At 44.8% G+C, this 70000-nt stretch overlaps 2 protein-coding genes across 6 annotated transcripts in view; both read right to left on the reverse strand.

Annotated features, from left to right (window-relative positions):
• Positions 1 to 8371: 8371 nt before the first annotated feature.
• LOC115182069 (methionine-R-sulfoxide reductase B3) lies at positions 8372 to 55715 on the reverse strand. Of its 5 annotated transcripts, none has more exons than XR_003873612.1 (8): positions 55320 to 55715; positions 45981 to 46118; positions 32603 to 32711; positions 23928 to 24005; positions 23328 to 23356; positions 10478 to 10575; positions 9591 to 10216; positions 8372 to 9557 (listed from the first exon to the last, which is right to left on the reverse strand). XR_003873612.1 is itself a non-coding variant. In XM_029743717.1 (7 exons), the coding sequence occupies exons 2-7, from the start codon at positions 46078 to 46080 to the stop codon at positions 9728 to 9730; spliced, it is 903 nt and encodes a 300-aa protein (XP_029599577.1). In that variant the 5' UTR covers positions 46081 to 46118; positions 55320 to 55715; the 3' UTR covers positions 8372 to 9727. The 5 variants fall into 5 exon arrangements, 2 of the variants coding, with proteins under 2 accessions (XP_029599577.1, XP_029599578.1); XR_003873613.1 differs by having other exon boundaries at positions 8372 to 9325; positions 9426 to 10216; XR_003873611.1 differs by having other exon boundaries at positions 8372 to 8886; positions 8946 to 10216.
• Positions 55716 to 60558: 4843 nt separating this feature from the next.
• Positions 60559 to 70000, reverse strand: part of LOC115182070 (inner nuclear membrane protein Man1-like) — a 30841-nt gene continuing 21399 nt past the window's right edge. The window contains exons 7-11 of the mRNA XM_029743719.1: positions 67577 to 67755; positions 65997 to 66078; positions 65329 to 65434; positions 63168 to 63246; positions 60559 to 62744 (exon numbers count right to left, since the gene is read on the reverse strand). Coding sequence (XP_029599579.1) covers positions 62566 to 62744; positions 63168 to 63246; positions 65329 to 65434; positions 65997 to 66078; positions 67577 to 67755 — 625 coding nt within the window. The 3' untranslated portion in view covers positions 60559 to 62565. The remainder of the gene's footprint in view (positions 62745 to 63167; positions 63247 to 65328; positions 65435 to 65996; positions 66079 to 67576; positions 67756 to 70000) is intronic.

Here is a 70000-nt window from a genome sequence, read left to right on the forward strand (position 1 = left end):
CTAAGAGCTTTACACACCTGGATTGTGCAACATTTGACCATTATTCAAATTGCTTGTTGATCATTGGGCGGCAGGGTAGCCTAGTGGTTAGAGCGTTGGACTAGTAACCGAAAGGTTGCAAGATTGAATCCCTGAGCTGGCAAGGTAAAAATCTGTCGTTCTCCTGAACAAGGTAGTTAACCTACTGTTCCTAGGCCGTCATTGAAAATAAGAATTTGTTCTTAACTGACTTGTCTAGTTAAATAAAGGTTAAAAAAATTAAATTGCTATCTTCAGGTCTTGCAGTTGATTTTCAAGTAGATTTAAGTCATAACTGTCACTCAGGCACATTCACTGACTTCTTGGTAAGCAACTCCAGTGTATATTTGGCCTTGTGTTTTAGGTTATTGTCCTGCTGAAAGGTGCATGCATCTCCCAGTGTCTGGTGGAAAGCAGACTGAACCAGGTTTTCCTCCAGGTACAGGCTTCCTTCTTTTCACTCCGTCATTTAGGTTCGTATTGAGATAGTAACTACAATGTTGTTGATCCATCCTCAGTGTTCTCCTATCACAGCCATTAAACTCTGTAACTGTTGTAAAGTCACCATTGGCCTCATAGTGAAATCCCTGAGCCGTTTCCTTCCTCTTCGGCAACTGAGTTAAGAAGGACGCCTGTATCTTTGTAGTAACTGGGTGTATTGATACTCCATCCAATGTGTAATTAATAACTTCACCATGCTCAAAGGGATATTCAATGTCTGCTTTAAAAAAATAAAAATCTACCAATAGGTGCCCTTCTTTGTGAGTTATTGGAAAACCTCCCAGGTCTTCGTGATTGAATCTGCGTTTGAAATTCACTGCTCGGCTAAGGGACCTTACAGATAATTGTATGTGTGGGGGTACAGAGATGAGGTAGTCATTTAAAAATCATGTTTAAACACTATTATTGCACACAGAGTGAGTCCATGCAACTTATTATGTTACTTATTAATACCATTTTGGTTTATGAACTTATTTAGTCTTGCCCCAACAAAGCTTTTCATTTTTTATAAATGTATACATTTTTTGAAAAACATAGTTCCACTTTGACAATATGGGATATTGTGTGTAGGCTATTGACAAAAAAAATCTCAAGTTAATACATTTTTTGATTCCACACTCAAACCCCCCCCCCCCTTTTAAAACTCCAAGCCTCTCTTAGAAGGTCCACACCAATGCCAAACCTCTCTAGACAGTCCACACCAACCCCAACCTTCTCTAGACAGTCCACACCAACTCCAACCCTCTCTAGACAGTCCACACCAACCCCAACACTCTCTAGACAGTCCACACCGACCCTAACCCTCTCTAGACAGTCCACACCAACCCCAAACCTCTCTAGACAGTCCACACCTACCCCAAACCTCTCTAGACAGTCCACACCGACCCCAACCCTCTCTAGACAGTCCACACCGACCCCAACCCTCTCTAGACAGTCCACACCAACCCCAACCCTCTCTAGACAGTCCACACCGACCCCAACCCTCTCTAGACAGTCCACACCGACCCCAACCCTCTCTAGACAGTCCACACCGACCCCAACCCTCTCTAGACAGTCCACACCAACCCCAACCCTCTCTAGACAGTCCACGCTGACCCCACTAACTCCACATCCTCCTATACACCCCCCCCCCCCCCCCCCCGACCACCCCACCAGTCTAAACACACCTGACTTGTAAATATTCTTTATTGGGTTCGTAACGTAAACGCTCTCAGCGCTGAGCCCGGCCCAGGACTTTCCCACACTCCTCTCTGTCGAGACCAGACCCTAACACTGATCCCTGTCGCCCCAGTCACTAGCACTGTAAACAACTAAACTGGGACTGGGGGAGAGGGAGGGAGGGAGGGAGGGAGGGAGGGAGGGAGGGAGGGAGGGAAAGAGAGGTGGCCATGTTTGGGTGATAACATCATGTAGGGGTATTAGGGGCTTGAGTTTACAGAGTAGAATGAGATCACTGGTTTCCCTTCCAGGGAGAGAGAGAGAGAGAGAGAGAGAGAGAGAGAGAGAGAGAGAGAGAGAGAGAGAGAGAGAGGGGTGGAGCGAGAGATATTATATTATACAGTGCTTTGCAAAAGTATTCACCCCCTTGGTGTTTTTCCTATTTTGTTGCATTACAACCTGTAATTTAAATAGATTTTATTTTGATTTCATGTAATGGACATACACAAAATATGGCGAACACCAAACATATGGAATAAGGAACTCTGGTCAGATGAGACTAAAATTGAGCTTTTTGGCCATCAAGGAAAATGCTATGTCTGGCACAAACACAACACCTCTCATCACCCCAAGAACAGCATCCCCACAGTGAAGCATGGTGGTGGCAGCATCATGCTGTGGGGATGTTTTTCATCGGCAAGGACTGGGAAACTGGTCAGAATTGAAGGAATGATGGATGGCGCTAAATACAGGGACATTTTTGAGGGAAACCTGTTTCAGTCTTCCAGAGATTTGAGACAGGGATGGAGGTTCACCTTCCAGCAGGACAATGACCCTAAGCATACTGCTAAAGCAAAACCCATGTGGTTTAAGGGTAAACATTTAAATGTCTTGGATTGGCCTAGTCAAAGCCCAGACCTCAATCCAATTGAGAATCTGCGGTATGACTTAAAGATCGCTGTACACCAGCAGAACCCATGGAACTTGAAGATGCTGGAGCAGTTTTGCCTTGAAGAATGGGCAAACATCCCAGTGGCTAGATGTGCCAAGCATATAGAGACATACCCCAAGAGACTTGCAGCTGTAATTGCTGCAAAAGGTGGCTCTACAAAGTATTGACTTTGGGGGGTGAATAGTTATGCACACTCAGGTTTTCAGTTTTTATGTCTTATTTTCTCAATAAAAAATATTTTGCATCTTCAAAGTGGTAGACATGTTGTGTAAATCAAATGATACAAACCCCCCCACAAAAATCTATTTTAATTCCAGGGCGTGAGGCAACAAAATAGGAAAAATGCCAAGAGGGGTGAATACTTCCGCAAGCCACTGTATTGACCAGATACTGTACTGTCCGCTCTAACAGTGAAAATACATGTCTTCAAAGATGGAAGACAGTCGGGAGGACTGTGTGTGTATTTGTATTTATTATGGATCCCCATTCGATGGTGCCAAGGCAGCAGCTACTCTTCCTTGGGTCCGGCAAAATGAAGGCAGTTATACAATTTTAAAAACATTAAACTACATTCACAGATTTTACAACACACTAAGTATGTGCCTCAGGCCCCTACTCCACTACCACATATTTACAGTACTAAATCCATGTGTACGTGCGTGTATAGTGCGTATGTTATCATGTGTGTGTATGCATGTGTCTGTGCCTATGTTTGTGTTGCTTCACTGTCCCCGCTGTTCCATAAGGTGTATTTTTATCTGTTTTTTAAAGGTAATTTTACTGCTGTCATCAGTTACCTGATGTGGAATAGAGTTATATCTAGCCATGGCTCTATGTAGTACTGTGCACCTTCCATAGTCTGTTCTGGACTTGGGGACTGTGAAGAGACCTCTGGTGGCATGTCTTGTAGTGTCACAGTTGTTGTAAGAAACGGACCAAGGCGCAGCGTGTGTTGAGTTCCACATATTTAATTACAGTGAACCTTCTTCAACAAAACAAATAACAAGCAACAAAATGTGACTATGTGGTGCAACAAGCACAAAGCCAAACAATATCCCACAAACACAGGTGGGAAAAATGGCTTCCTAAATATGATCCCCAATTAGAGGCAACGATTACCAGCTGCCTCTAATTGGGAACCATACAAAACACCAACATAGAAATATTGAACTAGAACACCCCCCTAGTCACGCCCTGACCTACTACACCATAGAGAACCAGGGGCTGTCTATGGTCAGGGCGTGACATGTAGGGTATGCATGGGTGTCTGAGCTGTGTGCCAGTAGTTCAAACAGACAGCTCGGTGCATTCAACATGTTAATTAATACCTCTCATAAAACAAATAGTGATGAAGTCAATCTCTCCTCTACTTTCAGCCAGGAGAGATTGACATGCATATTATTAACGTTGGCTCTCTATGTACATCCAAGGGCCAGCCGTGCCGCCCTGTTCTGAGCCAATTGCAATTTTCCTAAGTCCCTCTTCGTGGCACCTGACCACACAACTGAACAGTAGTCCAGGTGCGACAAAACTAGAGCCTGTAGGAACTGCCTTGTTGATAGTGCTGTTAAGAAGGTAGAGCAGTGCTTTATTATGGACAGACTTCTCCCCATCTTAGCTGCTGTTGTATCAATATGTTTTAACCATGACAGTTTACAATCCAGGGTTAGTCCAAGCAGTTTAGACACCTCAACTTGCCCAATTACCACATTATTTATTACAAGATTTAGTTGAGGTTCAGTGAATGATTTGTCCTAAACACAATGCTTTACATTTTTAAAATATGTAGGACTAACTTATTCCTTTCCACCCATTCTGAAACTAACTGCAGCTCTTTGTCAAGTGTTGCAGTCATTTCAGATGCTGTAGTAGCTGACGTGTATAGTGTTGAGTCATCCACATACATAGACACACTGGCTTTACTCAAAGCTAGTGGCATGTCGTTAGTAAAGATTGAAAAGAGTAAGGGGCCTAGACAGCTGCCCTGGGGAACTCCTGATTATACCTTTATTATGTTGGAGAGGCTTCCATTAAAGAACACCCTCTGTGTTCTGTTAGACAGCTAACTCTTTATCCACAATATAGCAGGGGTGTAAAGCCATAACACATACATTTTTCCATCAGCAGACTATTATCGATAATGTCAAAAGCAGCACTGAAGTTGAACAAAACAATATTTTTATCATCAAATTCTCTTAGCCAATAATCAGTCATTTGTGCTGTGCTTGTTGAATGTCCTTCCTTATAAGCGTGCTGAATATCTGTAGTCAATTTGTTTACTGTAAAATTACATGGTATCTGGTCAAACACAATTTTTTTCAAACCTTTGCAAAGGTGTTGGTAACAGGCTGATTGATCTGCTATTTAAGACAGTAATTGGAGTTTTACTATTCTTAGGTAGCGGAATTACTTTTTGTTCCCTCCAGGCCTGAGGGCACACACTTTCTAATAGGCTTAAATTGAAGATATGGCAAATAGGAGTGGCAATATCGGCAGCTATTATCCTCAGTAATTTTCCATCCAAGTTGTCAGACCCCGGTGGCTTGTCATTGTTGATAGACAACAATAATTCTTTCACCTCTTCCGCACTCACTTTACAGAATTCAAAATAACAATTCTTGTCTTTCATAATTTGGTCAGATATACTTGGATGTGTAGTGCCAGCATTTCTGGCTGGCATGTCATGCCTAAGTTTGCTGATCTTGCCAATGAAAAAAATCATTAACCTCCCTGGGCAAGGTGGGACGTTTGCGTCCCACCTAGTCAACAGCCAGTGGAATCGCGTGGCGCGAAATACAAATACCTCAAAAATGCTATAACTTCATTTTCTCAAACATATGACTATTTTACACCATTTTAAAGACAAGACTCTCGTTAATCTATCCGCATTGTCCGATTTCAAAAAGGCTTTACAGCGAAAGCAAAACATTAGGTTATGTCAGGAAAGTACCCTGCCAAAAATAATCACACAGCCATTTACAAAGCAAGCATATATGTCACAAAAACCAAAACCACAGCTAAATGCAGCACTAACCTTTGATGATCTTCATCAGATGACACTCCTAGGACATTATGTTATACAATACATGCATGTTTTGTTCAATCAAGTTCATATTTATATCAAAAACCAGCTTTTTACATTAGCATGTGATGTTCAGAACTAGCATACCCACCGCAAACTTCCGGTGAATTTACTAAATTACTCACGATAAACGTTCACCAAAATACATAACAATTATTTTAAGAATTATAGATACAGAACTCCTTTATGCAATCGCTGGTGTCAGATTTTAAAATAACTTTTCGGTGAAAGCACATTTTGCAATATTCTGAGTACATAGCCCGGGCATCACGGCTAGCTAATTTGACACCCACCAAGTTTGGCCCTCACCAAACACAGATTTACTATAAGAAAAATTGGATTACCTTTGCTGTTCTTCGTCAGAATGCACTCCCAGGACTTCTACTTCAACAACAAATGTTGTTTTGGTTCCAAATAATCCATAGTTATATTCAAATAGCTCCGTTTTGTTTGTGCGTTCAGGTCACTATCCGAAGGTTGACGCGCGAGCGCATTTCGTGACAAAAAATTTAAAAATATTCAATTACCATACTTCGAAGCATGTCAAACGCTGTTTAAAATCAATTTTTATGCTATTTTTCTCGTAAAATAGCGATAATATTCCAACCAGGCGACGTTGTATTCATTCAAAGGCTGAAAGAAAAAAATGGAGAATTCACATGAACTGTTCCCAGCCTGACCACTCACAAAATCTCCTGCTGTTTTTCGCCCAGAGACAGGAGAGACGTCATTCCACTTTCTGGTGCCTTCTGAGAGCCAATGGAAGCCTTAGAAAATGTCACGTTACAGCAGAGATGCTGTATTTTCGATAGAGATGCCACAGAAGGAGAACAAATTGTCAGACAGGGCACTTCCTGCATGGAATCTTCTCAGGTTTTGGCCTGCCATATGAGTTCTGTTATACTCACAGACACTATTCAAACAGTTTTAGAAACTTTAGAGTGTTTTCTATCCAAATCTACTAATTATATGCATATTGTCATTTCTGGGCAAGAGTAGTAACCAGTTTAAATCGGGTACGTTTTTTTATCCGGCCGTGCAAATACTGCCCCCTAGCCCCGACAGGTCACTAGTTGGCAATATCAGTCGGTTTTGTAATGAATGAGCCGTCTGATTCAATGAATGGCTGAGCTGAGTTTTCCTTTTTTCCCCACATTTTATTGAAGGTGCTCCCAAGCTTTTTACTATCATTCTTTACAACATTTATCTTTGTTTCATAGTGTTGTTTCTTCTTCTTTTTATTCAGTTTAGTCACATGATTTCTCAATGTGCAATATGTTTGCCAATCGGTTGTGCTGCCAGAGTTACAGTGCATTCGGAAAATATTCAGACCCCTTGACTTTTTTCACATTTTGATTCGTTAACCTGTTGGGGCTAGGGGGCAGTATTGAGAATTTAAAAAAAAATATGTGCCCATTTTTAACTGCCTACTACACCAACTCAGAAGCTAGGATATGCATATTATTAACAGATTTCGATAGAAAACACTCCTTCATTCTGAGGCTGTTTCCCAGGAAACACTGCACAAGACTACCCCCCCTAACACACACACACACATACACACACCACAACGTGCCAGTCTCTACCTCGCCTGGCTTCACAGCAGAGACGGCAGCAGAATACTGTAGATCCAGACAGGTGTTTTGTTACCTTATTTTACCAGGTAAATTGACTGAGAACACATTGTCATTTACAGCAACGACCTGGGAAATAGTTACAGGGGGAGAGGGGGGAGGGGGATGAATGAGCCAATTGGAAGCTGGGGATGATTAGGTTGCCATGGTGCATCTAGCTACAACAAAGTGTCGTCAACAGACAGACAAGGGGTTCACAGTTCAACCCTCCCAGGTGCTTGATACTCTGCCGGTAACTATTAATGACCTTATCTGAGCCATTTCCTCCTATGTAAAGACAGGAACCCCCTATACCAGCAGCAGGTACATGGTCTATGAATAGGACAAGCTCCATTTATCATGGCTGTATTCTGAGTCTATGGATCTCTTCTAAACAGATTTGCTGACCTGAAGATGACCTGTTATTTAACTGGGTCTCCGGACTTTTACAGCAGGCAGGTTCTGTCCACTTCCAGATTAACACAGGAGAAATGTTCCTTACAGCAGGCAGGTTCTGTCCACTTCCAGATTAACACAGGAGAAATGTTCCTTACAGCAGGCAGGTTCTGTCCAGTCCCAGGTTAACACAGGAGAAATGTTCCTTACAGCAGGCAGGTTCTGTCCAGTCCCAGGTTAACACGGGAGAAATGTTCCTTACAGCAGGCAGGTTCTGTCCACTCCCAGGTTAACACGGGAGAAATTTTCCTTACAGCAGGCAGGTTCTGTCCACTCCCAGGTTAACACGGGAGAAATGTTCCTTACAGCAGGCAGGGTCTGTCCACTCCCAGGTTAACACAGGAGAAATGTTCCTTACAGCAGGCAGGTTCTGTCCACTCCCAGGTTAACACAGGAGAAATGTTCCTTACAGTGTACAGAGGTCCTCTGTTGGTGTGGCACCTCATTCATTGTCTCCTTTTTGAAGGTTCAAATATTTTGGTCTGTTTGCTACAATGTAAACTAGTCCTCAACTCTTCTCTCAAACAAATATGGCATTTTAAAATTAAACATGGTCAGAAAACATCCAAATAACTCAAGTAAACATCAACATTGCTGTGTCAAGTTTTATTTTAATATAACTTTGTGTCAATACAAGTCTGGGAAACAAAAACGCAAGAAAAACATTCAACTAGAGGCAAGAATTGAATGACGAACAGCAGGAAGTAGGGGGGCAGGAGAAGAAACTTTTAAAAAGACAGGTTAGTGTTGTATTCACACTAAACAGAAGTCAATCTGGTGTGTGTGTGTGTGTGCGTGCCTTTCTTATTGGACAGAATGCTTATTTCTCCTCTTGGTGTTTATTCTACAGCTCATATGAGCGTTGTCCTTAAACTATCAACCCCTCTGTATCAAATATCACTTTCTTTTTAAAAACAACACACATTGCTCTTCAAAGTCAAGTACACACAATCATAATAATAAATCATTCACTTTTTTTTCCCAAAAGCAAAAGGCTTTAAATATACTAGAAAGAAAAATATAACAGTTGATATACTTTAAATATGATCAAAACTTGTAACGGTCAAAAGCAATGTGAGCAACGTGATACTGCATCCAATATTTACCTCCTCAGACAGTTGTATAGTACAGTAGAGGCCTGGGACTTTATAAAGACAATATTTACCTCCTCAGACAGTTGTATAGTACAGTAGAGGCCTGGGACTTTATAAAGACAATATTTACCTCCTCAGACAGTTGTATAGTACAGTAGAGGCCTGGGACTTTATAAAGACAATATTTACCTCCTCAGACAGTTGTATAGTACAGTAGAGGCCTGGGACTTTATAAAGGCAGGCAGCCAGTGGTTGGCCAGCTTGGTACATGGCCACTGTGGTCATTTGTCTGACTGTATTTGACTGACTGTTTGACCAACTGTATTTGGGTGTGTGTGTATAACCTACAAAGCCACAGAAGAGGCATCATGTTCCACATGTTTCTAAGGGGTGCTGATGGCCCCTTATTGAGCTGACTGTAGTTGTCTGACTGTTTTCGGATCTGTGCAACCTAGTTGGCTGACTGTTTTTCGGATCTGTGTAACCTAGTTGGCTGACTGTTTTCGGATCTGTGTAACTTAGTTGGCTGACTGCTTTCGGATCTGTGTAACCTAGTTGGCTGACTGTTTTCGGATCTGTGTAACCTAGTTGGCTGACTGTTTTCGGATCTGTGTAACTTAGTTGGCTGACTGCTTTCGGATCTGTGTAACCTAGTTGGCTGACTGTTTTCGGATCTGTGTAACCTAGTTGGCTGACTGTTTTCGGATCTGTGTAACCTATATTCTCCATCTGTTCTCTGTTCTGTTTGTAACATTTCGACCAGGACCTAGGCTACCAGTTTGGATAAGGAGTGAGTGACCATGCCTGTAGTTCCTGTAATCCTGAAATCTGTCCAAGACCAAGGAGACCCTACTCAGAGCTCAGTCTTGCCCCCGACCGCACCACCTGGCCCAGCCCCACCTCCTGCCCCGACCGCACCACCTGGCCCAGCCCCACCTCCTTCCCCGACCGCACCACCTGGCCCAGCCCCACCTCCTGCCCCGACCGCTTCACCTGGCCCAGCTCCTGCCCCGACCGCACCACCTGGCCCAGCCCCAGCTCCTGCCCCGACCGCACCACCTGGCCCAGTCCCAGCTCCTGCCCCGACCGCACCACCTGGCCCAGTCCCAGCCCCGACCGCACCACCTGGCCCAGCCCCAGCCCCGACCGCACCACCTGGCCCAGCCCCAGCCCCGACCGCACCACCTGGCCCAGTTCCAGCTCCTGTCCCATCTCCGGTGCTGGGTGGGGTAGAGCCTGAGGCAGAGGCTGACTGGAAGCCCAGAGAGGCAGAGTTGATGCAGTATCGTTTCCCTGTGGGTCTGGGGCCGTCATCAAACAGGTGTCCGAGGTGAGAACCACACTGAAACACACACAAAGGACTGATTACTCAGCAATATCGAAGCAACATTTTGTTGTATTGTAAATATGAAAACTAAAATCTGGAACATCTCCAAGGAGAACCAATAATCTAGTCTCTACTTCCGCTCAACCAAACATAGCATCCAATCTCTGCTACTCTTTACCCTCTAGGTAGACCTCATATCTAACCAGGTCATTATTGTAACAGAGAATTGGTTATCAATGACTTCAAATAAAGGTGAAATAATGTGAACCAGTTTACCTGACTACAGCTGGTCTCAACTCTGTGCATCCCATAGGCGAAATCATCTGTTACAGTGACTGATTCCTCCTTTACCAGGTCATAGAAGGAAGGCCAACCTGGAACACAGAAACAACACATCCTGTTACTGGAACACAGAAACAACACATCCCATTACTGGAACACAGAAACAACACATCCTATTACTGGAACACAGAAACAACACACCCTAATATTGGAACTGGAACACAGAAACAACACATCCTATTACTGGAACACAGAAACAACACATCCTATTACTGGAACACAGAAACAACACATCCTGTTACTGGAACTGGAACACAGAAACAACACATCGTAATATTGGAACTGGAACACAGAAACAACACATCCTATTACTGGAATACAGAAACAACACATCCTGTTACTGGAATACAGAAACAACACATCCTGTTACTGGAACACAGAAACAACACATCCTATTACTGGAACACAGAAACAGCACATCCTATTACTGGAACACAGAAACAGCACATCCTATTATTGGAACTGGAACACAGAAACAGCACATCCTAATATTGGAACTGGAACACAGAAACAACACATCCTAATATTGGAACTGGAACACAGAAACAACACATCCTATTACTGGAACACTGAAACAACACATCATATTACTGGAACACAGAAACAACACATCCTAATATTGGAACTGGAACACAGAAACAACACATCCTATTACTGGAACACAGAAACAACACATCCTAATATTGGAACTGGAACACAGAAACAACACATTCTAATATTGGAACTGGAACACAGAAACAACACATCCTATTACTGGAACACAGAAACAACACATCCTATTACTGGAACACAGAAACAACACATCCTAATATTGGAACTGGAACACAGAAACAACACATCCTAATACTGGAACACAGAAACAACACATCCTAATATTGGAACTGGAACACAGAAACAACACATCCTATTACTGGAACACAGAAACAACACATCCTAATATTGGAACTGGAACACAGAAACAACACATCCTATTACTGGAACACAGAAACAACACACCCTAATATTGGAACTGGAACACAGAAACAACACACCCTAATATTGGAACTGGAACACAGAAACAACACACCCTAATATTGGAACTGGAACACAGAAACAACACACCCTAATATTGGAACTGGAACACAGAAACAACACACCCTAATATTGGAACTGGAACACAGAAACAACACACCCTAATATTGGAACTGGAACACAGAAACAACACATCCTAATATTGGAACTGGAACACAGAAACAACACATCCTAATATTGGAACTGGAACCCAGAAACAACACATCCTATTACTGGAACACAGAAACAACACATCCTATTACTGGAACACAGAAACAACACATCCTAATATTAGAACTGGAACACAGAAACAACACACCCTAATACTGGAACACAGAAACAAAGTAGTATGTTATATAGAACTAAATAGTATTTACAATACAGTGTATAACATAGTATGTTATATAGAACTAAATAGTATTTACAATACAGTGAATGTGGAAAGTATTCAGACCTTTTACATGTTCAACAATTTTTCATTACAGCCTTATTCTAAAATGGATTAAATAAATATTTGTCCTCCTCAATCTACACACAGTACCCCATAATGACATCACAATACCCCATAATGACATCACAATACCCCATAATGACATCACAATACCCCATAATGACAAAGCAAAAACGTATTTTTTTAAATAAAAATTAAAACCCTTGAACGAGTAGGTGTGTCCAAACTTGACTGGTACTGTAAGTATTCAGACCTTTTGCTCTGAGACTCAAAAATGTATCTCAGGTGCATCCTGTTTTCATTGATCATCCTTCAGATGTTTCTACAACTTGATTGCAGACCACCTGTGGTAAATTCTATTGATTGGACATGATTTGGAAAGGCACACACCTGTCTATATGAGGTCCCACAGTTGACAGTGCATGTCAGAGCAAAAACCAAGCCATGAGGTCAAAGGAATTGTCCGTAGAGCTCTGAGACAGGATTGTGTTGAGGTACAGATCTGGGGAAGGGTACCAAAACATTTCTGCAGCATTGAAGGTCCCCAAGAACACAGTGGCCTCCATCATTCTTAAATGTAAGAAGTTTGGGACCACCAAGACTCTTCCTAGAGCTGGCTGCCCAGCCAAACTGAGCAATCGGGGGAGAAGGGCCTTGGTCAGGGAGGTGACCAAGAACCCGATGGTCACTCTGACAGAGCTTCAGAGTTCCTCTGTGGAGATGGGAGAACCTTCCAGAAGGACAACCATCTCTGCAGCACTCCAACAATCAGGTCTTTATGGTAGAGTGGCCAGACGTAAGCCACTCCTCAGTAAAAGGCACATGACAGACCGCTTGGAGTTTGGCAAAAGGCACCTAAAGACTGATGAAACCAAGATTGAACTCTTCGGCCTGAATGCCTGAATGGAAACCTGGCATCATCCCTATGGTGAAGCATGGTGGTGGCAGCATCATGCTGTGGGGATGTTTTTCAGCAGCAGGGATGGGGAGACTAGTCAGGATCGAGGGAAAGATGAATGGAGCAAAGTACAGAGAGATTCTTGATGAAAACCTGCTCCAGAGTGCTCAGGAACTCTTGGAGGATCTGCAGAGAAGAATGGGAGAAACTCCCCAAATACAGGTGTACCAAGCTTGTAGCGTCATACCCTGTAATCGCTGCCAAAGGTGCTTCAACAAATTAAAGAGTCAGAATACTTATGTAAATGTTATTTCAGCTATTTATTTTTAATAACTTAGCACAAATTTCTAAAAACCTGTTTTTGCTTTGTTATTATGGGGTATTGTGTGTAGATTGATGAGGGGGGGAAAAACGATTGAATTAATTTTAGAATAAGGCTGTAACATAACAAAATGTGGAAAAAGTCAAGGGGTCTGAGTACTTTGAGTGCACTGTGTCATGTAACTGGAGATGTCTGGAATAAATGTTTGGGACTACATTCATCTGACAAAGCGGCTTTTTAGTCCAGGACATGTTTGTTGAGTGTTTTGGTCCAACTTTTAAAAAATTATTTCACCTTTATTTAACCAGGTAGGCTAGTTGAGAACAAGTTCTCATTTACAACTGCGACCTGGCCAAGATAAAGAATAGCAATTCGACACATACAACAACAGAGTTACACATGGAATAAACAAAACATACAGTCAATAATACAGTAGAAAAAAAGAAAACCAAAAGTCTATATACAGTGAGTGCAAATGAGGTAAGATATGGGAGTTAAGGCAATAAATAGGCCATGGTGGCGAAGTAATTACAATATAGCAATTAAACACTGGAATGGTAGATGTGCAGAAGATGATGTGCAAGTAGAGATACTGGAGTGCAAATGAGCAAGATAAATAAATACAGTATGGGGATGAGGTAGATAGATGGGCTGTTTACAGATGGGCTATGAACAGGTGCAGTGAGCTGTGAACTGCTCTGACAGTTGGTTCTTAAAGCTAGTGAGGGAGATATGAGTCTCCAGCTTCAGTGATTTTTGCAGTTCGTTCCAGTCATTGGCAGCAGAGAACTGGAAGGAAAGGCGACCAAAGGAGGAATTGGCTTTGGGGGTGACCAGTGAGATATACCTGCTGGAGCGCGTGCTACGAGTGGGTGCTGCTATGGTGACCAGTGAGCTGAGATAAGGAGGGGCTTTACCTAGCAGAGACTCGTAGATAACGTGTATCCAGTGGGTTTGGCGACGAGTATGAAGTGAGGGCCAACCAACGAGAGCGTACAGGTCGCAGTGGTGGGTAGTGTATGGGGCTTTGGTGACAAAACGAATGGCACTGTGATAGACTACATCCAATTTGCTGAGTAGAGTGTTGGAGGCTATTTTATAGATGACATCACCGAAGTCGAGGACCGGTAGGATGGCCAGTTTTACGAGGGTATGTTTGGCAGCATGAGTGAAGGATGCGTTGTTGCGATATAGGAAGCCGAAATCTAGATTTAATTTTGGATTGGAGATGCTTAATGTGAGTCTGGAAGGAGAGTTTACAGTTTAACCAGACACGTAGGCATTTGTAGTTGTCCACGTATTCTAAATCAGAGCCGTCCACAGTAGTGATGCTGGACGGGCAGGCAGGTGCAGGTAGTGATCGATTGAAAAGCATGCATTTAGTTTTACTTGTATTTAATAGCAGTTGGAGGCCACAGAAGGAGAGTTGTATGGCATTGAAGCTCGTCTGGAGGTTAGTTAACACAGTGTCCAAAGAGGGGCCAGAAGTATACAGAATGATGTCATTGCGTAGAGGTGGATCAGAGAGTCACCAGCAGCAAGAGCGACATCATTGATGTTTACAGAGAAGAGAGTCGGCCCGAGAATTGAACCCTGTGGTACCCCCATAGAGACTGCCAGAGGTCCGGACAACAGGCCCTCCGATTTGACACACTGAACTCTATCAGAGAAGTAGTTGGTAAACCAGGAGAGGCAATCATTTGAGAAACCAAGGCTGTCAAGTCTGCCAATAAGAATGTGGTGATTGACAGAGTCGAAAGCCTTGGCCAGGTCAATGAATACGGCTACACAGTAATGTCTCTTATCGATGGCGGTTACGATGTCGTTTAGGACCTTGAGCGTGGCTGAGGTGCACCCATGACCAGCTCTGAAACCAGATTGAATAGCGGAGAAGGTACGGTGGGATTCGAAATGGTCGGTAATCTGTTTGTTAACTTAAGACCTTAGAAAGACAGGGTAGGATAGATATAGGTCTGTAGCAGTTTGGGTCTAGAGTGTCACCCCCTTTGAAGAGGGGGATGACCGCAGCAGCTTTCCAATCTTTGGGAATCTCAGACGATACGAAAGAGAGGTTTAACAGGCTAGTAATAGGGGTTGCAACAACTTCTGCAGATAATTTTAGAAAGAGAGGGTCCAGATTGTCTAGCCTGGCTGATTTGTAGGGGTCCAGATTTTGCAGCTCTTTCAGAACATCAGCCATCTGGATTTGGGTGAACGAGAAATGGTGGGGGCTTTGGCAGGTTGCTGTGGAGGGTGCCGGGCAGTTGACCGGGGTAGGGGTAGCCAGGTGGAAAGCATGGCCAGCCGTAGAGAAATGCTCAATGAAATTCTCAATTATAGTGGATTTATCGGTGGTAACAGTGTTTCCTAGCCTCAGTGCAGTGGGCAGCTGCGAGGAGGTGCTCTTATTCTCCATGGACTTTACAGTGTCCCAGAACTTTTTTGAGTTTGTACTACAGGATGCAGGATGCAACCAGGTTAGTAGGGACTAGTTAAAGTGTTCAGACTGTCATAGTTCAGTCTGTCTCTCCTGTGCCCCTCTACCTCGTAATGCTCAGCCTAGCCAATCAGTCTAATCCCCAGACAGCTCTACTGTACTAAGACTGAACTATGACAGTCTTAGTACAGTCCCCTCCTTTCCCCTCCTCCCCTCCTTTCCCCTCCTCCCCCCTTTCCCTCCCCTCCTTCCCCCCTTTCCCTCCTCTCCTCCCCCCTTTCCCTCCTCTCCTCCCCCCCTTTCCTCCTCTCCTTTCCCTCCTCTCCTTTCCCCCTTTCCCTCCTCTCCTCTCCCCCCTTTCCCTCCTCTCCTCCCCCCTTTCCCTCCTCTCCTTCCCCCCTTTCCCTCCTCTCCTCCCCCCCTTTCCCTCCTCTCCTCCCCCCTTTCCCTCCTCTCCTCCCCCCTTTCCCTCCTCTCCTCCCCTCCTCTCCCTCCTCTCCTCCCCCCTTTCCCTCCTCTCCTCCCCCCTTTCCCTCCTCTCCTCCCCCCTTTCCCTCCTCTCCCTCCTCTCCTTCCCCCCTTTCCCTCCTCTCCTCCCCCCCTTTCCCTCCTCTCCTCCCCCCTTTCCCTCCTCTCCTCCCCCCTTTCCCTCCTCTCCTCCCCCCCTTTCCCTCCTCTCCTTCCCCCTTTCCCTCCTCTCCTCCCCCCTTTCCCTCCTCTCCTCCCCTCCTTTCCCTCCTCTCCTCCCCCCTTTCCCTCCTCTCCTCCCCCCTTTCCCTCCCTCCAAATAGGTTTGTTTCAGGTTGTTATGAGGAACAGAGGATGGTGTCCTCTAATGGAAGTGTTGATGACATCAGTCTGAAATTAGAACCTTTTTCCATCCACTTCTTACATGTAGGGGATTAGATCACAACAGAACAGCTGTGAATTAACTTCTTAAATCAAAATGTAGTTTTATATATATAGAAGTAGGAATATTCTGAATCAACCTTTCTAAGACCAGAGCAGTAGGCTTGACGCAGTTTCTGAACATCAAGCTAATTAAAGGAAGTGTCAAAGCCCCTCTCTCTCTCTCCCTCTCTAGTTGGTTTGTTCTGGAGGGTTGAGACGCTGAGGTGCTACAGGGCCTCCTCACGGGTGGTCCACCCCGTTGAGGGCTCCCTGGGCACTGTCTCAGTCTGTGACAGGAAGGGAGCTTTCACTCTGCCTGCCTGTTTCTCAGATCCAAGACTACTCCAGTTTATTGAGTTATCGGTTGAGTATTAAAGGGAGGGGGAAGGAGAGGGAGGGGGAAGGGGAGGGAGGGCAGGAGGGAGGGAGGGCAGGAGGGAAAAGGGGAGGGAGGGCAGGAGGGAGGGCAGGAGGGAGAAGGGGAGGGAGGGCAGGAGGGCAGGAGGGAGGGCAGGAGGGAGAAGGGGAGGGAGGGCAGGAGGGAAAAGGGGAGGGAGGGAGGGCAGGAGGGAGGACAGGAGGGAGAAGGGGAGGGAGGGCAGGAGGGAAAAGGGGAGGGAGGGCAGGAGGGAGAAGGGGAGGGAGGGCAGGAGGGAGAAGGGGAGGGAGGGCAGGAGGGAAAAGGGGACGGAGGGCAGGAGGAAGAAGGGGAGGGAGGGGAGGAGGGAAAAGGGGACGGAGGGCAGGAGGGAAAAGGGGAGGGAGGGCAGGAGGGAGGGCAGGAGGGAGGACAGGAGGGAAAAGGGGAGGGAGGGCAGGAGGGAAAAGGGGAGGGAGGGCAGGAGGGAGAAGGGGAGGGAGGGCAGGAGGGAAAAGGGGAGGGAGGGCAGGAGGGACAAGGGGAGGGAGGGCAGGAGGGACAAGGGGAGGGAGGGCAGGAGGGAGAAGGGGAGGGAGGGCAGGAAGGAGAAGGGGAAGGATGAGAAGCAGCTGTGTATTAATATACAGCGTGACAAGTGCTCCAACAGAAGATAGCATCAGATACTTGAGACTGATCGGTTTAGAGGTGAGGTTATGAAACCACTGGGGAGATCATATCTCTATCTGCGGTGGAAAACACAAGTCCCCACTGGATGTGACCAGAGTCATTGGACCCAACCAAGCTTCCTGTAATACTACAAGCAGACCCCTCCCATCCCTCCACCGTTCTCTCCTCCTCAGGCATAGCCGTCTATCCCTGGACCCGAGCTCCTGCAGATCCTGCAGCCCTCCACCACCCCTCTCCTCCCTGGACCCCACAGAGCTCTCTGTAGTACAACAACCAGACCCTAAACCCCCCCATCCATCCTCCACCATGCTCCTCAAGCCCTAACCGTCTACCTCCTGGACCCACCAGCTCCCTTCCTACAACTCTCCCTCCTTCCATCTCCCTGTGGTAGGTCATCAACAATCAGACTCTCCTCCCCCATCCCTCCCTCCCTCTCCTTCCTACAACTCTCCCTCCTTCCATCTCCCTGTGGTAGGTCATCAACAATCAGACTCTCCTCCCCCATCCCTCCCTCCCTCTCCTTCCTACAACTCTCCCTCCTTCCATCTCCCTGTGGTAGGTCATCAACAACCAGACTCTCCTCCCCCATCCCTCCCTCTCTCTCCTTCCTACAACTCTCCCTCATTCCATCTCCCTGTGGTAGGTCATCAACAACCAGACTCTCCTCCCCCATCCCTCCCTCCCTCTCCTTCCTACAACTCTCCCTCCTTCCATCTCCCTGTGGTAGGTCATCAACAACCAGACTCTCCTCCCCCATCCCTCCCTCTCTCTCCTTCCTACAACTCTCCCTCCTTCCATCTCCCTGTGGTAGGTCATCAACAATCAGACTCTCCTCCATGTTCCTCCTCTTCAGGTCTTATCAGTCTACCCCTGGAGCCTCCAGCTCCCTGGAACAAGCACCACATCCCCCCTGTCCATCCCCCTGGACCACCAGCTCCCTGGAACAAGCACCCCATCCCCCCTGTCCATCCCCCTGGAGCCTCCAGCTCCCTGGAACAAGCACCCCATCCCCCCTGTCCATCCCCCTGGACCACCAGCTCCCTGGAACAAGCACCACATCCCCCCTGTCCATCCCCCTGGAGCCTCCAGCTCCCTGGAACAAGCACCACATCCCCCCTGTCCATCCCCCTGGAGCCTCCAGCTCCCTGGAACAAGCACCACATCCCCCCTGTCCATCCCCCTGGACCACCAGCTCCCTGGAACAAGCACCCCATCCCCCCTGTCCATCCCCCTGGACCACCAGCTCCCTGGAACAAGCACCACATCCCCCCTGTCCATCCCCCTGGACCACCAGCTACAGCTCCAATACCATGGTCTCCCTGTGGTAGGCCATCAACAACCACACTCCCCATCCCCCTCAAGCTGTTAACCGTCTACCCCTGAGCAGTTAGGGGAAGGGACGGCTTTGGCCCACAACTACAAAGCCATGAAATTCCACAGCAACACAGGAAACACACTGGGGAATAGAGGAAATCTATGAGTCAGAAGAGGAGAATCCCTAACTCCAACTCCACACACTGGAGTGTGTGTGTGTGTGGGCTTTATTACCATTGGTTAAAGCCTCAGTGAATGGAGCAGTGTAGCCTGTTAAGGGAACAGGGTAGCATTTAGTACACAGCCCTGGTTTGGACAACAGTAGTCCATTGTTAAGGGAATAAGGTAGCATTTAGTACACAGCCTTGGTTTGGACAACAGTAGTCCACTGTTAAGGGAACAGGGTAGCATTTAGTACACAGCCCTGGTTTGGAAAACAACAGTCCACTGTTAAGGGAATAGGGTAGCGAGCTGAGCAGCACTTCTGTATTTCACCATCTGTTCAGTTGTTGAAGGAAACGTTGATTTGAGGGACTTTAACATTTTGTAGAAAATTCTGCACATTTTGTTGTGCTTGTGGACACACCAACATGTCTCTCCATCTCCCAACACACACACACACACACACACCCACACACACACACACCCACACACACACACACACCTCTCTGTCTCCCCCTATTGTTCATCTCAACTTCTCCACTAGGCCACTGCTCCTCAGGACCTTGGTTAGCTGAGAACAGGTGTCTTCTAGTAGGGCTGGAGAAAAAGCCTGCCCACATAGCTTTCCAGAAGGAGAGTTGTTTCTGAGAATGTACCTCATTCAAAATAATTTCCCTGAAAGCCTTTAGTAAAATAATGGTAACATTCATCAGAGCTCCTCCTCAGTCTCCAGTGACACAGCGGCCGATATCCCCTCTCAGGTATTTCCTAATTACAGCCTAAGACAAATCGCTAGTCAGAGAGAGAGACTGCAATTAAACCCAAAATGATTAGCTATGACAGACTCCCAGATAGCTTTCATTTAAAAACGCCTCTCTGGAAGTGTCTTAGACTATATCCTAAATTGTATCCTCTATGTAATGCACTGCTCATACTTCTTGCCCTGTGTGCTGTTGTCTGTGCCCAATAATGTTTTGCTACCATGTTTTGTGCTTCTGCCATGTTGTGTTGCCGCCATGCTGTGTTGTCATGTGTTGCTGTTGTTGTCGTCTTCGGTCTCTCTCTTTATATAGTGTTGTCTCTCGTCTTGATGCGTGGTTTTGTCCTATATTTTTTTATGTTATTCCAGTCCCCGTCCCCTCAGGAGGCCTTTTTGCAGGCCATCATTGCAAAATAAGAATTTGTTCTTAACTGACTTGCCTAATTAAATAAAAAAGGTCAAAAATAAATTAAAAAATATTTAACTTTTGACCAGAGCCCTATGGGACCAGGTCCTGGTCAAAGTAGTGCACCATCTAGACTAGAGAATAGGGTGCCCTGGTCAAAGTAGTGCACCATTTAGACTAGAGAATAGGGTGCCCTGGTCAAAGTAGTGCACCATCTAGACTAGAGAATAAGGTGCCCTGGTCAAAGTAGTGCACCATCTAGACTAGAGAATAGGGTGCCCTGGTCAAAGTAGTGCACCATCTAGACTAGAGAATAGGGTGCCCTGGTCAAAGTAGTGCACCATCTAGACTAGAGAATAGGGTGCCCTGGTCAAAGTAGTGCACCATCTAGACTAGAGAATAAGGTGCCACTTGGGGTGCAGTCTTAACCTTATTAAAATCACCCAGTTATTTCACACCGGTCAGTCAGAGGTGTAAAAACTCAGACAGGTAGGACTGTCCAACGTTTGCCTGGTCGACAGCACTTAGCACCTCTGAACAGAGTGTAGGCAGTCACTCTTTTTGTTTTTTTCCACACAGCAACAAACAAAAACCTAACTTGGAAGTGGTCAGCTTTGTTCAAATACTCCCAAACCAGAAGGTGGCAGTAGTGTTGTTTGGCAATAGATATCAGTTGCTCTTGAGTGGCACAGCGGTCTAAGGCACTGCATCTCAGTGCTAGAGGTCTATGGGACCAGGCCCTGGTCAAAGTAGTGCACCATCTAGACTAGTAGTGCACCATCTACAGACCTTGGTTCGATTCCAGGCTGTATCACAACCGACCGTGATTGGGAATTCCATAGGGCGGCGCACAATCGGCCCAGCGTCATCCGGGTTATGGTTTGGCCGGGGGTTGGCCGTCATTGTAAATAAGATTTTTTTCTTAACCGACTTGCCTAGTTAAATAAAGGTTCAATAAATAAAATCTGTGGTCTATGGTCTAGATTCCCTGCTATCTGCGCTAATGTTGCTATTTTGTAGAAAGCCCTTGTTGATAGCAACAGTTAGATAATTACCTAGCAAGATTACGAAGACAATTTAATTCACTCTCCATAATCCCATACTGCCAGTGCCAGACCATAGCCGTATGTTTAGCTAGCTAGCTAACCTTAGCATATTCAGTAGCTAGCTCAATACAGCTAGCTAGTAAAGGACACTGCACTAACTTGGCAGCTAACACAGGTCGCTGTTTCATGGAAACTAGCTAATCCATTGTGATTTAATTATAAAATGTCAATACTAGCTACAGTGGCTTGCTAGCTTGGAGGAATTAGTGTTGTGTGCATTGCATCTGTGCATTTAGCTAGCTACCATCCCTTAGCCTACATTGCATATGAAGTGTGACTGGCTCATCCATGGCTGTACGTACAATTTTTAAAAGATTTTGTTGGCTCCCACGTAGGGGTTCATGCTCTCTGATTGGCTCAAAGTGAAGTTTTTGGCCACTGACCAGCACTGCGATTGAGGTTCGTCGCTATCGGGTCGACACGCACCAGGTAGCACTTTTGTTCTAGCAAGAGAAGGGCCTCCCACTGTGATAACTACCTATCAGCAGTGAGATGCTCAGTGTTCTAGCTAGAGAAGGGCCTCCCACTGTGATAACTACCTATCAGCAGTGAGATGCTCAGTGTTCTAGCTAGAGAAGAGCCTCCCACTGTGATAACTACCTATCAGCAGTGAGATGCTCAGTGTTCTAGCTAGAGAAGGGCCTCCCACTGTGATAACTACCTATCAGCAGTGAGATGCTCAGTGTTCTAGCTAGAGAAGGGCCTCCCACTGTGATAACTACCTATCAGCAGTGAGATGCTCAGTGTTCTAGCAAAAGAAGGAAGAGCCTCCCACTGTGATAACTACCTATCAGCAGTGAGATGCTCAGTGTTCTAGCTAGAGAAGAGCCTCCCACTGTGATAACTACCTATCAGCAGTGAGATGCTCAGTGTGTTTCATGCTTTAAAATCAAAAACATTAATAACCTTGAAGAGTGTTGTTTTTTACTGTTCTAAGAACCCATCAGAAATCCGAAGGAGTACACACACACACACACACACACACACACAGACACACACACAGACACACCTAGACACACCTAGACACACTGTCAGACTACATCTTCTCTTTACCAAGCATGTGACAAAACAGACACACACACATCATTGCAAAGAAGGTTAATTAGCCATCAGGGTCAAGCTGTGGATCCACTGGTGTAAAAAAGAGCAGATAAAAAGAGAAATATGACCACCTCAACTTGTCTAATCTGGAACTCCTGTTGATATGAGGCCTTGGGATGGCAGCTATACATCATGTTGAGTTGAACAAGGAGTACTTCCCAAATGGCACCCTATTCTCTGTGTGTTCCCTATGGGCCCTGGTCTAAAGTAGTGCACTACCCCTATGGGCCCTGGTCTAAAGTAGTGCACTACCCCTATGGGTCCTGGTCTAAAGTAGTGCACTACCCCTATGGGCCCTGGTCTAAAGTAGTTCACTACCCCTATGGGGCCCTGGTCTAAAGTAGTTCACTACTCCTATGGGCCCTGGTCTAAAGTAGTGCACTACCCCTATGGGTCCTGGTCTAAAGTAGTGCACTACCCCTATGGGCCCTGGTCTAAAGTAGTGCACTACCCCTATGGGTCCTGGTCTAAAGTAGTGCACTACCCCTATAGGCCCTGGTCTATAGTAGTGCACTACCCCTAAGGGCCCTGGTCTAAAGTAGTGCACTACCCCTATGGGCCCTGGTCTATAGTAGTGCACTACCCCTATGGGGCCTGGTCTAAAGTAGTGTACTACCCCTATGGCCCCTGGTCTAAAGTAGTGCACTAAATAGGGAATAGGGTGCCATTTGGGACTCAATACAAGGTATATTGTACCATGTATTTTGACATGAAGCAAGTAGGGTGAAACAAGACAACGTGACTCAGAGCTCCTCGGTGTTGACTTGTGAGCAGTTGGTCGGCGCCAGATGAAGTCATGGAATAAGGTGTGAGGTTAATGTCGCTGTATCAAACCTACCTGATCCAGAGTCAAACTTTGTCTCTGACCTGCAAAGAGAAGACAGTGGGTTTTAGACAATGTCTCTTTTCTCTCACCTAAAAAAATACACCTTTACAACAAGCAGCAGGCACTTCAAAAGTCCCCAAAAAACTGAGAAAAATAAATAAATAAAAGACATACATGGGATATTCTTCCCAAACCGTCTCCAATGGTAACATAGGGTCTAAGCTATGAGGCTGTGTGTGTGTGTGTGTGTGTATGTGTGTGTGTGTGTGTGTGTGTCTCTGTAAGGCTACATAGCTGTAAATCCTGTCTGGTTGTCGTTGAAGCTCTGTGTGTTGCGGAGGGAAACAGGCGACCTGGTAACGAGGCTTGGAGGATGGCTCTGGCCGCCTGTCAGCTACAGTTAACCTTCACTGGCTCAGGCAGGCCGCTGCCGTACAAACCAGGGGCTCTTTAACCAATTAGAGAGAGACTAGGGACTAAGAGGAGGGACAGTGGCTCTTGAACCAAATCAGAGAGAGACCAGAAGGGACTAAACAGGGACATTGGCTCTGAGGAGAGGAAGGTTAGACCCAGTCAGAAGGAGATCGGAAGTCACCGACATACTAAACTTACTTGAACAGCGGGGCGCCGCAGACAACACAGGTGTAGATCCCATCCTCTTTGTATTCAGTGTATTCCCCTCTGAAGGCACTGTGAGGGGGAGATGGATCAACACACTAGTTACACTGGTACAGTCCAGGCAAGTCATTTTAGTCATTTATCCAGAGCAACTAACGGTTAAGTGCAGTCAAATTAAGACAACCACAGTCATGGGCCGATGAGCCTCAATAACAACATGTTCACGTTGCTGTCTGAATCATCTCTTGTATTTATCTCAACTCACACATTATTTCCCCTGGCTTCCAGCCTAGCATTTAGTTTGGTACAGTGGGGGTTAATATAAACCTAGCATTTAGTTTGGTACAGTGGGGGTTAATATAAGCATTTAGTTTGGTACAGCGGGGGTTAATATAAGCCTCGCATTTAGTTTGGTACAGTGGGGGTTAATATAAGCATTTAGTTTGGTACAGCGGGGGTTAATATAAGCCTAGCATTTAGTTTGGTACAGTGGGGGTTAATATAAGCATTTAGTTTGGTACAGCGGGGGTTAATATAAGCCTCGCATTTAGTTTGGTACAGTGGGGGTTAATATAAGCATTTAGTTTGGTACAGCGGGGGTTAATATAAGCCTAGCATTTAGTTTGGTACAGTGGGGGTTAATATAAGCCTCGCATTTAGTTTGGTACAGCGGGGGTTAATATAAGCATTTAGTTTGGTACAGCAGGGGTTAATATAAGCCTCGCATTTAGTTTGGTACAGCGGGGGTTAATGTAAGCATTTAGTTTGGTACAGCAGGGGTTAATATAAGCCTCGCATTTAGTTTGGTACAGCGGGGGTTAATATAAGCATTTAGTTTGGTACAGCAGGGGTTAATATAAGCCTAGCATTTAGTTTGGTACAGCGGGGTTAATATAAGCATTTAGTTTGGTACAGCGGGGGTTAATATAAGCCTAGCATTTAGTTTGGTACAGCGGGGGTTAATATAAGCATTTAGTTTGGTACAGCGGGGGTTAATATAAGCATTTAGTTTGGTACAGAGGGGGTTAATATAAGCATTTAGTTTGGTACAGCGGGGGTTAATATAAGCATTTAGTTTGGTACAGCAGGGGTTAATATAAGCCTCACATTTAGTTTGGTACAGCGGGGGTTAATATAAGCATTTAGTTTGGTACAGCGGGGGTTAATATAAGCCTATCATTTAGTTTGGTACAGAGGGGGTTAATATAAGCCTCGCATTTAGTTTGGTACAGCGGGGGTTAATATAAGCATTTAGTTTGGTACAGCGGGGTTAATATCAGCCTAGCATTTAGTTTGGTACAGCGGGGTTAATATAAGCATTTAGTTTGGTACAGCGGGGGTTAATATAAGCATTTAGTTTGGTACAGCGGGGGTTAATATAAGCATTTAGTTTGGTACAGCGGGGGTTAATATAAGCCTATCATTTAGTTTGGTACAGCAGGGGTTAATATAAGCCTAGCATTTAGTTTGGTACAGCGGGGGTTAATATAAGCATTTAGTTTGGTACAGCAGGGGTTAATATAAACCTAGCATTTAGTTTGGTACAGCGGGGTTAATATAAGCATTTAGTTTGGTACAGCGGGGTTTAATATAAACCTAGCATTTAGTTTGGTACAGCGGGGTTAATATAAGCATTTAGTTTGGTACAGCGGGGGTTAATATAAGCATTTAGTTTGGTACAGCGGGGGTTAATATAAGCATTTAGTTTGGTACAGCGGGGGTTAATATAAGCATTTAGTTTGGTACAGCGGGGGTTAACATAAGCATTTAGTTTGGTACAGCGGGGGTTAACATAAGCATTTAGTTTGGTACAGCGGGGGTTAATATAAGCATTTAGTTTGGTACAGCGGGGTTAATATAAGCATTTAGTTTGGTACAGCGGGGGTTAATATAAGCCTAGCATTTAGTTTGGTACAGCGGGGGTTAATATAAGCATTTAGTTTGGTACAGCGGGGGTTAATATAAGCCTAGCATTTAGTTTGGTACAGCGGGGGTTAATATAAGCCTAGCATTTAGTTTGGTATAGCGGGGTTAATATAAGCATTTAGTTTGGTACAGCGGGGATTAATATAAGCCTATCATTTAGTTTGGTACAGTGGGGGTTAATATCAGCCTAGCATTTAGTTTGGTACAGCGGGGGTTAATATAAGCATTTAGTTTGGTACAGCGGGGGTTAATATAAGCATTTAGTTTGGTACAGCGGGGGTTAAAATAAGCATTTAGTTTGGTACAGCGGGGTTAATATAAGCATTTAGTTTGGTACAGCGGGGGTTAATATAAACCTAGCATTTAGTTTGGTACAGCGGGGTTAATATAAGCATTTAGTTTGGTACAGCGGGGGTTAATATAAGCATTTAGTTTGGTACAGCGGGGATTAATATAAGCCTATCATTTAGTTTGGTACAGTGGGGGTTAATATAAGCCTAGCATTTAGTTTGGTACAGCGGGGTTAATATAAGCATTTAGTTTGGTACAGCGGGGGTTAATATAAGCATTTAGTTTGGTACAGCGGGGGTTAATATAAGCCTAGCATTTAGTTTGGTACAGCGGGGGTTAATATAATCATTTAGTTTGGTACAGCGGGGGTTAATATAAGCATTTAGTTTGGTACAGCGGGGGTTAATATAAGCATTTAGTTTGGTACAGCGGGGGTTAATATAAGCCTAGCATTTAGTTTGGTACAGCGGGGGTTAATATAAGCATTTAATTTGGTACAGCGGGGTTAATATAAGCATTTAGTTTGGTACAGCGGGGTTAATATAAGCCTAGCATTTAGTTTGGTACAGCGGGGGTTAATATAAGCCTAGCATTTAGTTTGGTATAGCGGGGTTAATATAAGCCTCGCAGTCTGCCAGTCCGACCTCGGAAAAAATGTTTCCCTTTTGAATGTTGATCTCTGTAGTACCATACATATGAGTTAACCGTGCCTAGACTAGATGAGACAACTTTTTCTGAGCCAGTCGAAATCACGAATCAACGTCATTATAGGTAGCCTAGTGGTTAGAGCGTTGGACTAGTAACCAGCAGGTAGCCTAGTGGTTAGAGCGTTGGACCAGTAACCAGCAGGTAGCCTAGTGGTTAGAGCGTTGGACCAGTAACCAGCAGGTAGCCTAGTGGTTAGAGCGTTGGACCAGTAACCAGCAGGTAGCCTAGTGGTTAGAGCGTTGGACCAGTAACCAGCAGGTAGCCTAGTGGTTAGAGCGTTGGACCAGTAACCAGCAGGTAGCCTAGTGGTTAGAGCGTTGGACCAGTAACCAGCAGGTAGCCTAGTGGTTAGAGCGTTGGACCAGTAACCAGCAGGTAGCCTAGTGGTTAGAGCGTTGGACCAGTAACCAGCAGGTAGCCTAGTGGTTAGAGCGTTGGACTAGTAACCAGCAGGTAGCCTAGTGGTTAGAGCGTTGGACTAGTAACCAGCAGGTAGCCTAGTGGTTAGAGCGTTGGACTAGTAACCAGCAGGTAGCCTAGTGGTTAGAGCGTTGGACTAGTAACCAGCAGGTAGCCTAGTGGTTAGAGCGTTGGACTAGTAACCAGCAGGTAGCCTAGTGGTTAGAGCGTTGGACTAGTAACCAGCAGGTAGCCTAGTGGTTAGAGCGTTGGACTAGTAACCAGCAGGTAGCCTAGTGGTTAGAGCGTTGGACTAGTAACCAGCAGGTAGCCTAGTGGTTAGAGCGTTGGACTAGTAACCAGCAGGTAGCCTAGTGGTTAGAGCGTTGGACTAGTAACCAGCAGGTAGCCTAGTGGTTAGAGCGTTGGACTAGTAACCAGCAGGTAGCCTAGTGGTTAGAGCGTTGGACTAGTAACCAGCAGGTAGCCTAGTGGTTAGAGCGTTGGACTAGTAACCAGCAGGTAGCCTAGTGGTTAGAGCGTTGGACTAGTAACCAGCAGGTAGCCTAGTGGTTAGAGCGTTGGACTAGTAACCAGCAGGTAGCCTAGTGGTTAGAGAGTTGGACTAGTAACCAGCAGGTACTCGTGGTTAGAGCGTTGGACTAGTAACCAGCAGGTAGCCTAGTGGTTAGAGCGTTGGACTAGTAACCAGCAGGTAGCCTAGTGGTTAGAGCGTTGGACTAGTAACCAGCAGGTAGCCTAGTGGTTAGAGGGTTGGACTAGTAACCAGCAGGTAGCCTAGTGGTTAGAGCGTTGGACTAGTAACCAGCAGGTAGCCTAGTGGTTAGAGCGTTGGACTAGTAACCAGCAGGTAGTCTAGTGGTTAGAGCGTTGGGCCAGTAACCAGCAGGTAGCCTAGTGGTTAGAGCGTTGGGCCAGTAACCAGCAGGTAGCCTAGTGGTTAGAGCGTTGGGCCAGTAACCAGCAGGTAGTCTAGTGGTTAGAGCGTTGGGCCAGTAACCAGCAGGTAGTCTAGTGGTTAGAGCGTTGGACTAGTAACCAGCAGGTAGCCTAGTGGTTAGAGCGTTGGACTAGTAACCAGCAGGTAGCCTAGTGGTTAGAGCGTTGGACTAGTAACCAGCAGGTAGTCTAGTGGTTAGAGCGTTGGACTAGTAACCAGCAGGTAGCCTAGTGGTTAGAGCGTTGGACTAGTAACCAGCAGGTAGTCTAGTGGTTAGAGCGTTGGACTAGTAACCAGCAGGTAGCCTAGTGGTTAGAGCGTTGGACTAGTAACCAGCAGGTAGCCTAGTGGTTAGAGCGTTGGACTAGTAACCAGCAGGTAGCCTAGTGGTTAGAGCGTTGGACTAGTAACCAGCAGGTAGCCTAGTGGTTAGAGTGTTGGACTAGTAACCAAAAGGTTGCAAGATCAAATCCCCGAGCTGACAAGGTAAAAATCTGTCGTTCTGCCCCTGAACAAGGCAGTTAACCCACTGTTCCTAGGCCGTCGTTGAAAATAAGAACTGATTTGCCAAGTTAAATAAAGATTAAAAAAAATGTATGGACATATCTAAGTAAATGCCAATAGTAAAAAATCTAAACGAAAATCTATCTTCTGTACTGTCATTCTAGGTTTGACGTGACTGATTAAGTTAGCTGAAGTTGGTCAGCTAGCTACTGTAGCTAGCAAGTCACAAAAACGTTACCCAGCCTGCATAGCAACCATTTTGTTTAGAACAGATGACCTGTCCTTTTGCATAGCAACTATGCAGACTGGGTGGCGTCTGTAGCAACATGACCAAAATAACTAAACAACCTGATTTTTGTCCGGACTATATCTTCCGGTGGAATAATTAAAATTGTATGAATTGACTTGTCAAAATAACATTTGAATAAACATATGTAATTAATTGTTATTTTAATATGTCGGTAACAGTTTCATAAAAGCAATAAGGCAGGAGGGGCAGTGTTGTATGATGAAGACAGTCACAGGTAAATGGGATCAGTGCAAACAAAGCCATTTACCTGTGACTGTAGTCATAGACTGTTGTGCCTTGCTGCTTAGTTATGGACCAGCTGTTTATTAGGTATCTGAGCTACTAACAACAGTTGTGTGTCTAAAACAGGGCTCTGGTCGTTTGGTACGGGAGCCACAGACCAACAGTATATAAACTAGTGTAAATTACAGCCACACCAGCTTAGAACAGCTTGGCAACAGGGGCTATGGCAACAGGGGCTATGGCAACAGGGGCTATGGCAACAGGGGCTATGGCAACAGGGGCTATGGCAACAGCGGCTATGGCAACAGCGGCTATGGCTGGGCCCACAAGCTTTAAACCTGGCCAGAAACTAACCCGATTGGAGGAGACATACCACCACACCCCAGTATCCCCCTGCCGCCTCGTTTCCCTGGATGATTCCCAAATGCCACTTCCCTATATAGTACACCAATTTTGACCAGGGTGCATTGGGGTCCTGGACAAAAGTAGTGTACTAAATAGGGCATAGGGTTCCGTTTGGGATGTATGCTCTGCCTCCAACCACCATCCAGGGCATTTTTCACATTCCTCCATCAAAATGGGCCGACAAACACTTTTCCCACGTGTGCCCTGCCAGGTAGGGAGGGGGGCAGGGCAGGGAGGGAGGTGTAGAGACTAGTGTCACTGAGTTTCTTCGTGTCCCAAATGGCACCCTTTTCCCTATATAGAGCAGTGTTTTTGACCAGAGCCCAAATGGCACCCTATTCCCTATATAGAGCAGTGTTTTTGACCAGAGCCCAAATGGCACCCTATTCCCTATATAGAGGACTGTTTTTGACCAGAGCCCAAATGGCACCCTATTCCCTATATAGAGCAGTGTTTTTGACCAGAGCCCAAATGGCACCCTATTCCCTATATAGAGCAGTGTTTTTGACCAAAGCCAAAATGGCACCCTATTCCCTATATAGAGCAGTGTTTTTGACCAGAGCCCAAATGGCACCCTATTCCCTATATAGAGGACTGTTTTTGACCAGAGCCCAAATGGCACCCTATTCCCTATATAGAGCAGTGTTTTTGACCAGAGCCCAAATGGCACCCTATTCCCTATATAGAGCAGTGTTTTTGACCAAAGCCAAAATGGCACCCTATTCCCTATATAGAGCAGTGTTTTTGACCAGAGCCCAAATGGCACCCTATTCCCTATATAGAGCAGTGTTTTTGACCAGAGCCCATTATGGGAATATGGTCCCATTTGGGACATCCCCCTTATTTTCCAACAAACAGCTGTTTAGCTGCCGACTGACTAGACACGCTGTAGCCTCTAAGGCGGGTTAGTGCGGACCCAGCTAGGACCTTTAGGATAAACCAGCCAAGCTTTAATGTCCATGTGACACAGGAATGTTCTGGAATGTTGCGTTGGAAAAAAATGACAGCTCGTGAAATGTAACTGACCAATCAGAACAGAAAAATAACAATGAACTGCAATTTTTATTTTATAATTAACGCGTCTTAACTATAATTACGCAATAACTATTACACATCTTTTTCCTTGCATTGGTGTTTACAGAAATGCTTATTGTTATACACTTGTCCATATATACCCCCCTAAATGAATTGACTTGATGGTGCAGTAGCACTACCATAGACACTTTGTGACAAGACTTGTCTTCTAACTACTGGGGTCAGTGGACTGTAGACTGTAGGCTTTGGGGGTCCCTTTACTGTAAAGCGCATTTGGAAAGTATTCAGACACCTTGACTTTTTTGTTACGTTACAGCCTTATTCTAAAATTGGATTCAATAAAACAATTTCCTCATCAATCTACACACAATACCCCATAATGACATCACAATACCCCATAATGACATCACAATACCCCATAATGACATCACAATACCCCATAATGACATCACAATACCCCATAATGACATCACAATACCCCATAATGACATCACAATACCCCATAATGACAAATCAAAAACAAGTTTTTAGAAATCTTTGCAAAAATAAAAACAGAAATACCTTATTTACATAAGCATTCAGACCCTTTGCTATGAGACTGTAAATTGAGCTCAGGTGCATCCTGTTTCCATTGATCATCCTTCAGATGTTTCTACAACTTAATTGGAGTCCACCTGTGGTAAATTCTATTGATTGGACATGATTTGGAAAGGCACATACCTGTCTATATAAGGTCCCACAGTTGACAGTGCATGTCAGAGCAAAAACCAAGCCATGAGAGCTCAGAGACAGGATTGTGTCAAGGCACAGATCTGGGGAAGGGTACCAAAACATTTCTGCAGCACTGAAGGTCCCCAAGAACAGTGGCCTCCCTCGTTCTTAAATGGAAGACGTTTGGAACCACCAAGACTCTTCCTAGAGCTGGCTGCCTGGCTAAACTGAGCAATCGGGGGAGAAGGGCCTTGGTCAGGGAAGTGACCAAGAACCCCATGGTCACTCTGACAGTGCTTCAGAGCCCCTCTGTGGAGATGGTTGTCCTTCTGGAAGATTCTTCCGTCGCTGCAGCACCTCAGTAAAAGACACATGACTGGCCGCTTAGAGTTTGCCAAAAGGCACCTAAAGACTCTCAGACCATGAGAAACAAGATTCTCTTGTCAGAAGAAACCAAGATTGAACTCTTTGGCCTGAATGCCAAGTTTGGAGGAAACCTGGCACCATCCCTACGGTGAAGCATGGTGGTGGCAGCATCATGCTGGTGGGGGGTGTTTTTTTATCGGCAGGGACAGGGAGACTAGTCAGGATCGAGGGAAACATGAACGGAGCAAAGTACAGAGAGATTCTTGATGAAAACCTGCTCCAGAGCACTCAGGAACTCTGGGAGGATCTGCAGAGAAGAAATAGGAGAAACTCCAAAAATACAGGTGTGCCAAGCTTGTAGCGTCATACCCAAGAAGACTTGAGGCTGTAATTACTGCCAAAGGTGCTTCAACAAAGTAATGAGTAAAGGGTCTGAATACTTATGTAAATGTGATAAGTTTATTTTTTAATACATTTGCAAACATTTCTACAAACCTGTTTTTGCTTTGTCATTATGAGGTATTGTGATGTCATTATGGGGTATTGTGATGTCATTGTGGGGTATTGTGATGTCATTGTGGGGTATTGTGATGTCATTATGAGTTATTGTGATGTCATTATGGGGTATTGTGATGTCATTGTGGGGTATTGTGTGTAGATTGAGGGAAAACAACTATTTAATCAATTTTAGAATAAGGCTGTAACATAAAATGTGGAAAATGTCAAGGGGTCTGAATACTTTCCAAATGCACTGTTGGCTGTAGACGTTTGGGGCCCCTATAGTGTAGGCTTTGGGGGTTTCTATAGTGTAGGCTTTGGGGGGTCCCATACCTCTCTGTTCCTCTCTCCTGGGTGACATGGAACTGAATGGGGGAGAGCCGTTTCTTCAGCTCCTCCTGAGAGAAGGACTTGGGCCATGTCTTCTTGGTCCGGCAGGTTCCTTTAGGAGGAGAAGGGAAGAGTTAAGGTCTCAGAACCACTACTGTGGTCAGGGGGGAGGGAGGTGAGAGACGGTGCCTCTCCTCCGTTCTGTCTTCCCCCTGACCCCCCCTCTGCTTTTACTAGTCCCTCATCATTATTTATAAATCATCATCACTTAGGGCCAGGAGTTTTCCCAGGTCAGGAGAAACTCAGGACCCTAGCTACTCATCACACTCTGTCTAAACAAGATGCTCAGGCACAGCTCTCATATCACTCAGGTTCCAGGCAAGATGAGCCCACGTTCATCACTTCATCAATATTAAACTAAATGTCATACAATTTAGTACAGGGGACTGTAGGGGACTGAATGGAGAGGTTTGAATGGAAACTTTGGTTTTAGATTGGAATTACTTGACTCTTGCCTGGAACTGACCATTATTCTCTACAGTTTAGTGTGCGTGTGTGTGTGGGGGGGGGGGGGGGTGCTACAGCCAAAGCATGTCCTGGTGCAGACCAGACTGATTGCACAAAGCTAACAACTCAAATATAGTCTAGGTAAAAATCTCTAGTGGATAGAATATGTAAACATCAAAGCATGTGTCCCAAATTTACTCCAGATTTCAGTTCTGGGTTAACCGAGATGAAGTCTAGGTGATTCTAGTGTAAAACATTAGGTTTAATATTTGGCCATTGTGACAACATGCTACAAATACATGGAGGATATTCTCAAACACACACTGCTGTTGCTTGGTAGGCAGTAGAACTGGTCAGTCTACAGTGTAGATGTCCTAGTGTTCATGGATGGTTACTCTTGCTTGGTAGGCAGTAGAACTGGTCAGTCTACAGTGAAGATGTCCTAGTGTTCATGGATGGTTACTCTTGCTTGGTAGGCAGTAGAACTGGTCAGTCTACAGTGAAGATGTCCTAGTGTTGATGGATGGTTACTCTTGCTTGGTAGGCAGTAGAACTAGTCAGTCTACAGTGAAGATGTCCTAGTGTTGATGGATGGTTATTTAGCCAAAAGCTACTACACCTCTTAAAGAAATACTTAAGAACCCTCAGTTGGTAGAGCGTGGTGCTAATACACCAGAATAGGGACCCTCAGTTGGCAGAGCAGGGTGCTAATATACCAGAATAGGGACCCTCAGTTGGTAGAGCGTGGTGCTAATACACCAGAATAGGGACCCTCAGTTGGTAGAGCAGGGTGCTAATACACCAGAATAGGGACCCTCAGTTGGTAGAGCAGGGTGCTAATACACCAGAATAGGCACCCTCAGTTGGTAGAGCGTGGTGCTAATACACCAGAATAGGGACCCTCAGTTGGTAGAGCAGGGTGCTAATATACCAGAATAGGGACCCTCAGTTGGTAGAGCATGGTGCTAATACACCAGAATAGGGACCCTCAGTTGGTAGAGCAGGGTGCTAATACACCAGAATAGGGACCCTCAGTTGGTAGAGCAGGGTGCTAATACACCAGAATAGGGACCCTCAGTTGGTAGAGCAGGGTGCTAATACACCAGAATAGGGACCCTCAGTTGGTAGAGCAGGGTGCTAATACACCAGAATAGGGAACCACCAGTTTGTTAAATGGATGTACTCATGACTATGTTGCTTTGGATAAAATAAACTGCATCTATTATTTATACTAGAAGTCTTACAATAAAGGAATAAACATGTTTGACACGAGACATATTCTGGTTCTTTCCATAGGAGGAGAGAAAGACCAATAGGAGGAGTAGGAGGAGAGAAAGACCAATAGGAGGTGTAGGAGGAGAGAAAGACCAATAGGAGGAGTAGGAGGAGAGAAAGACCAATAGGAGGTGTAGGAGGAGAGAAAGACCAATAGGAGGAGTAGGAGGAGAGAAAGACCAATAGGAGGAGTAGGAGGAGAGAAAGACCAATAGGAGGAGTAGGAGGAGAGAAAGACCAATAGGAGGTGTAGGAGGAGAGAAAGACCAATAGGAGGAGTAGGAGGAGAGAAAGACCAATAGGAGGAGTAGGAGGAGAGAAAGACCAATAGGAGGAGTAGGAGGAGAGAAAGACCAATAGGAGGTGTAGGAGGAGAGAAAGACCAATAGGAGGAGTAGGAGGAGAGAAAGACCAATAGGAGGAGTAGGAGGAGAGAAAGACCAATAGGAGGTGTAGGAGGAGAGAAAGACCAATAGGAGGTGTAGGAGGAGAGAAAGACCAATAGGAGGAGTAGGAGGAGAGAAAGACCAATAGGAGGAGTAGGAGGAGAGAAAGACCAATAGGAGGAGTAGGAGGAGAGAAAGACCAATAGGAGGAGTAGGAGGAGAGAAAGACCAATAGGAGGAGTAGGAGGAGAGAAAGACCAATAGGAGGTGTAGGAGGAAAGACCAATAGGAGGTGTAGGAGGAGAGAAAGACCAATAGGAGGAGTAGGAGGAGAGAAAGACCAATAGGAGGAGTAGGAGGAGAGAAAGACCAATAGGAGCACCAGGGGGAGATGAGAGGCGGGACAGGGGAGCTAGATGTCCATCAGTATGCCATTTTGTTAAGGAGACATCACTGACTGCAGGTTTAAATTACAGGATTAAATTGGATAGTAATTACCTAACATTGTATGCCTTCACATTCCCCCTCCTTCCTCTCCTCCATTGATCACCATCACTATCACAGCCTTCTTCTTTAAGGAAATCACTCCTTAGTAGGGTTGCGTCTCAAAATGGCACCCTATTCCCTATTTAGTACACTACTTTAGACCAGGGCCCTATTCCCTACAAAGCGCACTATTTTTGACCAGAGCCTTAAGGCTGGCGCCTAGCCCAACCAAACAAGTGTGCTCGCCATACTCCCTTAAAAAGACCTTCGCTTGAAAAACGAGAAAAAGCGGCAACAGTACGGTTTGTCAATCTTGACACGCCTTAGCCAGTATACACTTCCTCAAAATAGTCACAATTATTCTAAGATACTTTTGTGTATAGTGTATGTGGACGACCCTTCAAATGAGTGGATTTGGGTATTTCAGCCACACCCGTTGCTGACAGGTGTATAAAATCGAGCCCACAGCCATGCAATCTCCATGGACAATTATTGGCAGTAGAATGGCCTTACTGAAGAGCTCCAGTGACTTTCAACGTGGCACCGTCATAGGATGCCACCTTTCCAATAAGTCCGTTTGTCAAATTTCTGCCCTGCTAGAGCTGCCCCGGTAAACTGTAAGTGCTGTTATTGTGAAGTGGAAACGTCTAGGAGCAACAACGGCTCAGTGGTAGGCCACACAAGCTCACAGAACGCGACCGTCGAGTGCTGAAGCGCGTATTGCATAAAAATCATCTGTCCACGGTTACAACACTCACTACCGAGTTCCAAACTGCCTCTGGAAGCAACTTCAGCACAAGAACTGTTCGTCGGGAGCTTCATGAAATGGATTTCCATGGCCCGAGCAGCCGCACACCAGCCTAAGATCACCATGCGCAATGCCAAGCGTCGGCTGAAGTGATGTAAAAGTCGCCGCCATTGGACTCTGGAGCAGTGGAAACGCGTTCTCTGGAGTGATGAATTACGCCTCACCATCTGGCAGTCCGATGGACGAATCTGTGTTTGGCGGATGCCAGGAGAACGCAACCTGCCCCAATGCATAGTGCCAACTGTAAAGTTTGGTGGAGGAAGAATAATAGTCTGCGGCTGTTTTTCATGGTTTGGGCCCCTTAGTTCCATTAAGGGAAATCTTAACGCTACAGCTTACAATGACATTCTAGATGATTCTGTGCTTCCAATTGTGAGGCAGTTTTGGGGAGGTCCTTTCCTGTTTCAGCATGAAGCTGAGGCCCATACAGTGCACAAAGCGAGGCCCATACAAAAATGATTTGTTGAGATCGGTGTGGAAGAACTTGAGTAGCCTGCACAGAGCCCTGACCTCAACCCCATCGAACACCTTTGGGATGAATTGGAACACCGACTGCGAGATAGACCTAAACCGCCCAACATCAGCGCCCGACCTCACTAATGCTCTTGGCTGAATGGAAGCAAGTCCCCCTGGAGCAATGTTCCAACATGTTCCTTCCCAGAAGAGTGGAGGCTGTTTATAGCAGCAATGTTCCAACATCTAGTGGAAAGCCTTCCCAGAAGAGTGGAGGCTGTTATAGCAGCAATGTTCCAACATCTAGTGGAAAGCCTTCCCAGAAGAGTGGAAGCTGTTATAGCAGCAATGTTCCAACATCTAGTGGAAAGCCTTCCCAGAAGAGTGGAGGCTGTTATAGCAGCAATGTTCCAACATCTAGTGGAAAGCCTTCCCAGAAGAGTGGAGGCTGTTATAGCAGCAATGTTCCAACATCTAGTGGAAAGCCTTCCCAGAAGAGTGGAGGCTGTTAGAGCAGCAAAGGAGGGGACAAACTACATATTAATGCCCATGATTTTGAAATGAGATGTTGGATGAGTAGGTGTCCACATACTTTTGGTCATGTAGAGTAACAAGAAATCTGTCATTAATTTTAACAAGGAGATCTTAGTCGCACAATTTTACACCTAAAACTGTTTGCTGCAGTATTTTCTCAAGTGAAGAAAAAATGTCCATGAAATCAAGTCGTCTATTGTTGAATGACAAACAGTTAATTGAAGAATCCGTACTGTTGACCAACGACCTGACAAAAGGGCACTTCAGCTGCTGAACTTCCGACTTGCCTCGAGAGAAGAAGAAGAAAATCTGGTGTGTACGAACAGCATGAAACAACCCTTGACGAAGACCAATATCAACAAAAACGTCACACAAACGTACTCATAATATGAGCACAAACTTATCTGAACTTTTTTTTTTGAATGGGAAGCATGAGGATGCCTTTATGGGCACTATACAGGGAACAGTATGCCATTTTGAACGCAGCCTTAGTGTGCTGCCGGGATCGGGTAGCCATTACTGTTTCTTTAAGGAAGTAACTTTGTTTTTTCCTTTTCTGGAACGTTGGGATTTTCCCAGTGCGGACGAGGAATCTGGCTGCCGGTGAGGTCGTTCCTGTTTCAGGTTTTGGGGAGGAGGTGTGTGTGTGTGTGTGGTTGGGGAGGGGGGGGGGGGTTCTTCTCTCTCTTCTCATGTGGACTATGTGGAGAATTCCTCCCTGTTAGATTGAAACCATATGAATGGAGAAAATACAGGGAACGTTAAAGAGCAGGGACGTGAATGGACTCCATTGATGCCCCGTTTTCTATGTCCTGTGGGGGGGAAAGTTACTTTTGACGAACAAGGGGGTGAACAATGAAGGGGGTTGGAGTGTGTGTGGAATGAAGGTGGATTAAACTGAAACAGGACTGCCACCATGTTCTTACACTACTGACTGACTGTGTGAGGTAAGGGGGGGATGGTATAGGGTACTCTCCTACTGACTGACTGTGTGAGGTAAGGGGGGGATGGTATAGGGTACTCTCCTACTGACTGACTGACTGTGTGAGGTAAGGGGGGATGGTATAGGGTACTCTCCTACTGACTGACTGTGTGAGGTAAGGGGGGATGGTATAGGGTACTCTCCTACTGACTGACTGACTGACTGTGTGGGGTAAGGGGGGATGGTATAGGGTACTCTCCTACTGACTGACTGTGTGAGGTAAGGGGGGGATGGTATAGGGTACTCTCCTACTGACTGACTGACTGTGTGAGGTAAGGGGGGATGGTATAGGGTACTCTCCTACTGACTGACTGTGTGAGGTAAGGGGGGATGGTATAGGGTACTCTCCTACTGACTGACTGTGTGAGGTAAGGGGGGATGGTATAGGGTACTCTCCTACTGACTGACTGACTGTGTGAGGTAAGGGGGGATGGTATAGGGTACTCTCCTACTGACTGACTGTGTGAGGTAAGGGGGGATGGTATAGGGTACTCTCCTACTGACTGACTGACTGTGTGAGGTAAGGGGGGATGGTATAGGGTACTCTCCTACTGACTGACTGACTGTGTGAGGTAAGGGGGGATGGTATAGGGTACTCTCCTACTGACTGACTGACTGACTGTGTGAGGTAAGGGGGGATGGTATAGGGTACTCTCCTACTGACTGACTGACTGTGTGAGGTAAGGGGGGATGGTATAGGGTACTTTCCTGCTGACTGACTGACTGTGTGAGGTAAGGGGGGATGGTATAGGGTACTCTCCTACTGACTGACTGACTGTGTGAGGTAAGGGGGGATGGTATAGGGTACTCTCCTACTGACTGACTGTGTGAGGTAAGGGGGGATGGTATAGGGTACTCTCCTACTGACTGACTGACTGACTGTGTGAGGTAAGGGGGGATGGTATAGGGTACTCTCCTACTGACTGACTGACTGTGTGAGGTAAGGGGGGGATGGTATAGGGTACTCTCCTACTGACTGACTGACTGTGTGAGGTAAGGGGGGATGGTATAGGGTACTCTCCTACTGACTGACTGTGTGAGGTAAGGGGGGATGGTATAGGGTACTCTCCTACTGACTGACTGTGTGAGGTAAGGGGGGGATGGTATAGGGTACTCTCCTACTGACTGACTGACTGTGTGAGGTAAGGGGGGATGGTATAGGGTACTCTCCTACTGACTGACTGACTGTGTGAGGTAAGGGGGGATGGTATAGGGTACTCTCCTACTGACTGACTGTGTGAGGTAAGGGGGGATGGTATAGGGTACTCTCCTACTGACTGACTGACTGTGTGAGGTAAGGGGGGATGGTATAGGGTACTCTCCTACTGACTGACTGACTGTGTGAGGTAAGGGGGGATGGTATAGGGTACTCTCCTACTGACTGACTGACTGTGTGAGGTAAGGGGGGATGGTATAGGGTACTCTCCTACTGACTGACTGTGTGAGGTAAGGGGGGATGGTATAGGGTACTCTCCTACTGACTGACTGTGTGAGGTAAGGGGGGGGATGGTATAGGGTACTCTCCTACTGACTGACTGACTGTGTGAGGTAAGGGGGGATGGTATAGGGTACTCTCCTACTGACTGACTGACTGTGTGAGGTAAGGGGGGATGGTATAGGGTACTCTCCTACTGACTGACTGACTGTGTGAGGTAAGGGGGGATGGTATAGGGTACTCTCCTACTGACTGACTGACTGTGTGAGGTAAGGGGGGGATGGTATAGGGTACTCTCCTACTGACTGACTGTGTGAGGTAAGGGGGGGATGGTATAGGGTACTCTCCTACTGACTGACTGACTGTGTGAGGTAAGGGGGGATGGTATAGGGTACTCTCCTACTGACTGACTGACTGTGTGAGGTAAGGGGGGATGGTATAGGGTACTCTCCTACTGACTGACTGACTGTGTGAGGTAAGGGGGGATGGTATAGGGTACTCTCCTACTGACTGACTGTGTGAGGTAAGGGGGGGATGGTATAGGGTACTCTCCTACTGACTGACTGTGTGAGGTAAGGGGGGATGGTATAGGGTACTCTCCTACTGACTGACTGTGTGAGGTAAGGGGGGATGGTATAGGGTACTCTCCTACTGACTGACTGTGTGAGGTAAGGGGGGATGGTATAGGGTACTCTCCTACTGACTGACTGACTGACTGTGAGGTAAGGGGGGATGGTATAGGGTACTCTCCTACTGACTGACTGACTGTGTGAGGTAAGGGGGGATGGTATAGGGTACTCTCCTACTGACTGACTGTGTGAGGTAAGGGGGGGATGGTATAGGGTACTCTCCTACTGACTGACTGACTGTGTGAGGTAAGGGGGGATGGTATAGGGTACTCTCCTACTGACTGACTGACTGTGTGAGGTAAGGGGGGATGGTATAGGGTACTCTCCTACTGACTGACTGACTGACTGTGTGAGGTAAGGGGGGATGGTATAGGGTACTCTCCTACTGACTGACTGTGTGAGGTAAGGGGGGATGGTATAGGGTACTCTCCTACTGACTGACTGTGTGAGGTAAGGGGGGATGGTTTACTCCCTCCCTCTGTTTTTTAGGAAGGGGTGTAGTGATTTTTTTTAATATAACCTTTATTTAACCTTTATATAACTATGGAAAGTCAGTTAAGAACAAATTCTTATTTTCAATGATAGCCTAGGAACAGTGGGTTAACTGCCTTGTTCAGGGGCAGAACGACAGATTTGTACCTTGTCAGCTCAGGGATTCAATCTAGCAACCTTTCAGTTACTGGCCCAACGCTCTAACCACTAGGCTACCTGCTGGTTACTAGTCCAACGCTCTAACCACTAGGCTACCTGCTGGTTACTAGTCCAACGCTCTAACCACTAGGCTACCTGCTGGTTACTAGTCCAACGCTCTAACCACTAGGCTACCTGCTGGTTACTAGTCCAACGCTCTAACCACTAGGCTACCTGCTGGTTACTAGTCCAACGCTCTAACCACTAGGCTACCTGCTGGTTACTAGTCCAACGCTCTAACCACTAGGCTAGCTGCTGGTTACTAGTCCAACGCTCTAACCACTAGGCTACCTGCTGGTTACTAGTCCAACGCTCTAACCACTAGGCTACCTGCTGGTTACTAGTCCAACGCTCTAACCACTAGGCTACCTGCTGGTTACTAGTCCAACGCTCTAACCACTAGGCTACCTGCTGGTTACTAGTCCAACGCTCTAACCACTAGGCTAGCTGCTGGTTACTAGTCCAACGCTCTAACCACTAGGCTACCTGCTGGTTACTAGTCCAACGCTCTAACCACTAGGCTACCTGCTGGTTACTAGTCCAACACTCTAACCACTAGGCTACCTGCTGGTTACTAGTCCAACGCTCTAACCACTAGGCTACCTGCTGGTTACTAGTCCAACCCTCTAACCACTAGGCTACCTGCTGGTTACTAGTCCAACGCTCTAACCACTAGGCTACCTGCTGGTTACTAGTCCAACGCTCTAACCACTAGACTACCTGCTGGTTACTAGTCCAACGCTCTAACCACTAGGCTACCTGCTGGTTACTAGTCCAACGCTCTAACCACTAGGCCACCTGCTGGTTACTGGCCCAATGCTCTAACCACTAGGCTACCTGCTGGTTACTAGTCCAACGCTCTAACCACTAGGCTACCTGCTGGTTACTAGTCCAACGCTCTAACCACTAGGCTACCTGCTGGTTACTAGTCCAACGCTCTAACCACTAGGCTAGCTGCTGGTTACTAGTCCAACGCTCTAACCACTAGGCTACCTGCTGGTTACTAGTCCAACACTCTAACCACTAGGCTACCTGCTGGTTACTAGTCCAACGCTCTAACCACTAGGCTACCTGCTGGTTACTAGTCCAACGCTCTAACCACTAGGCTACCTGCTGGTTACTAGTCCAACGCTCTAACCACTAGGCTACCTGCTGGTTACTAGTCCAACGCTCTAACCACTAGGCTACCTGCTGGTTACTAGTCCAACACTCTAACCACTAGGCTACCTGCTGGTTACTAGTCCAACACTCTAACCACTAGGCTACCTGCTGGTTACTAGTCCAACGCTCTAACCACTAGGCTACCTGCTGGTTACTAGTCCAACGCTCTAACCACTAGGCTACCTGCTGGTTACTAGTCCAACGCTCTAACCACTAGGCTACCTGCTGGTTACTTGTCCAACGCTCTAACCACTAGGCTACCTGCTGGTTACTAGTCCAACGCTCTAACCACTAGGCTACCTGCTGGTTACTAGTCCAACGCTCTAACCACTAGGCTACCTGCTGGTTACTAGTCCAACGCTCTAACCACTAGGCTACCTGCTGGTTACTAGTCCAACGCTCTAACCACTAGGCTACCTGCTGGTAACTAGTCCAACGCTCTAACCACTAGGCTACCTGCTGGTTACTAGTCCAACGCTCTAACCACTAGGCTACCTGCTGGTTACTAGTCCAACGCTCTAACCACTAGGCTACCTGCTGGTTACTAGTCCAACGCTCTAACCACTAGGCTACCTGCTGGTTACTAGTCCAACGCTCTAACCACTAGGCTACCTGCTGGTTACTAGTCCAACGCTCTAACCACTAGGCTACCTGCTGGTTACTAGTCCAACGCTCTAACCACTAGGCTACCTGCTGGTTACTAGTCCAACGCTCTAACCACTAGGCTACCTGCTGGTTACTAGTCCAACGCTCTAACCACTAGGCTACCTGCTGGTAACTAGTCCAACGCTCTAACCACTAGGCTACCTGCTGGTTACTAGTCCAACGCTCTAACCACTAGGCTACCTGCTGGTTACTAGTCCAACGCTCTAACCACTAGGCTACCTGCTGGTTACTAGTCCAACGCTCTAACCACTAGGCTACCTGCTGGTTACTAGTCCAACGCTCTAACCACTAGGCTACCTGCTGGTTACTAGTCCAACGCTCTAACCACTAGGCTAGCTGCTGGTTACTAGTCCAACGCTCTAACCACTAGGCTACCTGCTGGTAACTAGTCCAACGCTCTAACCACTAGGCTACCTGCTGGTTACTAGTCCAACGCTCTAACCACTAGGCTACCTGCTGGTTACTAGTCCAACGCTCTAACCACTAGGCTACCTGCTGGTTACTAGTCCAACGCTCTAACCACTAGGCTACCTGCTGGTTACTAGTCCAACGCTCTAACCACTAGGCTACCTGCTGGTTACTAGTCCAACGCTCTTACCACTAGGCTGCCTGCTGGTTACTAGTCCAACACTCTTACCACTAGGCTGCCTGCCGCCCCAAAGGACGAGGTCCTACCGAGATGAAAGTGAATGAGGGAAACTACCACTGTTTCCATGTGTCTTCTGAGAGCCAATAAAGAACTCGTCTTGGAATGTGGCACCATTTGGGTCCCATAGGGTTCTGGTCAATAGTAGTGCACTACATAGGGAATAGGGTGCCATAGGGCTCTGGTAAAAAGTAGTGCACTTTATAGGGAATAGGGTGCCATAGGGCTCTGGTAAAAAGTAGTGCACTATATAGGGAATAGGGTGCCATAGGGCTCTGGTAAAAAGTAGTGCACTATATAGGGAATAGGGTCCCATAGGGCTCTGGTAAAAAGTAGTGCACTGCATAGGGAATAGGGTGCCATTACGGAGGACCCCTTGGAATGCGTCCCCTGTGACTGTAGCTCTGTCCATGCTCTGATGTAGCCAGGGGTCAACCTTCCAAATTAGCACATTTTTCAGACATCCTGGCTTTTTAACCTCAAGTGTAAATATTGTTTCCTAATTGTAAGCAAGGTTTGTTCTCTGCTACCCCCGCTTGCTTATTTTAACTTGTCAAACTTATGGCTTTTCATTCCCCCGACCTTCTCCTTTTATCTCCTTCCCTCTTTCCCTCCCTCTCTCCCTCCGTTTCCACCATCTGTCTCTCTCCCTCCCTCCTTCCTTCCCTCCCTCCCTCCCCTTCCTTCCTTCCATCCTCCCTACCTCCCTCCCTCCCTCCCTCCTTCCCTCCTTCCCTCCCTCCCTCCCTCCCCTTCCTTCCTTCCTTCCTTCCTTCCTTCCATCCTCCCTCCCTCCCTCCCTCCCTCCCTCCCTCCCTCCAGGTGGTTCTCCCAACCCAATAAGTCTGTGTTGAACCAGACCAAGCAGAGTTTCAGTGTGGTATTACATGGATGACTGTGAGCAGTACTTTAAAAAGGTATTGCAGCCACAAAACAGTGAATTAAAAATGAGACCATTCAACAACGTCAGGTCAGAGGAATGAAGCAGGTCCTTCTGAAACATGTCTAATGTCTGAACAATAAACTAATAAACTCATAGCGACATATTAAACCTCTGCCATGAGACAAGTCCAGGCGTGACGTGAAGAATGCAAGTCGCTGGTTTTCTAGACGTCTAAAACCCAAATCTCTCTGGATGAAAGAAGTTGACATTAGTCAAGCAGAAATAGCATTAAAAAGAAAAACACAGTATGTTAGATGCAAGCTAAAAGGAAGGCAAACGGTGAGTTATTGGTTATTATGGCCAACTGAAAAGGCAGCGGGTTTGTAGCTGAGAAGAGACGGCTCAGCAGAATGTGAGAAGGGTTGTTTATTGCCTACTGCGGTAAAACACCACAATCACCAAGCTTTCACTAAATAACTTTATATCTCTAGATTTTAATATTTCCAATGTATTTATTATACATGTCAAATAAACCTGCTAGATGTAAACATCCTATGAAAAAGGACTTCAATGCTACAATAATTACAATAATGATAAAACATGAACTTAATAGGTGGGGGTTTTTCCTGCAGGAGACAAAAACCTCATCACACCCCCCTTCATAAAAACATCCCACATCTCCAGGAGGTCAACAGCCAGAAGAGGACAGAGCAGAGCAGACAGGCACACCACACCACACCACACCACACAGCGCCCAGCTCAACCTGAAGGAAGCCCACATGGCTTCAGAGTAACAGGCTTGGCATTGGTGATCAGGTGTAGCAGATTGAACCCCGACATGGCTGCTTCTGATTGGCTGCTCCTGTCTGCTGATTGGAGGAGAGAGAGATAGGACACGCCCGACTGACACACCCTGTCTAGGAGGGAGGGATGTAGGGAGGGATGGGGGGGGGGGGGGGGCTATGCTACTCAGGCTGAGAGAGAGGGGCAGGGAGGGAGGGAGAGAGAGAAACAACACATAGGTCAAAGGTCACAGTTCAATCACTATACACTGTTAGACAGACAGACAGCAGGACAGACAGACGGGTCTGATCCATCCACCGACCCACGTCCCCGTTTTTCATGCAGGGCTGATGATGTAGGACGATTGGTTAACAGGGCTGATGCTGTAGGACGATTGGTTAACAGACAAGAGGAGAATGGACAGACACACAGAGCCTTGAAGGACATAATTAAATATTCCCCTCCAGTTTAAGGCATTTGAAGTTGACCCAGAGGTGAGGATGAGACCGTTATAGAACGACGTTCAACAGAATGTTAAGGTTCATTATTACTCCAGGATTATAGATACATGGCATTATTATTATTATTGATAGATTATTTACAATAAGTAACGTATATTGTTATGCATGGCTGTCTTTACCCTCTGGACACTGCCTGGTTATAGAGGACTGCAGTATGAGTCATAATACCCAGAAAACCTACAGGTCAAACAGGGAAATGGTTCCAATTGTTTTCCCACCATTCATTCCCCCCCATCTGGGATTTAGAAAGCCTTAAAACGAGGGCTGTGTTTCGTGTCGCCTCACCCTGGCGTGATGTTCTGATAACCATGTAAATCTCTCTCGGACAATTACATTTTTCAAACAATTGGAACCTTTTCCTTGTTTGACTGCTAGGTTTTCTGGGTATTATGACGGCTCCATTGAGGGGCTCTATTTGTGCTGGCTGTAGCATGGGGGGGAGACTGGAGTGTGACGAGACTGACGGCATCTAATCCTACTCCCACCCAGCTCCCCGAACCTGGGGTTATCACATAGTCAGGTGGTGGTTACTCTACCTAGAAGAGTGGCTAGCAGCGGGGCCTTCTGGGGGGTCCTGGTCTGTCTCAGGGACAACTGTAGAGCCACACGGCCCACACGCCTTAGCAGGACAGCCATGGCAGGGCAGGCACACAATCAGAGAAAGACAGACCAAGCTACAAGGAGAGAGAGAGGGGAGGGGTTGTAGCTGAGTAGGAGCGTGGTGTGTGTGTGTGTGTGATGTTGGACGGTGCCACACATTTCAGGACCCCACAGGCTACAAAGCAAGCTGTTGTGGCGATACACAGAGAGATTGATAGTCTGTGTGTGAGGGTACAGTGAGTTAGTGTGTGGAGGGAGGGACATCTAGTGGTGAATCTGGAGATGTGATTATTAAGCAAGGCTTTACCTGCTGTGTGTGTGTGTGTGTGTGTGTGTGTGTGTGTGAGACCGAGAGAGATATGCATAGATGGTTAGTACAAACCAAGCAGCCTTGACATGTTCAGGTAAACTAGAGTGGTAGATCTGTTATTTTCGGTATACTTGTTGAATACTTCAGTATATTAACCATGACTAAAAAGGCTTGCTGGTTTACTTTCAATTGTTGTTCGGATAAGGAGATAACATTCCTAGGAAGAACTCAGCCGTCTAACTGCAGTACCAACATCCACCACAGGGTGGCAGTTGAAAAGCCGTCTAACTGCAGTACCAACATCCACCACAGGGTGGCAGTTGAACAGCCGTCTAACTGCAGTACCAACATCCACCACAGGGTGGCAGTTGAACAGCCGTCTAACTGCAGTACCAACATCCACCACAGGGTGGCAGTTGAACAGCCGTCTAACTGCAGTACCAACATCCACCACAGGGTGGCAGTTGAACAGCCGTCTAACTGCAGTACCAACATCCACCACAGGGTGGCAGAATTAGAGAAGGAAACTAGACAACCTTTCAAAAGATTCACAGCATTATTGAGAGGTCCAATCAAGACGCTAGCTGACACTGGGTCAAAACTTGAGCCTGATACATTTATTTAATTTTTACTTTTTTTCATATATTTTTTTTTACATATAAAGCTGTCCATAAATAATTTTTAAACACATTTGCCATCTTTAAATGTTCTGATTTAGGTGAATATACAGGGCCAGTGTTTCCCAAACTCCGTCCTCAGGACCACAAGGGGTGAACGTTTTGATTTGTGCCCAGCACTACACAGCTGATTCAAATAATCAAAGCTTGATGATTAGTTGATTAGTTGAAATCAGCTGTGTAGTGCTGGGGCACAAATCAAAACGTGCACCTCTTGGGTTCCTGAGGACCAAGTATGGGTAAACCCTGATGTAGGCTAACAGGACCATTGTTGTTGAGAAAAGACCAAAACAAGACAAAATACCAGTTCAAAGACCTCACAGTAATGTAGCTGGATGAAGCTGAACTCCACAAAAATGTCTGAGGAGGTGAAACGTGATAAACAAAGGTTAGCCTAGCAGGCTGGCTTTTTCTGGAATTAATATAGAACTAGTATGGCCTTATATAGAGGTGAGGCTGAGCTCTGCGGCTGGACTAAAGCTGAGTGCTCTCTCTCTCTCCCCCTTATAAGAGTGAAACAGTCCCAAGAGACCCAGAGAACATTCAGCTCAGCAAACAGTGTATTCTGCTCCCAGCACAGCAGCTGTCCTGGCACAACAGAAAGACTAGCCTACTGGTACTGATAGACTGATAGAATACTGTAGCCTACTATTCTACTATTAGACTGATAGAATACTGTAGCCTACTATTAGACTGATAGAATACTGTAGCCTACTATTCTACTATTAGACTGATAGAATACTGTAGCCTGCTATTCTACTATTAGACTGATAGAATACTGTAGCCTGCTATTCTACTATTAGACTGATATAATACTGTAGCCTACTATTCTACTATTAGACTGATAGAATACTGTAGTCTACTATTAGACTGATAGAATACTGTAGCCTGCTATTCTACTATTAGACTGATAGAATACTGTAGCCTGCTATTCTACTATTAGACTGATAGAATACTGTAGCCTACTATTCTACTATTAGACTGATAGAATACTGTAGCCTGCTATTCTACTATTAGACTGATAGAATACTGTAGTCTACTATTCTACTATTAGACTGATAGAATACTGTAGCCTGCTATTCTACTATTAGACTGATTGAATACTGTAGCCTGCTATTAGACTGATAGAATACTGTAGCCTACTATTCTACTATTAGACTGATAGAATACTGTAGTCTACTATTCTACTATTAGACTGATAGAATACTGTAGCCTGCTATTCTACTATTAGACTGATAGAATACTGTAGCCTGCTATTCTACTATTAGACTGATATAATACTGTAGCCTACTATTCTACTATTAGACTGATAGAATACTGTAGCCTACTATTCTACTATTAGAATAATACTGTAGTCTACTATTCTACTATTAGACTGATAGAATACTGTAGCCTGCTATTCTACTTTTAGACTGATAGAATACTGTAGCCTACTATTCTACTATTAGACTGATAGAATACTGTAGTCTACTATTAGACTGATAGAATACTGTAGTCTACTATTCTACTATTAGACTGATAGAATACTGTAGCCTACTATTAGACTGATAGAATACTGTAGCCTACTATTCTACTATTAGACTGATAGAATACTGTAGCCTGCTATTCTACTATTAGACTGATAGAATACTGTAGCCTGCTATTCTACTATTAGACTGATATAATACTGTAGCCTACTATTCTACTATTAGACTGATAGAATACTGTAGTCTACTATTAGACTGATAGAATACTGTAGCCTGCTATTCTACTATTAGACTGATAGAATACTGTAGCCTGCTATTCTACTATTAGACTGATAGAATACTGTAGCCTACTATTCTACTATTAGACTGATAGAATACTGTAGCCTACTATTCTACTATTAGACTGATAGAATACTGTAGCCTGCTATTCTACTATTAGACTGATAGAATACTGTAGCCTGCTATTCTACTATTAGACTGATAGAATACTGTAGCCTGCTATTCTACTATTAGACTGATTGAATACTGTAGCCTGCTATTAGACTGATAGAATACTGTAGCCTACTATTCTACTATTAGACTGATAGAATACTGTAGCCTGCTATTCTACTATTAGACTGATATAATACTGTAGCCTACTATTCTACTATTAGACTGATAGAATACTGTAGTCTACTATTAGACTGATAGAATACTGTAGCCTGCTATTCTACTATTAGACTGATAGAATACTGTAGCCTGCTATTCTACTATTAGACTGATAGAATACTGTAGCCTGCTATTCTACTATTAGACTGATAGAATACTGTAGTCTACTATTAGACTGATAGAATACTGTAGCCTGCTATTCTACTATTAGACTGATAGAATACTGTAGCCTGCTATTCTACTATTAGACTGATAGAATACTGTAGCCTGCTATTCTACTATTAGACTGATAGAATACTGTAGCCTGCTATTCTACTATTAGACTGATAGAATACTGTAGACTACTATTCTACTATTAGACTGATAGAATACTGTAGTCTACTATTCTACTATTAGACTGATAGAATGCTGTAGCCTACTATTCTACTATTAGACTGATAGAATACTGTAGTCTACTATTCTACTATTAGACTGATAGAATACTGTAGCCTGCTATTCTACTTTTAGACTGATAGAATACTGTAGCCTACTATTCTACTATTAGACTGATAGAATACTGTAGCCTACTATTCTACTATTAGACTGATAGAATACTGTAGTCTACTATTAGACTGATAGAATACTGTAGTCTACTATTCTACTATTAGACTGATAGAATACTGTAGCCTGCTATTCTACTATTAGACTGATAGAATACTGTAGCCTACTATTCTACTATTAGACTGATAGAATACTGTAGCCTACTATTCTACTATTAGAATAATACTGTAGTCTACTATTCTACTACAGCCATGTGGACATGCTGGAGCCATGTAGCAGTCTAATAGTAGAATAGTAGACTACAGTATTCTATCAGTCTAATAGTAGAATAGTAGGCTACAGTATTCTATCAGTCTAATAGTAGAATAGTAGACTACAGTATTCTATCAGTCTAATAGTAGAATAGTAGGCTACAGTATTCTATCAGTCTAATAGTAGAATAGTAGACTACAGTATTCTATCAGTCTAATAGTAGAATAGTAGGCTACAGTATTCTATCAGTCTAATAGTAGAATAGTAGGCTACAGTATTCTATCAGTCTAATAGTAGAATAGTAGGCTACAGTATTCTATTAGTCTAATAGTAGACTACAGTATTCTATCAGTCTAATAGTAGACTACAGTATTCTATCAGTCTAATAGTAGAATAGTAGACTACAGTATTCTATCAGTCTAATAGTAGAATAGTAGACTACAGTATTCTATCAGTCTAATAGTAGAATAGTAGGCTACAGTATTCTATCAGTCTAATAGTAGAATAGTAGGCTACAGTATTCTATCAGTCTAATAGTAGAATAGTAGGCTACAGTATTCTATCAGTCTAATAGTAGGCTACAGTATTCTATCAGTCTAATAGTAGACTACAGTATTCTATCAGTCTAATAGTAGAATAGTAGGCTACAGTATTCTATCAGTCTAATAGTAGACTACAGTATTCTATCAGTCTAATAGTAGAATAGTAGGCTACAGTATTCTATCAGTCTAATAGTAGGCTACAGTATTCTATCAGTCTAATAGTAGACTACAGTATTCTATCAGTCTAATAGTAGGCTACAGTATTCTATCAGTCTAATAGTAGACTACAGTATTCTATCAGTCTAATAGTAGAATAGTAGGCTACAGTATTCTATCAGTCTAATAGTAGAATAGTAGGCTACAGTATTCTATCAGTCTAATAGTAGAATAGTAGGCTACAGTATTCTATCAGTCTAATAGTAGAATAGTAGACTACAGTATTCTATCAGTCTAATAGTAGAATAGTAGGCTACAGTATTCTATCAGTCTAATAGTAGAATAGCAGGCTACAGTATTCTATCAGCCTAATAGTAGAATAGCAGGCTACAGTATGATAGAATACTGTAGCATACTATTCTACTATTAGACTGATAGAATGCTACAGTATGTCCACATGGCTAACGGCTACAGTATGTCCACATGGCTAACGGCTCCAGCACGTCCACATGGCTAACGGCTCCAGCACGTCCACATGGCTAACGGCTACAGTACGTCCACATGGCTAACGGCTCCAGCACGTCCACATGGCTAACGGCTCCAGCACGTCCACATGGCTAACGGCTCCAGCACGTCCACATGGCTAACGGCTCCAGCACGTCCACATGGCTAACGGCTCCAGCACGTCCACATGGCTAACGGCTCCAGCACGTCCACATGGCTAACGGCTCCAGCACGTCCACATGGCTAACGGCTCCAGCACGTCCACATGGCTAACGGCTCCAGCACGTCCACATGGCTAACGGCTCCAGCACGTCCACATGGCTAACGGCTCCAGCACGTCCACATGGCTAACGGCTCCAGCACGTCCACATGGCTAACGGCTCCAGCACGTCCACATGGCTAACGGCTCCAGCACGTCCACATGGCTAACGGCTCCAGTATGTCCACATGGCTAACGGCTCCAGCACGTCCACATGGCTAACGGCTCCAGCACGTCCACATGGCTAACGGCTCCAGCATGTCCACATGGCTAACGGCTCCAGTATGTCCACATGGCTAACGACTACAGTATGTTGATGCAGTAGCAGTATGGCAGCATTGGGACTGAGCACAGCAGGCAGGCAAGCAGTGATTATTGTGCTAAGTAAGTAGCCTTTGTTTTGGACACAATGAACAATAACTGCCGAAGGAGAGGGCCATCCTATCCAAACCCTCTTAATTAAGAAGGCCTGGGCTATCCAAGCTAACGATCCAAACCCTCTTAATTAAGGAGGCCTGGGCTATCCAAGCTAACAATCCAAACCCTCTTAATAAGGAGGCCTGGGCTATCCAAGCTAACAATCCAAACCCTCTTAATTAAGGAGGCCTGGGCTATCCAAGCTAACAATCCAAACCCACTTAATTAAGGAGGCCTGGGCTATCCAAGCTAACAATCCAAACCCTCTTAATTAAGAAGGCCTGGGCTATCCAAGCTAACAATCCAAACCCTCTTAAGAAGGCCTGAGCTATCCAAGCTAACAATCCAAACCCTCTTAATTAAGGAGGCCTGGGCTATCCAAGCTAAAAATCCAAACCCTCTTAATTAAGGAGGCCTGGGCTATCCAAGCTAACAATCCAAACCCTCTTAATTAAGGAGGCCTGGGCTATCCAAGCTAACAATCCAAACCCTCTTAATTAAGGAGGCCTGGGCTATCCAAGCTGACAATCCAAACCCTCTTAATTAAGGAGGCCTGGGCTATCCAAGCTAACAATCCAAACCCTCTTAATTAAGGAGGCCTGGGCTATCCAAGCTAACAATCCAAACCCTCTTAATTGAGGCCTGGGCTATCCAAGCTAACAATCCAAACCCTCTTAAGGAGGCCTGGGCTATCCAAGCTAACAATCCAAACCCTCTTAATTAAGGAGGCCTGGGCTATCCAAGCTAACAATCCAAACCCTCTTAATTAAGGAGGCCTGGGTTATCCAAGCTAACAATCCAAACCCTCTTAATTAAGGAGGCCTGGGCTATCCAAGCTAACGATCCAAACCCTCTTAAGAAGGCCTGGGCTATCCAAGCTAACAATCCAAACCCTCTTAAGAAGGCCTGGGCTATCCAAGCTAACAATCCAAACCCTCTTAAGGAGGCCTGGGCTATCCAAGCTAACAATCCAAACCCTCTTAAGGAGGCCTGGGCTATCCAAGCTAACAATCCAAACCCTCTTAAGAAGGCCTGGGCTATCCAAACCCTCTAATGGGTAGGATGTGCTGCCAAATAATGACAGAGACGACAGACCACAGCCAAAGCCAACGAAACAGCAACCTTGTGTTAGTGGTGAATGATGCTGCACATTTTGTTAGTTGATTAGTGGTAATGTTATGATGTTTTAATGGCTTTGTTATTACTATATTAATGTAAATGAGTGACATTACAGACCGGATAGAACTGCGTGGCCTAACAGGTAACTGGGTAGGTAACTGTGTATTCCATGTATGTACTCCAACTGCTTTAGCACCTATTGATGATAGTATCTTCTGGTCGGGGGATTTTTTACGAGCCCCGACGCTCGTTCTGAACGGTTAAACACCACTCGGGCTCCCGAGTGGTGTCTATCTGGTTCGAATCCAGGCTGCACCACATCGGGCCGTGATTGGGAGTCCCGTAGGGCGGCGCACAATTGGCCCAGCGTCGTCCGGGTTTGGCTAGTGTAGGCCGTCTTGTAAATAAGAATTTATTCTTAACTGACTTGCCTAGTTAAATAAAGGTTAAATATGAAGGAAAATAAAAAAAACTTGCGGTACAGTTTTGTAAACAGAGAAATCCTTTTTGAAAAAACAATGGTTCAATTACTACACACTTATAGGGTCAGTGTTCCCACACGGCCATATATCCATGTTACAGCGCTTGTTTAGGGAAGACAGAGGCGGCCACCTGGGCTAATTAGCATGCTTTAAACACCTGTGTGGAAGCTAACTGAGGAGAAGTGCAGTCACCTGGAGACAGGATATGGACCTGGGCTAATTAGCATGCTTTAAACACCTGTGTGGAAGCTAACTGAGGAGAAGTGCAGTCACCTGGAGACAGGATATGGACCTGGGCTAATTAGCATGCTTTAAACACCTGTGTGGAAGCTAACTGAGGAGAAGTGCAGTCACCTGGAGACAGGATATGGACCTGGGCTAATTAGCATGCTTTAAACACCTGTGTGGAAGCTAACTGAGGAGAAGTGCAGTCACCTGGAGACAGGATATGGACCTGGGCTAATTAGCATGCTTTAAACACCTGTGTGGAAGCTAACTGAGGAGGAAGTGCAGTCACCTGGAGACAGGATATGGACCTGGGCTAAACTGCCACACTAAGTATATTTTTCGCTGATATGAAAGATAGGGGGCATATCAGCATATGATTGGAAAAACATTTGACGAGTAATGTTTACTGACGTTTCTAAATGTTAAAACACAGCGTGGACATTGTAGTTCCCACACAGCCAACCGTGGGCGAAGCTAACCTCTGAAAACCCTACGGATACCAAGGTTTTTCCAGTCCTAGTAACTGTAGGCCGGTAAGGTCGATCCTTATAACATCTCCTGGATGGTCTGACCACAGAATAATTCTCATTGTAGAATTGGTGTTAATATTTATTATGGTGTTGGACTGGCATCCAACTCAAGGTGAACCACCACTTCTTACACATGATGGATTAACTCTCAGCCAGTCAATAATAAGAATATAATACAGTAGGCGTATGTTCTAGATATTATATTATAAATACTCATGGTTTATTACCAACTATGCTGATAACGGAGGCTGTACTGAATGAAGACACCAACCCTGGGTCGAGCTATTTCTACTACCGTTTAGCCTTCATAAGCAAAGGCTGACAAGTGGCCATATTAAACATGTGATAGGCTACAGTCAGTCAGTAGGCTACAGTCAGTCAGTAGAGGCTACAGTCAGTCAGTAGAGGCTACAGTCAGTCAGTAGAGGCTACAGTCAGTCAGTAGAGGCTACAGTCAGTAGAGGCTACAGTCAGTCAGTAGAGACTACAGTCAGTCAGTAGAGGCTACAGTCAGTCAGTAGAGGCTACAGTCAGTCAGTAGAGGCTACAGTCAGTCAGTAGAGGCTACAGTCAGTCAGTAGAGGCTACAGTCAGTCAGTAGAGGCTACAGTCAGTCAGTAGAGGCTACAGTCAGTAGAGGCTACAGTCCAAGTGGTCAGCTCTTCTGTAACGTTTGGTCTAGTAACATACTGTAACATAACTAGCTATGTTGCTAATGTATCTGAATACACTGACGCTGGATACAACATTTGTCTACCTTTTTAATATAATGATCCACCAAGAACTGTTGCCACGTTCAAGTGTCAATGTCGTTACAGCAAAGATAACATTGTATCCTACAAGTGCATGACTGTGTATTAACACTGTGTATCAGCACTGTGTATTAGCACTGTGTATTAGCACTGTGTATTAGCACTGAATAGGCTATTTCAGCAACTGGTGTCTCACTCCAAACGACCCTGTATTGTTAGCTGGGTTATCAAATGACAAGGACATTGTTATGGACAGTGGACGGTCAACAAGCTCCACTTTCCCGAGCAGAAAAGTCTGGAAACAAAATGACACTTTCTTTACAGACTCCAATATATTTATGTTATTGCAACAGTTAGTAAATAAACTACTGACCGTAAATGTCGTTCACATACCTGTAAAAAGTAGCAGGGACAATAAAGTAACGCAGATCTTCAACCCGCTGGTCCGTCCGGTGTCCGTCCCGGTGTCGGTGCATTCGCTGTGAACACAACTCAGTGAGACTAGAGAAACGGAGAACACACCGCTGTCTGTCTACTGAGAGGTTGGCACTATCTGGCCAAGCTGCAAAACCGGAAGTTCTACAATTTATCTTCTTAAAATCGGATTTCAAAACTAACTCTAACATTAACCATACTCCTAAATGTGTGCCTGACCTACGCTTAAATGAAGAGCAAAAAGCGAATTGAAGTATTCATACATTTTCACGATTTATGTTAAATTTCGACTTTGCAGCTTGGCACTATAGTGGGAAATGTCTACTGTGGACTTCTTAGTTAGGTAATGACTGGTGCATTGTGGGATAGATTCCAGAGCCACAGGCACATATCTCCAAATATGAACAAGAGCAAAATCAGATGACTCGAAGTTGAGTCCATATAGTAGGATCAAGCCAAACTAGCAGACTATTTAAATGAGTTATCCTACTACTGGCGCTCATTCCTGGAAACATGGACTATTACAATGGATTGTTACTAGAGCAGATTTCAATGCGAGTCCAATGAGAGAAATAGACTGGAATATCATAGAATAGCGAGTTAGAATAGCATAGCACTGGTAGAATAGTGAGTTAGAATAGCATAGCACTGTTAGAATAGTGAGTTAGAATAGCATAGCACTGGTAGAATAGTGAGTTAGAATATTATAGCACTGGTAGAATAGCATAGCACTGGTAGAATAGTGAGTTAGAATAGCATAGCACTGTTAGAATAGTGAGTTAGAATAGCATAGCACTGTTAGAATAGTGAATTAGAATATTATAGCACTGGTAGAATAGCATAGCACTGTTAGAATAGTGAGTTAGAATAGCATAGCACTGGTAGAATAGTGAGTTAGAATAGCATAGCACTGGTAGAATAGTGAGTTAGAATAGCATAGCACTGGTAGAATAGTGAGTTAGAATAGCATAGCACTATTAGAATAGCATAGCACTGGTAGAATAGTGAGTTAGAATAGCATAGCGCTGTTAGAATAGTGAGTTAGAATATTATAGCACTGGTAGAATAGTGAGTTAGAATAGCATAGCACTGGTAGAATAGTGAGTTAGAATAGCATAGCACTGGTAGAATAGTGAGTTAGAATAGCATAGCACTGGTAGAATAGTGAGTTAGAATAGCATAGCACTGGTAGAATAGTGAGTTAGAATAGCATAGCACTATTAGAATAGCATAGCACTGGTAGAATAGTGAGTTAGAATAGCATAGCACTGGTAGAATAGTGAGTTAGAATAGCATAGCACTGGTAGAATAGTGAGTTAGAATATTATAGCACTGTTAGAATAGTGAGTTAGAATAGCATAGCGCTGGTAGAATAGTGAGTTAGAATATTATAGCACTGTTAGAATAGTGAGTTAGAATAGCATAGCACTGGTAGAATAGTGAGTTAGAATAGCATAGCGCTGGTAGAATAGTGAGTTAGAATAGCATAGCACTATTAGAATAGTGAGTTAGAATAGCATAGCACTGTTAGAATAGTGAATTAGAATATTATAGCACTGGTAGAATAGTGAGTTAGAATAGCATAGCACTGGTAGAATAGCATAGCACTGGTAGAATAGTGAGTTAGAATAGCATAGCACTGGTAGAATAGTGAGTTAGAATAGCATAGCACTGGTATAATAGCGAGTTAGAATAGCATAGCACTGGTAGAATAGTGAGTTAGAATAGCATAGCACTGGTAGAATAGTGAGTTAGAATAGCATAGCGCTGGTAGAATAGCGAGTTAGAATAGCATAGCACTGGTAGAATAGTGAGTTAGAATAGCATAGCACTGGTAGAATAGCGAGTTAGAATAGCATAGCACTGGTAGAATAGCATAGCACTGGTAGAATAGTGAGTTAGAATAGCATAGCACTGGTAGAATAGTGAGTTAGAATAGCATAGCGCTGTTAGAATAGCGAGTTAGAATAGCATAGCGCTGTTAGAATAGTTGAATTTATTTTTAAAATGAGTTAGAATAGAAATTTAGAATAGAAGAGCACTGTTGCATTTCCTACTGTTCATTCTGGAGGTGAAGAAGTGGTCCAATCCAATGACAACAGATGATCAATGTGTTCACCCCACTCCTTGAATGACTGGAATAAAATAGTTTAGTAAACTCACGTTGGACAGCCTAATTCCTTCCCTGGTTCCAGCAATGTCCATGCATTTCCACTCTATAGAGCAGTGGTTCCCAGACTGTGGGTCTGGACACCCTATGGTTTGTGGTATTACACATCATTTCATTATTATACAGTACAATTCTTAAAATGGGTCACCAGAGCCCAGACTCAAACCTACATTGTCTGTTTTGAGGAACATTTTCATCCAAGTTTTTTTCTTTCCTTCTTTCCCCACCACTTATGGTTGGTCGACTCAGACACCTCAACTGGTGGGTCAGGAAGCATAGTGGACACAGGCACAGCTGCTGGACAGGTTCTGCACTGAGGGGACAGGTTGGGCTGAGGTAGAGACAGGCGAGGACACGGTCCATTTCCATATAGGAGAAGATATTTAGAGAGAAAGTTGTAGAACAATACTTCACACCATTAACAGTCAGCAACTGATTAGAAAACATGTCTAATTATGTAGAGCAGTGAGGAAAAAAAAACACTTTAATCAGAGCCATTTTTACAAGACAATTAAGTGACAAAATTACATTAAAAACATCTGAACCTTTTAAATGTCATGGACATTATTGGACAACTTTAGCTTCATCTGGCTTGAAGGGGGGGGGGGGTCGTGAAAGGTCAATCTGAACGATACAATAGAAATTAAAACGGCTTCTGCGTATAAAATGTACAATGTTTACATAAAATACATAAATCAGAGAAGGAAACGTCATTTAGGGGGGGAGAAGCTGATAGTTGAAGCAGCAAGCGTCACCTTGGACCGTAGAGAAGTGCCACACAGATAGGTTTAGAGAATTCTGGAAACTTTACCCACATTTCCAGAAACGCCGGTAGGAAGATACCCGGAATTAAGAGGGAATAAGCAGAAAATACCAAAAATCCTCCAACCCGGGATTTCTGGAAAACGCTTTTTGTAAGCCGCACACAGACCAAACATGTACATTCATTCACTCACTTTATACAGTCTTATATACAGTTTCTTATAATTAAAATAATTTGTTATACATTACTTAGTTTCTCATAAGAAAAACAACCTTCGGGTACATCACTGGTATTCAACATCAGGTTGGTGACAATATTACAAAAATATAAAAAGATTACCATTACCCATGATGCACCACGTAGGAAAGTAGTCAGCAAAAACTGGCTTCCATTTTGAACGTTGTTTATTTTGTACATATTCAGCTCTGTGCAGTGGAATACAATTGTTTAAAGTGAATGTAAAAGGTCATTCTGTAATGGGAAGGAGAGTAAGCACATAAAGTATCTAAACATTAAAAATGGACTATCCAAACAACAACCTGACTTGAATTTAAAAGAAATACTGGTTAAGTCCCAAATGGCACCCCATTGAGCATAGGGCTCGAGTCAAAAGTAGTGCACTATATAGGGAATAGGGTGCCATTTGGGGACGTACTCTGGTGGGGGTGCAGGAAAGCATATTGTTGGACACAAACACCTACAAAACACCCCATTCCAGGTGTTGGCCAGACCGGGAAAAAAAATTACTTTCCAAGAAAACAATTTGTAATAAAGCTCTGTCTTTCTGACCTTACGTTCCCTTTAAACAATGATTGTACCACTATAATAAACCCAAGACATTCTCCAGTAATGCAGTGCCAGTTGTTTTTTGTTTTTGTTTTTTTAAAGCACAAAGTTAAGGCACAACCAGGTCAACAACTGCTGCAGGGGGACAGGACTGCACCAGGTTAAAACATTATATATTTATTTTAAATGTGCATTGTTTTGTACAACTTACTGCACCCCACTTTCAACTTAACACTGCATCCCCCCCCCAAAAAAATACAAATAACCTTAATGGTGGTGAATCCTTTGATCTTGAAACATTATGATTGGACGACAACATAACGTCTAACAAGCAATCATTCAGAACTTTACAGTCTCCGTTTAGACACAAGAGGTGGTTGGAATACTTAGGGTGTGCATATCAAAATGGCACCCTATTCCCTAAATAGTACACTACTTTGGGTTGAAAGAGGGTGGTGTTTGGGACACGGAAACATGGAGCTTGTACTTTAAACAAGCAAACAAAACATTTTGAATCAGCTTATTTCTGCATCAACGTTAAACACCATTTTATTTCCGTGTTACATCTAAAAAACAACTGGTTTGCGTGTTCTCTCTCTGCAACATATCTGACACGACTATTATAATATTACATTAGGTCTGTGTTTATCAACAACTATGGCTGGATACAATTAAAGAACCACAATAAACAAAAGAAGTCAAATGACTTTCAACATGGCAGGAAAAGTGTTTGCTCGCATCCAAAAATGGAACCCTATTCCCTATATAGTGCACTACTTTTGACCAGGGGCCTATAGGATTAGTGCACTATATTGGGAATGAGGTGCCATTTTGGGGACACATTTTGGATTTCTCTCTCACACAAAGTAGTAATAAAACTGGTATGTATAAACTACCAATAAATGGACTCTGTTCCTGTACACACAGGACTGGCTGCATCTGACATGGCATCCAAATCACTTTGTAGTGCACTACTTTAGACCAGGGCCCCATAGGGGTAGTGCACTACTTTAGACCAGGACCCATAGGGTAGTGCACTACTTTAGACCAGGGCCCCATAGGGGTAGTGCACTACTTTAGACCAGGACCCATAGGGTAGTGCACTACTTTAGACCAGGACCCATAGGGGTAGTGCACTACTTTAGACCAGGGCCCATAGGGGTAGTGAACTACTTTAGACCAGGGCCCATAGGGGTAGTGCACTACTTTAGACCAGGGCCCATAGGGGTAGTGCACTACTTTAGACCAGGGCCCATAGGGGTAGTGCACTATGTAGGGAATAGTGTGCAGTTTTAACACGCAGCAGAAACACAGGGCTGTATTGCAGGGGTCATGGAACAGCTCCACACACACACACACACACACACACACACACACACACACACACACACACACACACACACACACACACACACACACACACACACACACACACACACACACACACACACACACACACACACCTTCCATTCCATTTATACCTCCATGAATATATACAAAACATATTAAACCAGTGTCTTACTGGGAATCCATTCACACACTCTGAATGGCACACATACACAATCCATGTCTCAAATCTCTTTCTTTAACCTGTCTCCGCCCCGTAATCTACATCGATTTGAAGTGGATTTAACGTGTGACATCAATAAAGGGATCATAGCTTTTCACCTGGATTCACCTGGTCAGTTGATGGCATGGAAAGAGCAGGTGTTCTTAATGTTTTGTCCATTCAGTGTACGGACGTATCCTAAACAGGACCCTATTTAATCCCTATATAGTGGGCTCTGGTCAAAAGTAGTGCACTAGAAATGGAATAGGGTGCTATTTGAGGTGCAGCAAAAGGAAGCCTAGGTGTGTATAGAATCCCATGTTCCAGCAGAAGTCTATGCGGCGGGAACAATGAGCATGAACCAGTATCAATTAAATCAAAAAGTTGTTATTAATTAAAACAGAAACACAAAACAATATAACATTGGAATCTATTCTGCCTGAAGGGAGAAGCGCTGCAGCTGCTTGAGGGAGGAAAGATACTTAAATGGCCACCAATATTGAGTTAAAAGACAGAAAAGCAAAGAAGCCAAAAATACAAAATGGACGACTGACTGATCGCCCACGTTATTAGCCCCCTCTTCTCTAAACTCCACAGCGAGGGAGTCTTTCTATCGAAGACGTAGGCCCCCGGGGTGTACTAACACCACCAGCCAAAATCACTGTCTCGCAACAAGTTATCCTCCCAATCTCTCACAAACGCTTACACTTCTGGATACAGAATGTGATGCAGTCAGTATGAGTATTGTAGCGGTAGGCAGGAAAAGAATGAGAGCTTATGGTTTTCTTTATTAATACAGATCATTCAAAAGGAAGCCACCGCCACCAGCCAACCATTCAACATGTATTTCCAGCTGACAGCTAAGCACCCACCCTTCAGACGGCTAAGTGTTTATGCCTGCCTTTCCTCCGTCCTTTCCTCCGCCGCTCGACTAAAAACTAAAAAGAAAAAGGGATTACATTCTCCAGGAAATAAACATCCATGGTATAAATTCAAAAGCTTAAATAGGAGGCATACTTTAACCAGCACATGCAGCAATTTCAATGTATAGCCCAACTCAACTCCTTGAAAAATCATGGGGCCAGTCTCATTAAAAATGGGAAGGAGGGAGGAGAGGATGGGGAGACAAGAGAAAGAAAGGGTTGTTTCTCTCTCATATCTTTTTAAATATGCCATTAGAACAAAATGGAAGTTTTGTTTCCTTGTTAAATCCATAAAGTTTGTAATATAAAAAGAACAAAAATGAAATAGTGTCGACGGCACTGGAGAATCACACATCTCTAGCTTCCTCATCCAAAGCTCAGACCACGTCCCCCTAGTCTCCAATCTCCCAGCCCATTGGTTGTTCAAGTGGTCTTCCAAAGTTTACTTGGTCTTTACAACAAAAAACACCAAAGGACTGTCAGTCTAAAGCCTCCCACCACTCCTGTGGTCCAGACAGGTTGTGGACAACCAACAGTCAGTCAGACAGTCCCCTTAAAGAGAAAACAAAGCCCTGTGAGTTGAGACAGACGGTTCACGCAGCCCTGTGAGTTGAACCAGACGGTTCACCCAGCCCTGTGAGTTGAGACAGACGGTTCACGCAGCCCTGTGAGTTGAACCAGACGATTCACCCAGCCCTGTGAGTTGAGACAGACGATTCACCCAGCCCTGTGAGTTGAACCAGACGGTTCACCCAGCCCTGTGAGTTGAGACAGACGGTTCACCCAGCCCTGTGATTTGAACCAGACGGTTCACCCAGCCCTGTGAGTTGAGACAGACGATTCACCAAGCTGCCATCACCTCCAGTAGAGGCTTGTTAAGGAGAGACTGAAGGAAGGGGGATTGTGTTGAGGTGAGACCGTTACACAGGGGTAAGGAGGAGCTGGTCGGGTTGGTAGCGGTGGTATCTGTGGTGTTGAGGGAGAGAGGAGGCTGGGGTAATCTGCCTCCCCCCTCAGGAGAAGCCTAGAGAGTTAGCGTTAGAGCTGCTATCAGGGCTGGTGTGGTGACGTAGTCTGGACATGGTGTTCATGTAGGTGTTAGAGGGCTTCAGGGAGGTGGTACAGCCCTGGGCCTGAGGAAAACGCTGGTGGTAGCGGTCCAGACGCAGGTACTTCACCGTCACCAGCTTACCTGGGGGGACGGGGGGGGACGGTAGGTAGGGAGAGAGAGACGGTAGAGAGGGAGAGACGGTAGGGGGGGAGAGACGGTAGGTAGGGAGAGACGGTAGGTAGGGAGAGAGAGAGGATAGGGAGAGAGCGAGGATAGGGAGAGAGAGAGAGAAACAATGAAGATCAACCATGTCACAGTCTCTTAAATCCTTCCTACTTTATCCGGTATAAAGCCCCACATGAATAGTAGTACAAAATGCTATTGGCTCAATGTTAGCAAACAAGGGCTATTGGTTTTGTTCCAGGTGGTTAGATAAAATGGTCAACAATAGGGAAGTCAGCAGGTAATAACAAGGTTCATTAGAGGATGGAAGAACAACTAAGGGCAAACAAAGACAAGTGTGTTGTTGCTAAAGTCATAAAAATAAAAAATAAAGTGATTTACCATCGAACCAGGAACCATGTAGCGCCTTGAAGGCTTTCCCTGAGTGTTCTGCTGACAGACACTTCACATAGACACAGCCCTGGATAGGGGAGAGAGAGGGAGGGAGGGAGGGAGGGAGGGAGGGAGGGAGGGAGGGAGGGAGGGAGGGAGGGAACGAGAAGGAGAGCGAGAGGGGAGAGAGGTTAACAAGCTCTTCTATCACAGGTTATAACACAGCCACATCAGTCTGTCTGTAGGGTGACACTGCAATATATAACCATATGGCTGTTGGTTCCACCTGGTCAGTGGATATATAACCATATGGCTGTTGGTTCCACCTGGTCAGTGGATATATAACCATATGGCTGTTGGTTCCACCTGGTCAGTGGATATATAACCATATGGCTGTTGGTTCCACCTGGTCAGTGGATATATGACCATATGGCTGTTGGTTCCACCTGGTCAGTGGATATATAACCATATGGCTGTTGGTTCCACCTGGTCAGTGGATATATGGCTGCTGGTTCCACCTGGTCAGTGGATATATAACCGTATGGCTGTTGGTTCCACCAGGTCAGTGGATATATAACCATATGGCTGTTGGTTCCACCTGGTCAGTGGATATATAACCATATGGCTGTTGGTTCCACCTGGTCAGTGGATATATGACCATATGGCTGTTGGTTCCACCTGGTCAGTGGATATATAACCATATGGCTGTTGGTTCCACCTGGTCAGTGGATATATGGCTGCTGGTTCCACCTGGTCAGTGGATATATAACCGTATGGCTGTTGGTTCCACCAGGTCAGTGGATATATAACCATATGGCTGTTGGTTCCACCTGGTCAGTGGATATATAACCATATGGCTGTTGGTTCCACCTGGTCAGTAATTATATAACCATATGGCTGTTGGTTCCACCTGGTCAGTGGATATATAACCATATGGCTGTTGGTTCCACCTGGTCAGTAATTATATAACCATATGGCTGTTGGTTCCACCTGGTCAGTGGATATGTAACCATATGGCTGTTGGTTCCACCAGGTCAGTGGATATATAACCATATGGCTGTTGGTTCCACCTGGTCAGTGGATATATAACCATATGGCTGTTGGTTCCACCTGGTCAGTGGATATATAACCATATGGCTGTTGGTTCCACCTGGTCAGTGGATATATAACCATATGGCTGTTGGTTCCACCAGGTGATATATAACCATATGGCTGTTGGTTCCACCTGGTCAGTGGATATATAACCGTATGGCTGTTGGTTCCACCTGGTCAGTGGATATATAACCATATGGCTGTTGGTTCCACCAGGTCAGTGGATATATAACCATATGGCTGTTGGTTCCACCTGGTCAGTGGATATATAACCATATGGCTGTTGGTTCCACCAGGTGAGTGGATGTATAACCATATGGCTGTTGGTTCCACCAGGTCAGTAATTATAGAACCATATGGCTGTTGGTTCCACCTGGTCAGTGGATATATAACCGTATGGCTGTTGGTTCCACCAGGTCAGTGGATATATAACCATATGGCTGTTGGTTCCACCAGGTCAGTGGATATATAACCATATGGCTGTTGGTTCCACCAGGTCAGTGGATATATAACCATATGGCTGTTGGTTCCACCAGGTCAGTGGATATATAACCATATGGCTGTTGGTTCCACCTGGTCAGTAATTATATAACCATATGGCTGTTGGTTCCACCTGGTCAGTGTATATACAGTACCAGTCAAAAGTTTGGACACACCTACTCAATCAAGGGTTTTTCTTTATTTTTACTATTTTCTTTCTACATTGTAGAATAATAGTAAAGACAGCAAAACTATGAAACAGCACATATGGAATCATGTAGTAACCCAAAAAAGTTTTAAATCAAAAACGTTATATGAGGTTCTTCAAAGTAGCCACCCTTTGCCTTGGTAACAGCTTTGCACACTCTTGGCATTCTCTCAACCAGCTTCATGAGGTAGTCACCTGGAATGCATTTCAATTAACAGGTGTGCCTTGTTACTTTGTGGAATTTCTTTCCTTCTTGGTGCGTTTGAGCCAATCAGTTGTGTTGTGATCAGGTAGGGGTGGTATACAGAAGACAGCCCTATTTGGTAAAGAAATAGGGAGCCACTTGGAACACAGCCATTGTTTGATTTAACAGCTGTGACAGACACTCACCTCTCTGGAGTTCTTGTCGACAGCGATGTGGACGATACCGTCGTTGTCACAACACTTCTCCAAGATGGCCTCGTGGATGGCCAGATGCCAGTTTTCACCAACCTCCCTGTTACACACACACACACACACACACACACACACACAAAGGGGTCAGATGTCATCTAGAAGTCCTAACCCACCTCTAACCTGGTAGTCAAGAACACACAGGTAGGATAGGACAGTACACGTGGCCCACCACAGGTGTCATTCCACTGGAATAGGTGTTCCATCACTGGACTATATCACTCTTCTAGCCCATACAATTTACATCCACATCTAAGAGAGCCCGCCGACGTCAACATCCACATCTAAGAGAGTCTGCCGACGTCAACATCCACATCTAAGAGAGTCTGCCGACGTCAACATCCACATCTAAGAGAGTCTGCCGACGTCAACATCCACATCTAAGAGTCTGCCGACGTCAACATCCACATCTAAGAGAGTCTGCCGACGTCAACATCCACATCTAAGAGAGTCTGCCGACGTCAACATCTAAGAGAGTCTGCTGATACCGACATGCAAAGAGAGCGTTTTAATCCCCTGACAAGTACATGCTCATCCCTAACCCCAACAGAACCCTAAAGATTGATGGTGAACACATTTACTTAGTAATACCCTCTGGTACTCACATGACTGGATCAAACATGTTTCTGATCTTCAGACATGGTGTTAAACTGTTGGGAGGAGAGTTCCTCCTGTCCAGAGGGAATGCTGAGAGGAGAAGAGACAGACAGGAAAGAGACAGGAAATGGAGAGAGACAGGAAATGGAGAGAGACAGGAAATGTGTTAGATGGACAGTATAACAGCAGGGAAGAAACATTTTCTTATTTCTGACATAAACTACATGACCAAAAGTATGTGGACACCTGCTCATCCAACATCACGTTCTAAAATCATGAGCATTAATATGGAGTTGGTCCCCCCCTTTGCTGCTATAACAGCCTCCACTCTTCTGGGAAGGCTTTCCACTAGATGTTGGAACATTGCTGCAGGGGGACTTGCTTCCATTGAGCCACAAGAGCATTAGTGAGGTTGGGCGCTGATGTTGGCGGTTAGGCCTGGCTCGCAGTCGGCGTTCCAATTCATCCCAAAGGTGTTTCATGGGGTTGAGGTCAGGGCTCTGTGCAGGCCAGTTAAGTTCTTCCACAACGATCTCGACAAACCATTTTCGTATGGACCTCAATTTGTGTCATGCTGAAACAGGAAAGGGCCTTCCCCAAACTGTTGCCACAAAGTAGGAAGCACAGAATCGTCTAGAATGTAATTGTATGCTGTTGTGTTAAGATTTCCCTTCATGGGAACTAAGAAGCCCGAACCATGAAAAACAGCCGCAGACCATTATTCCTCCACCAAAATGTACACTTGGCACTATGCATTGGGGCAGATAGAGTTCTCTTGGCATCTGCCAAACCCAGATTAGTCTGTCGGACTGCCAGATGGTGAAGCGTGATTCATCACTCCAGAGAACGAGTTTTCACTGCTCCAGAGTCCAATGGCTCGGCCCTGGAAACCCATTTCATGAAGCTCCTGACGAACAGTTATGGTGCTGAAGTAGCTTCCAGAGGCAGTTTGGAACTCGGTAGTGAGTGTTTCAACCGAGGACAGACGATTTTTACACGCTTCAGCACTCGGCAGTCCTGTTCTGTGAGCTTGTGTGGCCTACATCTTCCCAGCTGAGCCGTTGTTGCTCCTAGACGTTTCCACTGCACAATAACAGCACTTACAGTTGACCTGGGCAGCTCTAGCAGGGCAGAAATTTGACGAACTTACTTGCTGGAAAGGTGGCATCCTATGACGGTGCCACATTCTACTGCCAATGTTTGTCTATGGAGATTGCAATGGCTGTGTGCTCGATTTTATACACCCGTCAGAAACGGGTGTGGCTAAAATAGCCGAATCCACTAATTTGAAGGGGTGTCCACATACTTTTGTATAATTAGTGTATTTGCATATTACAGTACATGTTGTTTGTTAGAGTCCAATGCATTGGTCTATTTAATACAATACACTTTGATATCGACCAAACTCCATGTACAACCTACATGTTGCACATAAGGTACATCCCACTCTTGGAATCCATAACCAACTCTTTACCAGTTACGAGAGACTAGGCCTGCGTTTCCAAATGTCAGGGCTCTGGGGTCAAAGGTTATATAGGGAACAGGGTACCATTTGGGAGCACACTAGGAATGGGGACAGGTTAGTTACCTTTGCCCTGCCAGACTTTAGAGGGAATGAGTGAGATCTGGTCGCAGCTCAGAGAGGGCTGGAGCCACCTCCACACCAGGAAGTCAGCTCCACCAATCCGCTGAGACTCTGTCCTGATACGGCTCTCATTGGCTGAGAGGAAGGTCACAGCCCGGTCCCAAACCTTCTTCAGCTTCTTTCTGGAATGGTAGAATAGAAACTAACAGTTATTATGACTAGCTTGTCTCTAAATGGTAGAATAGAAACAAACATAGCTAGTCTCTCTGACATGATAGGAAAACCCAGTTAAACTGAACAAGATGTGATTTGTTCCCTGAAACGTTGCTCCTCAGGGGACTAAACAACAGAATCTGCCCTAAACACAACAAAGCAGTTTAGTAAAAATGACCACGGCTTCTTAAAGTCCCTGAGATCCATACAGCTATTAGACTTCAAGAAGCATTTCTGTAACCATTTAGCTGATCGACACAAACAATGACGTGTGGTGGTAGTTCTGCTGGAAGTCAAAGGTGGTTCTGCACTGTAGGGCCCTATAAAATCTGGAAATATTTTTGCCTGATTCCATTTTGTTTCTTTCCCCAAATTCCATTTGCTCCGTCTAGTTTTTCCAGGTTTTTCCCAGTGTTCTAAGATCACACTTTTTATTTATAGAAAAACAATAATATTGGATGTTCTAAGTCCAAAACAGTGCTTAAAAATCACACCAGGAGTCCATTTTTGAAGTCTGGGAAATGTAGATATTTTGGTGTAGTTACCCTTTAATTCACCTGTGAACCAGCCAGAGACCCTTGTTTGGTCAGCGATGTTTCTGTAGCGCCCATGTGATGGCAGAGTTTGCAAAACAAAATGGCCACTGGATTGATGCAAATAAATTATGACATCATTCTGCCAGGAAGGCTACTTTGTAGTTAACATTTAATTGAGAAGGTTTTTGGGAAAGCATTTCCATCTACCAGGAGACGGTTCTCATTTTATTAGCATCATCGCTAACAGCTACACAAACGCGCGCACACAGACAGGGGCATTCCTGTGCCGTTGCCTGAAAGAACAAATCACTGAGTACGGTTACACACACACACACAACACAATTATTGTGCATAGTCAGGTTAATATAATAGTTTAAAACGTTTACATGCTTTGCAAGAAGGACGATTTGCCTAATAATCCTGTTTCCATAGACCCATCAGGAAGCCTGATTTCAGATGTGACTTAAATAAATGCAGAACCAAATCAGAATTGTCGTTGTACCGCAGCGACCATGTTATTTTTGGAGAAGACTTGGTATGCGAAACCTATTTCTAACGTGCATTCTTTCAGTTGTTCCTAACACTTCAGTCGCTCGTAAGAAGAAGGCTTGTCGTAACGGTGCTGGCACAGATCAAACATACCGCTGGAACGCCAATTTAAGCCGTTTACATGTCCTAATCATTTGAAAGATTGCTCAGAAAACCAGTTGTTTTAAAATCGGCGTATGCTTACCCAGACAGATAGGATAAGTTTTGATCTTACGGCGATTAAGATAAGCAGAGTTAGGTGTTTACATCACTGTTGCCATACTCAGTCTACTACCATAAAATCAGCTTAATATCGAATTATTAGTGTGCACGTAAAAGTACTCATTGATGCATTTTGTTCACGTCTTATGATAAACTTGGGCAAATGTATGCATTCCCTACTGAGTACAACACATTTAGTTGACTCCCTACTGAGTACAATACATTTAGTTGATTCCCTACTGAGTTCAATACATTTAGTTGATTCCCTACTGAGTTCAATACATTTAGTTGATTCCCTACTGAGTTCAATACATTTAGTTGATTCCCTACTGAGTTCAATACATTTAGTTGATTCCCTACTGAGTTCAATACATTTAGTTGATTCCCTACTGAGTTCAATACATTTAGTTGATTCCCTACTGAGTTCAATACATTTAGTTGATTCCCTACTGAGTTCAATACATTTAGTTGATTCCCTACTGAGTTCAATACATTTAGTTGATTCCCTACTGAGTTCAATACATTTAGTTGATTCCCTACTGAGTTCAATACATTTAGTTGATTCCCTACTGAGTTCAATACATTTAGTTGATTCCCTACTGAGTTCAATACATTTAGTTGATTCCCTACTGAGTTCAATACATTTAGTTGATTCCCTACTGAGTTCAATACATTTAGTTGATTCCCTACTGAGTTCAATACATTTAGTTGATTCCCTACTGAGTTCAATACATTTAGTTGATTCCCTACTGAGTTCAATACATTTAGTTGATTCCCTACTGAGTTCAATACATTTAGTTGATTCCCTACTGAGTTCAATACATTTAGTTGATTCCCTACTGAGTTCAATACATTTAGTTGATTCCCTACTGAGTTCAATACATTTAGTTGATTCCCTACTGAGTTCAATACATTTAGTTGATTCCCT

Source organism: Salmo trutta, unplaced genomic scaffold (genome assembly GCF_901001165.1).
Source record: "Salmo trutta unplaced genomic scaffold, fSalTru1.1, whole genome shotgun sequence".
Lineage (NCBI taxonomy): Eukaryota > Metazoa > Chordata > Actinopteri > Salmoniformes > Salmonidae > Salmo > Salmo trutta.

Coding starts and splice junctions, on each gene's coding strand:
- LOC115182069 (XM_029743717.1), bottom strand. CDS start 46,080: ATGGCTGTCCTGCTAAGGCGTGTGGGCCGTGTGGCTCTACAGTTGTCC. Junction 24,006..32,602: donor CAGGAGAGAGGAACAGAGAG/GTATGGGACCCC, acceptor TCCCCCTCACAG/TGCCTTCAGAGGGGAATACA. Junction 10,576..23,327: donor AAAGTTTGACTCTGGATCAG/GTAGGTTTGATA, acceptor TCTGTGTTCCAG/GTTGGCCTTCCTTCTATGAC.